At 34.4% G+C, this 70,611-nt stretch overlaps 2 protein-coding genes across 3 annotated transcripts; both read right to left on the bottom strand.

Moving 5' to 3' along the window:
- Positions 1–19,375: 19,375 nt before the first annotated feature.
- LOC106672157 lies at positions 19,376–24,539 on the bottom strand. 2 transcript variants are annotated; one of them, XM_014403351.2, is made up of 7 exons: positions 24,353–24,538; positions 22,360–22,482; positions 22,265–22,300; positions 21,963–22,136; positions 20,780–20,917; positions 19,579–19,627; positions 19,376–19,523 (listed from the first exon to the last, which is right to left on the bottom strand). In XM_014403351.2, the coding sequence occupies exons 1-7, from the start codon at positions 24,404–24,406 to the stop codon at positions 19,507–19,509; spliced, it is 591 nt and encodes a 196-aa protein (XP_014258837.1). In that variant the 5' UTR covers positions 24,407–24,538; the 3' UTR covers positions 19,376–19,506. The 2 variants fall into 2 exon arrangements, with proteins under 2 accessions (XP_014258837.1, XP_014258838.1); XM_014403352.1 differs by lacking the exon at positions 20,780–20,917 and having other exon boundaries at positions 24,353–24,539.
- A 13,835-nt stretch (positions 24,540–38,374) lies between these two features.
- Positions 38,375–42,494, bottom strand: LOC106672472. Its single transcript, XM_014403933.2, has 6 exons — positions 41,595–42,494; positions 41,358–41,519; positions 40,772–40,816; positions 38,893–38,970; positions 38,657–38,784; positions 38,375–38,544 (listed from the first exon to the last, which is right to left on the bottom strand). The coding sequence occupies exons 1-6, from the start codon at positions 41,707–41,709 to the stop codon at positions 38,506–38,508; spliced, it is 567 nt and encodes a 188-aa protein (XP_014259419.1). The 5' UTR covers positions 41,710–42,494; the 3' UTR covers positions 38,375–38,505.
- Between the last annotated feature and the right edge of the window lie 28,117 nt (positions 42,495–70,611).

The following is a 70,611-nucleotide window of genomic DNA, read 5'->3' as shown; positions in this document are numbered from 1 at the left end:
ATTTTGACCACTGAAGAATTACATATATATATAGTGATCTTATGACCTATACGCAACCTGTTAAATATGACCTTTTCCCTTCTAACCCCAGCACCCGCAGGCTAGAGGTTACGTCAATAAAATCTTAAATAAAAGCTCAAATAATACATTAATAACAATAGTTTATTTGTATTTTCTGAAACTGTAATCGTTCTTTAATGATCGGAATGCATTTTTGCTTATATGTATTAATTTTTTATAAATTAATTAATCCTCACTAAATAAAATCAAGGTCCATTGATTCCTTATAATGTATTAACACGCAAACTTTAAAACCAATAAAAATTTCCAGTGATAGTATTATCAATTTTTCTCACAAACCGACGGTGTTTTGTTTAATTAATTAAACGTTAAGTTCAAAATAGATAAGGCAACTAAACCAAAGTTTCTGGGAAACTACACTTGGTTCTGATATCGCAAGGGTATTCGCTATCTCTTGACTGTTATTCCTCCTATTTTCGATTTAAGTGGTCGTTGTAAACTCGGTAAACTATATCTCATACAATAGAACCGAGTATACACACTATCTTGGACACAATTATACAGAATTTGTAGTCTAGAGAGGGTTTCTTTCTTTTTACAATGAGAGGCTACGGACGCATCTGATTTTAATAGGACTTTGATGGTTTAAGTCGGAAGATATTAGACGATTGTCCGAGCATTCTAGTCAATCGTCCCTTGCTTGATCGATGAAAATTAAGTAATTATTTTTAATTTGATTTGTCTGCATTTCTTCTGCATTAAATTCAAGGTTAATATAACTATATCAGTCGTAATATAACTATATCAAAACTGTATTTGGCAGCTATTATAGTAGACATTTACAATTTATTTGTTCATATATTGATAATATATGACAGGCGTACGTAGCAAAGTAATCTATAATATTTTTGGGCCAAGAAAAAAGTATATATTCACATTACACCCCGAAAAACCCTGGGGAAAACAAAAAAAATTGTCTATTTCAAATGCGTCAGATTTTTTTAAATGAATGTTATTTTAATGATACTAGATATATATAAATTTGTTTGTTTTTCAGAATTAGACAAGGATAATAAAGAGCTTATTAAATGACACTATATCAATAAAAATTTACAAAAACTAAAAGACTTTTATTAAAAATACATACATAAATTAACCAACTTTTGCATGTCAGTCGTGCACTACATCAAAATTGCACTACGGAGCTAGTTGAATTTGGGTAAAATTCAGATTAGTTTCGATTAATTAAGGTTTTTAGTTAAGGTAAAAAAATCAGTGTAACCAGCGGGATTCGAACTCACGATCTTTGGCTAGATACACCGCTACTCTACCACTTGAACTATCGTGACTTTGATCCACTCAGACAATAACTCCTTTCAAAAAAGGAGGGAAAATTCAAAAGGTTGGGTTGAGATGGGAAGTTAGTGTCTGAGTAGATCGAAGTCACGGTAGTTCAAGTGGTTAGAGCAGCGGCATATTTAGCCGAAGGTCGTGGGTTCGAATCCCGCTCGTGACACTAACTTTTTTATCTCAACTAAAAACCTTAATCAATTGAAAGATACTAATTGGTCAAGCGGACCACGAAAATTAGTGAATTCAGATTACTCATGAAGTTGTAAGTGTCACACCGGACATCTGCAAAAATAAATATTAACCCCGGTGAATCCTGCAATGACTATTTTTTATTGCAATAAAAATTTGTATTTAATGGTTTTAAAAAGTGGAGATCACTCTTCCAATTCATGTTGAGAGACGCATTTGTAACCCTTTCAACCTGACGATGAACATTTAATGCTCCAAATCCGGATGGTTGAAATCAGCAAAATGTCAGTAGAAACTATCTTTTAAAGTAGTTTTAAAGTAAAAGTATAAATGTTCCACATCTAATCCTTGAGAATGCTGCCCATATTTCTCCTCTAGTAGAGTTTTACATATCTTATCTCATTTAATAAGTCCACTAGGTTTCGTGGTCCGATTGACCAAATAAATTCTTTTCAATTAATTAATCTTTAAATAAGGTATTGGTTGAGATAAAAAAGGGCGGGATTCAAACCCAAGACCTTCGGCTAAATACGAAGCCGCTCTACAACTTGAGCTATCGTGACTTCGATCCACTCGGACATCAACTTTCCATCCCAATTCACCTTTTGAATTTTCCATCATTTTTGCCATTTTTCATATAATAAGATTCATTTTAATTCTCCCATCTAATTTTCTTATTATTATATATATTATACAATTTTTATTATACAATATACAATAACCTTGAATTATAAGCATGACAAAGGATGAAAACTTACTTTAAAAGAAATAAATAAATAAAAACATTATTTTTTTGGCTGCTGAGCCCATCATGGCAAGATCGCTCGGATCGGTATCAATGTTTTTCGACGAAATATCACCAACAAAATTTTCATTCAAATAGGTTGTTCCACGTTTTCAAAAAATGAAAGTTTGAAAATTAATCAATGAAACATAGGAAAAAAAATTAAAAGCTGACGTAAGTCAAGAACTATACTTGCCGATCCGTCTTTATTTTTCATATCCTCTCGGATTAAACGGTCTCGAGCTCGCGTTGAAACCGCCGTCTGAATTATTGAAGCGGTTATGGGTGTGAGGAGGTGCCCAAAGCAATATAACTGGGATTGCAGCGTTTAATTTATAATAGGTCGATCCGACAGAGGTGCGGGTAACGACCTGTTAAAATAAATTGCGTTATAATTGAATTTATTCGGAGACAGCTGGGCTGATTAAAACAAGTCTCGAACAAGAAATTGGGATGGGACACCCAATCGTACTTTTTTCCCCCCCTTTGCTCAGCTAATTCCATTTGGCCACACCACCTACCCTCAAATAATTTAATTGGGTCGCGACGACTTGGGTGACCACGATGAGAAAATTCATTTGGTCTTTTATTACTTCTTGTTTTCTTTCGAAGAAATGGTGCAAAAATTAGATTTTTAGACCTGAAAACAGAGTGTGAAAGGGACGGTCCCATTTACTTCGTTGTCAGATAAATTTATGCGTGTCATAAACCAACCGTAACCAACCAGCTTACGCCACAAATGGGTTGCTAACAGTGTGTACTAAAATCTAATTAACTTAATTTACAGTGATTTTGACCACTGAAGAATTACCTAAGCATATCAAATTGTTCATAATATAACCATAATCAGAAATTTTATGGATTTAGAAATGTATGGAAGAAAATCCACTGTTATTAGCCTATTCTTTCTCAGTATCTCTCTTTATTTTGACCTCCTTTTCTTCATCTTATGCACATCAATTTCTCTCTCTCACTCTTTCATTCTATTAATTTCTTTCTCTCATTCTCTTCCTCTCTTGTAAATACACTTATTATTTATAGTTTTATTATATTAATATTATATATACTCAAAGACAAATAAAAATCAAGGCTTGCATTTATTTGTTTATTTTCCACTATAGATAGGAATACATTTTTTTTTACGAGAGGTCGCTACATCAGAGGTATATCAACCCTCGGGTTGCCGGTGTTTTTGAAAAAAAGCCCATTTGTAAGTATGACGGGTTCGAATGCAGGACCGCTGGATTCGAACCTGGGACCTTTACCTTAAAGTGATGAGCGCCGTGCCAACGGCTAAACCGTTGTGGCCACCGACGCCACCTTAATAAAGATTATTCGTTGACTTAAAAACATAAACAACATCTGGCTAGATCTAATACATTTCTAAAGCGGTTTAGCAAAAAGATAATAAATTAATAGTTAAATTTTAATATATCTCTAAATTATTTTCTAGTCTGTTGAATTTTCTTTCAAATGAGGTTGAATTGAAATATTTTTATTAAATTTTCAATTAATTACTCTTTTTTATGTAAGGGTTTGGTTGAAATGCAAAAGCTTGTGTCAGAAGCGAAATTCGAACCCACGACGTTCGTCTGGGTTCGAATCACGCACATGACCATAGCTTTTTCATTTACATCCAAAACCTTACATAAAAAAGATTAATTAATTAAAAGAAGTAATTTAGTCAATAGACTACTAAATATAATGGATTTTTATTAAAACTCATAAATTTCTGATCTCCTTTAATTTGGTTTATATGTATTAAAATAAGTAATTTTTAACTATTATAACGAAAAACCTATGTCAACATAGTTCAAAATAAACAACAAAATACGAGTGTCCACTCTTTGTCTTTGAGTGGTCCGCTAGACCAATTAATATCATACAATTAATTATGGTTTTAAGTTGAGACAAAATTTACATTTAATTTAGTTCAAAATAAACAACAAAATACGAGTGCCCATTCTTTGTCTTTGAGTGTGTGTGTGTATATATATATATATACACAAGACAAAGAATGGACCTTCGTATTGTGTTGTTTATTTTGAACTATATTGTCATATGTTTTTCGTTATAATAGTTAATATATATATTTTTTTAATTTTAATTAATATGTATATATAAAATTTTAATTTTTTTTAATCAATGTTTACAAGAAATTAAGTTCACTATTTGTCGTGGTCCGCTTGACCAATTAATATCATACAATTAATTAAGGTTTTAAGTTGAGACAAAATTTACAAGAAATTTTTTATTGCGAGAAGCCCGACTATGGCAAATTGCGATGTCTACTTAGGCAAATTGGAATCTCCCCATGATTTTCCTTTTAAATTTTTCATCGTGGTGAGTGGATCCAGTCTGATTAGAGTATCCAGAGTTTCCTTAATAACAGTGGCTTTTTTTTTTTTTCAAAATTAACCTGCACGAACGACACGTTCCTAATCCATTTTGCAGGTATAACGTGTGGTTAGCGAGGGTGGAAGGCGATTTCCAGAACAATTTTATTGACAAATTGATTACGCCAGTAAATCAGCGAGCAGTAATTTCTTTCACCACCAAAACAAACAATAAAGAAATCAATGTTTTGCCCAAAAAAAAACTATTTTTTACAAGAACACAGATCGAATAAATAATACAGTATTGAATTTATATCATACGTAAACGTTTGTTTATTTTAACAAATGTATAACGGGGTATATTTTGTTATGGATGTAAGTACATCTTTATAGTTAATTGTTTTTCTTTTTTGAATATTTTTGTTTTCTGTACATATATTTTTTGCTAGCTTTCTTACATTTCTATCTTAGAACAATGCTTCATTTGTAAATAAATAATAAATGTGTCCTTCTTTTTGTCGGCCGTTGGATAATCAATTGCTAATTTTAAACTTATGTTGAGGTGACAGAGCGGCCCCAGAAGAAAAGTCCAAATGCTTCGTTCAGAATATTTATTGACAACGTTTCCGACGTCTCACGTCCTTCATCAGGAACATAATCATTGTTTTTTGTGTCAGTAACACCCTTTCCGGCGTCCCGGACCAACAGCAATTTAGAGTTTTTTTCCATTTTTCAAAGGAGGGAAAATTCAAAAGGTAGGTTTGAGATGGGAAGTTAGTGTCCGAGTGGATCGAGTTCACGATAGCTCAAGTGGTAGAGCAGCGGCGTATCAAGCCGAAGATCGTGGGTTCGAATCCAGCACGTGACACTGACTATTTTATCTCAACTAAAAAAACCTTAATTAATTGAAATATTCATTGGTCAAGCGGACCACTAAAACAAGCGAATAAATGTTTATATCAATAAATGTAATGATATAACTTAGATTCTTACATTCTCTACTGACTTGCTAGAATATAAGTCGACGTTTGACCATCTGTATGGAAAAATGCAAAAAAGTAAAATATGAAATTTCAAAGAAAAAAAAAGAAGCAAAAATATTAACAAATAATCAAAGTTTTATTACATTTCAGCAGTATCACGTGACCATTAAAACAAGTTTTCAACTGTTTAACTCTAGAGGGGCTGGTTCTGTTCGAAGGGATGGAAATTGCCGCGACGTAAAATCATGGTAATTCCTTTGTTAATAGGAGCCGAGGACGGCCAAGTTCTACTATAACATCATAATGTTGTCGTATTAATATGACAGCCACATGAAGCAGTTGACAGGCCTTCCACAGTTCTCAGTCAAATCAAGATTTATAGCTCGAGCCCGCTAAACTTTTCCACCGTTTGCGCGGCGCCGAGTTTAATTGGATACTGAATCTTCTTTTTGTTCCAAATTTTGCATTTGTGAGAGTTCTTGTAATCCAAAGGAAATTTGTCAAAAGTCAACATTAATTTCATTATTATTCCCTCAATTTATTAAGCGAAATCCTTCAAAATACTTTAAAACAATTATGTTAAAACTCTTACTTTTATAATGCTATTACTCATTCATTTTCTTATTTTATTGTACTGGAAAATACTAACGATTTAAATTTTTCATTAAATTGGATTTTTATTTCAGTTGTTTGATCATCAATCCCTTGAAACATGTAATCATGAATATGTTTTCCTTTTTTAATTTTTACAACAGTTTTAAACTCTATATTTTCTACTGCTCTGCTTATTTGAAATTAAAACCGACCCTATTATTTTCTTATCTTGCTGCTCTAAAACTCTTTTTTTGATACTCAGTGCTCGAAAACCTAATTTATATTTCAAACCATGCATTGCTTTACTTTTGTAGCTACACACATGAAATTATCCTGTTCTCGTTATACACCCCATTCGAAAAAGTCCTAACATAAACGTTGTGTTTTTGAATTGAGAACCGTACGTTCTCCATGATAGACGTCCGTCAATATTTATCATCTCTGGTCCGCCTTTTCTCGCTGTTTGTCTTCGGCCATACAGGTTCATGTTCATTAACTCGAATACAAACTAAGCACACATAGCTGCAAGCCAAAATTCCAGGAAATAATGGAAAATTTATAACAGTAACAGTGGGTTCGGGTTTTGAGTTCAGTACATAAAAGGCCAGATGTGCTTAATTGAAAAAAAATTCCAGTTTGAATAGACAGAATTGACGATCATTTCGGTCTGCCTAGCCTGACTGGTTTGGCCTATCTGACGGGTTTTGTTATTTTGCCCTCTTCAATCTTATTTAGATTTATATCCATCACAAGTAAAATACATTTCACTGATTTTATGTTCGATGAGATAATTTTATATCACGAAGATCACGGATAAGGAAATTTTAAAAAACACAGTTCTTTCATCACATTTTCTTTATACATTGACACTAATTCTGGTGATTTAAATGGTCAAAACTTATAAACCACTACTTAAAATACTGAAAATTATGACAAAGTATAATAAATTTATGAATTTTGCTCTGAATATTAAACGAGATCTTTCACCTATCTATTTAATTTATATTACAACTGTAATTACAACAGACAGAAAAATATTTTATTTATTTGCATGTTGTTTTAAAATTCTGTTTGTCTTTTCTGTTCTGTCTTTCTATGAATACTGTAAGATTTTTTTTTTTTTTTATTCGGCCGGCTAGCTGCCTGGGCTATTGCCGGCACCTCACATTTCTTCCACCTCACGTTTTATAAATTTATTTATTTATTTATTAATTTAATTTAATTTTTTTTTAAATTAGCTTTTCTGTAGGAAGTCTGGCGATCTTTCTGGTTGTGCTCTGGGACGTTATTTCTACATTTTTAGCCCTCCCACACGTGGTGAAAAGGCTCTGAAACTATCTCATTCACTAACATTCAATCCTAGCCTAGCCTATAGGCGGGTTTCAGAGTACTCGATATTCCTCTGAAGACCCGCCCTCGTTCACGCTAATAAATACATCCATACATTATGTACAATTAAAATTACAATTAATCTAAAACGTTAACCTAGGTGGTGGGTTTATGGGTTACTTGATATTCCACCATAGACCCACCCATGCATACGCTACTATCGCACTAATAAATACATTCACTCAAACAGTAACCAATCATTCTGTAAGATTATTATATATTATTATATTTTTATTTTTACAAAGGATAGTAAAATAATATAATGTAGTAAAAATATAATTCACAAGAAAAATAAGTTATATTAGTAATATAAAAATGTATATAAGCCGGAAGGCTTTTCAAATAAAGAATGCTCAAACATAGGGAGGTTGGTAGTGGAGGTACTCAACAGAGTAGAGGTAAACTTTGCACCTAATTCAATTAATTAATCTTTATGTAAGGTGTTGGTTGAGAAAAAAAGTCAGTGTCATGAGCGGGATTCGAACCCACGATCTTCGGCTAAATACGCCGCTGCTCTACCACTTCAGCTATCGCGACTTCAATCCGCTCGGACCGACCCTAACTTCCCATCTCAACCCCACCTTTCGAATTTTCCCATCTTTTTGCCATTTTGCCTATGGTGCACCGAAATTCGTCTCACTTTCTTTTATTAACGTATTAATCAAAGGAAATAGGCCTTGAGTCAGATTTAAACGCACCCACGTTGATTTTCCAATGGGGCGTCAAAAAATGACTCACCCTGTATGCTGAAACGTTCGAAAGCACTTTTTTGTTTTGTATTTCAATCTTATTTTTTAATTTAAATAAAATAATAATTATAAATATCAAATAATTTTAAATATTGAAATAAAAACTTGCATCGACAACATTAAAACACTAACGGACAAAATTCACAAATTAAAACACTGATTCAACCATGCTACCCACTGACGACAACAACAAAACAAATTAATATTAATCCATATAGGATTAGCGATCATAAATGACCATATTAATTATTTCAATTAATTATTCTTTTTATCTAAAGTCTTTGTTGAAATGAAAAAGTTAGTATCACGAGCGAGATTCGAAATTACTACTTTCGGCTCAACACGCCGGCTGTTTTAACCACTTGGTACGATAGCTCAAGTGGTTAGAGCAGCGGCGTATTGAGCCGAAGATCATGGGTTCGAATCCCGCTCGTGAGGCTGACTTATTCGTCTCAACCAAGACTTTACATAAAAAGAATTATTAATTGAATTAATATTTAATATTAATGCTCCTAACGATATGTTATTTCGTGCATAATTGGGTGAAATGAAGAAAAATAAAAAAAAATAAAAAATTGAAAGAGTGTGAGGGCGAGAGAGACAGAGAAAGTCCGACGTCAATTTAATCCTAGAAGGCGTAGTGAGAAACGTTCGTCCACCCTGTGTATAATTGGAAGAAAATTGAAAGAGGCCCCTATACCAGAGGTCTGTGCAGGGGGTCCGCCGAGTCAAGCGTGTGTAATGGAGAAATGCACCCCACGGGAAATTAGTTGCGTTTTGATTTCTTCTGGGAGTTGGCACAATGAATCCGGCTCACACGTTTCCAGTCACAAGTTGTAATCTAGGCCGACTCCTTATAACCCGGAGCGGGCGCGGTGATTCTATTTCAAAAACCTACCTGCGGCCCTTATCTGATTGGCAAAAGGCAACAACGCCCTTTCACCGGCAAACACCATAACATTTACACTTAAATTGAACTTCAACGCCTCTTTTACTCTCCTGTACAGCCCCCAACCCGTGTAAATCCATTCGGAAATTAAATCCATCGCCTTTCATCTGACGCCACGACCTCTGGGAATTCCTTTTCCAATCCTTTGAATCCTTTGTCCAAGTGATACAAACTATACATTCTAGTATATATTGGAAATAGATTTTTTTCAACTTTACATATAACTACTGCCTGAATAATTTTATGCAATGACTTCTTGCCATATACAATTCTTCCACCTAATTACATACTAATTGGTATGTCAATAAATAGGATTCAAAAAATGACAAGTTAATGTGTTTTTTAAAATCAAATAAAATTATTATATCAAAATGAATTTAATTGTGAATCACAGTAATTATGTGAGGGTCAGAGAGAAAGAGGGAGAGAGTGAGTGAAAGAGAGAGAGAGAGAGAGAGAGAGAGAGAGAGAGTGAGAGAGAGAGAGAGGGAAATATTTAGGAAGGGAAAAAAAATAAAGACATAAAGGTGGATATAGAAGGAGACATAGGTAAGAGATAGACACATAGTTAGGCAATTTAGAGAGAGAGAGAGAGAGAGAGAGAGAGAGAGAGAGAGAGAGAGAGAGTAAGGTAGAGTGAAGGAGAGAGAGAGAGAGAGAAAGAGAGAGAGAGAGGGAGATGGAGAGAGAAAGGGAGAGAAAGAGAGAGAAAGGAAGAGATAAATAGAGATTGAGATGGAAGAAGAGAGAGAGAGAGAGAGAGAGAGTGAGTGAGAGAGAGAGAGAAATATTCACTACGACAGAAAGATGAATACCGGAGATATAGGTAAGAGATAGAGAATTTAGAGAGAGAGAGAGAGAGAGAGAGAAAGAGAGTAAGCTAGAGTGAAGGAGAGGAGGAGAGTGAGTGAGAGAGAGAGAACAAAGAACTAAGAATGAGGGATGGATGCAGAGGGAGATATCGGAAATCGATCTACATAGTTTTCTGTGTACTAGACTAAAATCGTTTCTATGTACTGGTTATCTTCTTAACGTCCAATTAAATAACTAGAAATAAGCTTAACTTCTATTGCTTCATCAAAATTCATTACTGTTCAACGTCATGTAACACAGGGGTCTACTTGGAGCCAACTTTAGCCACTTCAGCAATTTTAGCCCTGGAATAGCAGACGTGTAAACACGGCTCATGGATGCGAGCGTTTGAAATTCCGTTCCAAACGCCCATTTGTGGTAGAACGAATAATTGCGGGATGAGATTCGCAAATCGTAAATTGCGCGAGCTCTTTGTTGTTCAACGATAAAGATAAAATTGACCTGCTCGCGGATGGTTCGAATTCTTGGCCGGTAATTCACTAAGCCAGAACGGAATTTCAACTATGCAGCTCTTTCCAATATTTAACATTTTTGGCGTTTCTTCTTGTAATTGAACTGTTGAACACTTCGGTGGTTTTCTTATACCAATTTTGATTGATTAATTTTTTATATCTTTCATCTTATTTTATTGAAGGGCTTTCTCTTATGTATTAGAACGAAATTAATATATCAACGAACAATAATCTTTGGCATTGGCAATGTTATAAAATGTATTTATTATTACACAATTCTTAAAAAATATATATTGAAATATTGGTAACATGACAATCATATCGTATTAATTTACTTATCTGTGTGAGGAAAAAGATGAAAGAAGTTATAGAGAATTAGACAAGGAGAGAAAAAGAAAAACTGAGAGACCCAAAGGATTATAATGCAATAAAAAAAAGAGTGATGAGACGAACTTTAAGACGGAAAGATAGTTTTAACACATATTTCCAAATACACATGTTACATATATGATACGAACCATTTAAAATAGTCACACATAATTGGCCATGGTGTTTCTTAAAAAGACGTCAGTATTTCAGGACGTTATCTTACATGTCAATTTGGCGAAAGTATGATATACAATTGTAATCGAGATATTTTCACTGACCTCAACCTTTTCGCAACTTTATTTCATAAAGTACTTCGAATGTCATATAATATTAATTCTACTCGAGTAGAAATTTGTGTTTCTTAGTGACCGGCTGTTTCATAATTTATTAAAGTCGTGAGGAGCGGTCAAGAATGAGGCACTTTGGAAAAACATTTTTTTTATTTTTTTGCAGTCGTTTCGCCCTTTGTTCAGGTCATCTTCAGAGCCAGAGTAAATTATAAAACATCTGTTGATTAAAAAAAATGCAATTTAAGATGTAAATATTAATTTTGAACTAAGTATTTCAAATTCACATAAAGTATGGTTTTACTCTTGTATATAACACCACAAGAATAGCACCACACTTTATGTGAGTATGAAATACTTGGTTCAAAATTTATATTTACATCTTAAATTGTACTTTTTTCAATCAACACATGTTTTGTAATTTACTCTGACTGTAAAGATGGCCCGAATATTGGTCGAAAAGTAGGCAAAACAATAAAAAGTGAGCTATTCTTGTGGTGTCATACACAACTATAGCACCACACTTTATGTGAGTATGAAATACTAGGTTGAAAATTAATATTTACTTTGAAGTTGTATTTTTTCCAATCAACACATGTTTTGTAATTTACCCAGGCCCTGAATATACCCCGAATATTGGTCGAAACGCCGGAAAAAAATAAAAAAGTGTTTTTCTAAACTACCTCATTCTTGGCCGCTCCTCACGACTTCAACAAATTATCAATTCTACTGCAAATTTAATGGATACAGTATTGAAAATCCTATGGGTTTCATTTAATTTTGTATAGCTTTAAGAAAACAAAATGCAAAATTATTTAGAAGATATAACATTGTCGTACATAATTTGACATGGTGTCGTAAAAAAAGCAATATTTCACGTTATATGTCTCTGCATTGAAATGTCGAGATATAAACACAATTTTATGAAAGAATATATATGTGTATACGTTTGTTTTAATAATCTGTTTATGTTGTTATTGGTCTTCAGTCCTGTTTTCAATCTAAGTTTGGTAGTGTGTTTCTTTTCCTGTATATGTGAAAATAGACGATTTTTTGTGATTTAGGTTACTTTTTTGCGCATTTATCTCTATATTTATCTCACTGGCACTCTCAAACGACGCACAAGGATGACACAACTACACGGAAAACAAACACTTTGAGTGAGTGAGTACAAATACATTATTGAATCTATAATTTTCTAGCATAGTATAAATTCATTTTTTAATCTAAAATTTTCTAGAATTGTATAAATTCTTTTTTATCTAAAATTTTCTTGCATTGTATAAATTCATTTTTTAATCTAAAATTTTCTAGCATAGTATAAATTCATTTTTTAATCTAAAATGTTCTAGAATTGTATAAATTCTTTTTTATCTAAAATTTTCTTGCATTGTATAAATTCATTTTTTAATCTAAAATTTTCTAGCATTGTATAAATTCATTTTTTTAATCTAAAATTTTCTATCATTTTATAAATTCTTTTTTTATCTAAAATTTTCGTGCATTGCATAAATTCATTTTTTTCATATCTTACATGTATTTGTAAAATTTAAACAATGTTTATAAATCTCAGGCCCTGAAGGTGATCTCAATAAAGATCGAAACGTTGGCACGGTAAGAAAATGTTTTTCTAAAACCTACGTCACACCAGACCGCATCTCACGATGTCAAAATAATTATATCATTAAAAGTCAAACCGAATTTGAGTAATAAAATTCAATGTTACTACAAATTGCTAAAATTTTTATAACTTCTTGGCTTTGCGTTCATTCGCATTGAGTACTTTCTTCTTCATCTTCTGTGGAAAAGGGCAAAACTTCACCACAGGCTTGTCATCAATTACGCAGAATGTTGGAACAGTGACTAGTCGGGCCATGCGATCCTTGCCTTTAGCATTTTTGTACTAATCCAACTAATCGCCTATTGCAAATATCGTAGATTTGGTCCCTTCAAAATAAACTATTGGCAAGGTGAAACGAATAATCATTACTTTTTTACATTTTTTTAATATTTTATGGGTGGTGCTTGTTTCTTATCAGTTTTTTATTGCTATTTTTATTATCGTTGGTAGTTCTTTGTTGTAGATTTAAGTTTAAAATGGGATTGTTTGTAGTCTGTGAATGATGTGTCGCAGAGCTGCTATTGTGTTGTTTTGAGTGGTTAGATTGTGCGTTTATGCTGTTGCCGGTTGCGGTGAGTTTTCTCGATTTCTGGAATTCGAATTTTTTAATTGTTCCAGTGACTGTATCTGTTCGTATATAAAATATGGTTTTTGTGTATTGTGTTAAGTTCACAAAGTACGTTTTCTCGTGTGGCGTTTTCTGTAATGGCACGTTTGTCGTCGATTTATCTAAATATAAGGAGAGTATTCCGTTATCAGCCATTATTAATGGGAAATGGTTTTCCTCCAAGTTTTGGAGAAACCTCTCTGAAAGAATGAGCCGATGTCCGGTTTCCATCTCAATACCGTCTTTTGCAGTGTATATGCCAATGTTGAATTCACTCATACGACTGGAAAGCCCGCATCCACCAATCCACTCTGATAGAGCGGTGGGATGTTGTGGGCCACATCATTAATACACTGTTTAGGAGGTTGATATTTATTGGTGGTGATATTTATTCGTATTTATAGTGGCCTGATCATCAACCTCCTAAACAGAGTATTCCACCATCAACTTTATACAGTGATTCTTTAATTTTTTTTTGTTAAGTGAATTATATCAGTGTATAATGGAACTAGTAATGTTAACAAATTTATATGCACATATTTGGTATAATATTTTTATAATGATGTAATGGATACTGTCAAAAATGTGACTGGAACATTAGTGCACGTTTATTTAGTAAAGATGTTAACATTTTTTTCTAGTGTATTTCTCATACCAACAAAATCATTATACAAGCGTTGTATTTTTCGCCGTGTAGGCGTGCTTCCAGCTTGTTTTGCCTAAATTCCGGCCTCTGCCAATTTCCACGTGGATTCCTTTTCAGATCCTTATTCCCCCACAGGAAATAAAGGGGCCCTGCTGGGAAAACAACACGGGCTTTCTTAACTTACCGCCAGTCAATTTAGTTCTAAGCTGGAATATACAAAGGATATCATTCGAGGCTTTTTACGGAGGAGGCAAGCAGAAACTCAGAAGATTTGAGTCTCAGCAAAGGAAAAAATCTAAACGTAAATATAAGTAAACGGAAAAGGAAAAAATGTGTGACAATTTTTTATTAAGGAAATATTACAAAACTCCAAAATGATATGTTAATACAACCTAATAAAGTTACCACCTCAACGCGAACACAAACAAATGTTTTATTCTTTGATTTAATAATTTTAACAATGATTATTAAAAAAAGTTTTTAAATATTTTTTTTTAAATTTACAACTGGACATCCTTTTTGCCACTCCCGCCACTTTTGAAAAGAGAAACGTCACTCCATCCCATTCCGGAAGTGTCAACGTCATACCCAGACCACTTCACGACATGATTTATGGCCAAGTGAAATTTTTCGCCAGTTTTTGACCCCGTCACCTGCGTCGGCTGCAGAATGAATTAATACCCTCTGAGCAATGACACAGGGCGAAAGAGTGTGACGAACAAAAAGAACAAGGCTATGTAAACAGGGTGACATGACAAAATTGCATCCACCCCCGGGCTAGTGTACAATACAAAACTATTGACAAATAACACCTTTAAACACACATTTAACACTAATGACAAATAAAGGTTTTAAAAAAGCCTACATACTCGAGCTTAATTACAATTTAGAAAGTACGGAATTTTACAAATTGATTCTATATTCGAAAAAAATAAACTACCAAAGGTCATGAAGATATATATAATATTGTTAATTAGTAGTATAGTAATATGTTTAGCTCTTGTAATTTTTTATTATTACCAACAAAAGTCAGAAAAAGTCGAAAAGTAATGCCTTAATGTATACTTTTATTATTGAATTGTGCGCTCTAAATTACTGTGCGGGGCTCAAAGGCCAAAATAGCAGCAACCTTTATGCTGTCAATTAAATTAATGGTCCGTCTTGGGAATTAGGAGACAAAGGTCCAAAGCACAACTTTGACCAAAGACAATGATGATACGACATAATGATGAAGTCGACCAACTATATTATGATATTGCGCGATAACCATGTCTTCTTGGAAAAGTATGAAGAATACTTTAATTTTTTATTTTTAGTTGCTGCAGAAATATAAAAAATTAACGTGGAACGAATGCTCTCACTTTGCCCTGCAGAAGCAATTACTTTCGAAACATCCAAAGGCATAATGGCGACCGATTTTAAACTACTCTTCTAATTTAACAGTTTTTAGTTAGAGAATAACAGATAGTTAGAAAGAGTGGTAGACATAGAAAAAAATATCGGAAAGATATAGCCATAAAGAAAGACAATTAGATAGAGATAGATAGATAGGTAGATAGGCAGATGGATAGATAGATAGCTAGGTAGATAGATAGAGTAAAGATACATAGAGATAGATAGATATAGTGATATAGTGTGTGTGTGTGTGTGTGTGTGTGAGAGAGAGAGAGAGAGAGAGAGAGAGAGAGAGAGAGAGAGAGAGAGAGAGAGATATTGTTAGATGAGTTACATTGAAGAAGGCGAGATGCCGAAACGTGTCTGATGGACCCAACCAATGTCGATAGACAAACTGAGATGAAAGGTAACGATCTGATTGCTTGCACAATTAAAATGGAACGTTATGTAGTTTGCGCAGTATAATTACTTTTGTTACCTCGTATGTTGGACTACTCTACGTAATTATATCAAATTTATATTACGGAAAAAATAGCCAAATACTTTCCATTTCCAAGAAAAAAATTTCTCTTAGTACAAAGATAAGAAGTATAACAATGGTTTTAGAAATTCATTAAAATTTGACTTCCTTTAAGTTTTAAAGTTTCTCCATTTAGATAAGAGCGACATCTGTTCTCCAATAAAAAAGGGCATTAGGATTTGGTTAGGGGGACAGTCATTGCTTTGTTTACTTGCAAAGTTTAGAAAGCCGCATTACCAAATCGGATAAGGGAGACGAGAAAAAGAAGAAAGGGATAAAAATAAAGATACTTTTTTTATGACGATTCATGTATAAGATGGCGCTGTTAGGGGGTCGTAGAAGAGACAGATTACCATGTCCCCTTAGTCTGCAGGATCGCTGGAACATCTGCCGGGGCAGGCGACCTCGCTTCCCGGTCCCTTGGCTGATTCAAACGTCTGAAATTATGCAAATATCCAGGCAGTGCCAACGGTTACATGTCTTCTTGAATTGTTAATTTAATAACAGACCCGGAGCGGCAATTGTGGGCGGGTAGTGGCTCAAAAACCGACCTAGGGGCGTTTATGCTAATGCACCGAGGGAAGGCAGGGATATTGTTTAATTCCTACGACTTATATTTGAAATGGGACGTCAACCGAACGTACACCGGCAGAAAGACTAGGTACTTATTCAAATTAGAACCGCGGCAAATTTTATTACACGTCTCCTGCCTCCCTCTTGCTGCTCCGAGTCCTATTTTATGTGCATAAGTTTCCACTTTATCTCCACTCCCTGCCGCCGCTACCGTTTCTTTATACTCTTATCTTTCCCCTCTCGACTTAGAACGTATTTTTCCTAGCATAATGGAATAGAAATTCTATATTATTCTTTATTAAGAGTTTGCATGTATTCTCAAGAGAAGAAGGAGACGTTTACGAAAACACTTTCAAATACAGTGTTTATAATAGCATTTCATTAGACTTTTTTAATCCTTCCTCTCAGTTGCATAATGTTAGTTACTTTAATAATAGTAAACAAAATTAATAAAACGTAAAACGGAAGAATAAAACCAAATAATGCACTCATATATCTTATCAAGCAACCTAAAATGATAATTTTTATTATACAAAAGCCAAAAGGAAAACCAAAAACAATGAAATTATAACGCTTTATAACTAAAAACTAATAGGCAAAGGCTTATTTCCGAGGCGTGGAATGCTTTTGGAGAAATGATATACTTTAATTTTCAAAATTTTACGTCCTTTCACCTACCGAATCTGCCCTCCTTTGTTAGCCGACTCTTCATGATCAAAGTTATCAATAATCGCTCGAACAAGACTTTTAAAAAAAGAAGAAAATTTATTGTCAAAACTGTACAACGTTTAAGTTTCAACCGACAGAGTGACGGGGAGATGGCTAACACACGAGTAAGGCAAGGATATTTGAGATTAGGGTTTTTATACTATTTTAAAGAAATGCTGATTAAGATGATGGCGGGCGTCTGGACCCACCAGATTTTGCTGACGTGTTGGTCTGAGGGAAATTTGGTTACTCCATACTTCAATTATATTGCACAATATTTTTTACAGTTTAGGGTTCGTATTGAAGTTTGCTCAATGATTGAACAAAAGTTTGAGCGAGTCTTTTTTTTCTTACATCATAATATTTAATGTTGTAGGATTAGTATTTCGCAATATTTTAACTCTATGTCTAGGTTTTGAATGCCTTTTGTCAAGTCGGTATTAAAAATGGCGGAGAAACCGGCAAAACTAAAAGAAAGAGAGTTCATCGTTGATTACATAACTGTGGTGTTTAGTGACCGTTAGTTAATGATTACTTGGAAATCGTGAGATACGGTCTGGTGTGACGTAAGTTTTAGAAAAACATTTTCTTTATTATGCCAACGTTTCGATCTTTATTGAGATCATCTTCAGGGCTCAAAGTGTTTCTTTCTGTGTAGATGTCTCATTATTGTGTGACGTGTTGAGAGTGACCCAGTTGGAAGTGAGTATTGTTGATTACATACATTACAGGGCGGTCAGCTCGTTGTGTTTAAAAAAATTTTTTGTGACAGTTCATCTAAAGTGGTGTAGAATGCCATAAACTTCTTGGTTTTATTTCGATCCGTTTAAAAGTTACGATTTTCTCAATGTTTAATTAAGAAAAACACGTTTCTTTGTATAAAACCTAAATTTTTTCTACTCTAACGTAACTTTTGACCCCATTCATAGATTTAGGATAGTATTTCCTTTTACATTAGTCCATTCTTCTTCCAAAAATTGGCAGTGTACGTACAAAATAACTGTACAAATAAATGAAATTGGCGAAATGGTAATTTTAGATCAATTTCTTTAAACCGCAGCTCCCTTTTTAGCTAGGTTTTTTTGATGTGCAAATTTTGCAATTGCAATTTCAGTAGGAATTTGGAAAAACGTTGTCCGTGATTATTAATTAGCAAATACATTCTTCAAATTATTTATTAGTAATGAAACTAACTCTCTTCGGAATAAATACCTGATCAACTCTTCAGTCATGAATTTAATACCCATACCACGTTTTTAAATGGTTTGACATTTTTCATAACAGTATAAGGACGTTGATCGAAAATTAATATTTTACATATTCATGTTCTTGTTTTTGTGCGGTTATTTTGTATGAATACTGGAAATTTTTAAAATAAATGCGGACTAATCTAAAAGGAAATTTTGTGGTAAAATTAAAAATTTGGTCAAAGGATGCGAAAAGTTTCGTTAGCGTGGATAAATTTCAAGTTTTATGTATATACTAAACACTAACTTTTCGTATATAAACACTAAAATATCGTAACTTTTGAACAGATTGAGATAAAAAACATGAAGTCTATGGCATTCTACTCCACTATAGATGTACTGTCATGTTATGTTTTTGAGCATATATAATTAGTATAAACTAAATTAGTTATGTTTTTGTATATACTTTCTGCTTCTTTTTTTTTACTATTACCATTATTATTATTTGGAGATGCGGTCTGGTGTGACGTAGGATTTAGAAAAACATTTTCTTTATCGTACCAACGTTTCGATCTTTATTGAGATCATCTTCAGGGCCTGGGATTTATAAACATTGTTTAAATTTTACAAATACATGTAGGATGTGAAAAAACTTCACACTACACATTATTATTATTATTATTAATTGTCAAACGAACCCAGCACACATATAGTCTGCAAGAATCTGTGAACAAAGATTGTCGGAAACGACCAAGTTATAGGTATTCAAAGGACCAATAAATCAAACGAATATGAGCTAGCACAGGTTTATTGATAGGTAAATAGTGTGCGTTTTGAAAATCCACAGCTATATTTTACTCGACAAATTGGTCTAATGAACGGGCTCAGTTGTCGGGAGTCAGCTAATCCCGACAATGGACATTATACGGACGTGTCATCTGAAATCAGACAGCTAGTCATTGTAGATACAACGCACTCACAGATAAGCCTCACCTTCCATGTCTTCACTAGAAGCATCTCGAAGAATCCAAGGAAGCTCTTCCTGCAACAAGACCCAACACGTTAAGAAAATTAAACTGGATAGTACTAATATTGTTGTTATATTGAAGTTTGAAAGTTCTTGGCCTGTTTTCCACGACCTCAAGTCTCTAGAATTAATACTAGAATATATAAAAGAGCGAGTTAGAGATATAAAATGCGGTCATTCGCCGAATGTAGCTATACCTTCCAACTTATCAGACAGAAACGAAGTAAAAATAGGTGAATCAAAAACCATTAAGCATCACATTTAAAAAATTTCGTATCAAAGGGTGTTCATGTAGGTATATTCTTACAAAAATTCACCAAATACTGCAGAAAATTTGAAGAGAAAAGCAGACAAAACTTAAATCGTCTACAATGTATCATTGATTATTTCTACCTAAATACCGTAATAACATAATAAAAAGTTAACTCAGTTTTCTGTTTCTTAGAAACTTGGATTGCATTAGGGTTCATCATTAGAAAAGCTGTAACCTGGAAAATTTACGTAATGATGGTAAAGTACAGGTCAATGGCGTGTTTTAGACATGCGTTTGACCACGCAGCAAACAACGAGGAAATGGACATCCGGAGATGACTAATCGTGATTAGTCAGCTCATCTACTCACACCAACAAAACCAATTTCATAAGGAAAATTGCAAAAATTGCTAAAAGTATAGAAAAGATACGAATGTAGCAACCATGTTAGCAAACATTTTCCTTTTTCAATGGTAAAACTATTGACCACGGTATGGTCATTTAGAATAAAACAAATTCAGTTGTTACTGCTAAGATTTTCACCTATTGACATAATTATGTTTTTTTAGAGGAGATAACATTGCCAACAATTGTAACAGCTTCCTCTCAAGTCTTTAGATATGTTCGGAAATTTCTCCTTCATTAAAGGAAATTGTAGATCATCTGTATAAAAATCTGAATGTCAATCTGTAGACCTATTTAAGGTTATTTTGCCCTGATGAAAATAGTCTTGTCAGTAACAACCGAATTTGCTCTTCTGAAAGACCCAAGGTAGGGTTCCGGAGTGTTCTTGAAATATTTTCTGTGTAGCTTACATGCCCATTAACAAAGAATAACTGTTAATTACCCTTTAAAACGGTACCATTTCCGTTACAAGAAATATATAAAAATGTATAAAAATTTAGAAGGTAATACTTTCATAGCGTCCTCGATATTTTGCGAGTACCACTTTCCACCGGACACGTTCATTTTGTTGATAGGCTTTCTTCCATTGTCAAAAGTCCGCTCAAAAAAATCAACTTCCGAGCTCTCTAAAGATGTAGCTGATTGGAACTAAAACAAACAAACATTGCTTTCAAATTACAGATTGAAAGCAGTTAACTAATTTGTCGATATTCTGAGCGTAGCTGACAATTTTTCTAAAACAATATATATAAGTTGAAAAATGGCAAAAAGGAGGGAAAATTCAAAAGGTGGGGTTGAGATGGGAAGTTAGTGTCCAAGTGGATCGAGGTCACGATAGCTCAAGTGGTAGAGCAGCGGCGTATCTAGCCGAAGATCGTTGGTTCGAATCCCGCTCGTGCCTTGACTTTTTTTATCTCGACTAAAAACCTTAATTAATTGTAATATAAGGTAAGGTTGGTTAGGATATGTTAGGTTAGCGTTAGATTAAGTTATGTTGGTTAGGGTAGGTTAGTAATGGTTAGGTTATGTACTGTTCAAGTAAGGGTTTGGCTAATGAACGGGTTATATAGGGCAAGGGTGAGAGTTACGGACGCGTTATTATCGGTTGGGTGGGATTACATTAGGAATATTTAAATTAGGAAGAGTTATGGACGGATTAGATTAAGGTTAAGGTTAGTAGTAGAATTACGCTGAATGACATGTAAGGTTAACCAGAAATGTGGTTAGAGAAGGTTAGGTTAGGAATGGAAAGGTTAAGTAGGGCAAGGGATTGGGGAAATGCTAAGCCAGGTTAGGTTGAGTTAGATTAGAAATAGCAATGATTTGGAAGAGTGGTTAGTTTACGATTAGACTTAAGGAGATTAAGTTAGGAATAGATTAGATAGTAATTGAATTGAGGTTTCGGAGCGTTACGATTAGAATTAGGACGTGTTAGGTTAACTAGGAATAGGGTGAAGAGAAGGTTGGGTTTGGAATGGTTATGATATGTCGGGCAAAGTAAAGGTAGGAACGCATGATGAGAACTTTATGATTTCCCTTTTCTCGCTTGTTTTTGATGATCAGAAACGACCATGCTTTACAATCTTGATCGTCTTTCAGAAACAGAAAACAACCGTCAACAAGACATGACTACGGTTACAAATGGCCATTTGTCTATGATACTATCTGGTTAATATGATTTTGTTTCACATACGTCATGTTCATTTGGTGGAATAGGATCATCGCCAGGAGGTCCCTCCTGTAGGATCCACGGCACAGACTCTCCACCACCGACGTTCCGATCTCTAAACCATGCTAAATCATTTGTTATATCGCTACCCTCCATATCGTCGTCGTTTGGCTTGCGGCAATCTTCATCATTCCTTTTCTAAAATAAAAGATAAAACATTGAACGAACAAGAAAGCAACGTTAATCTGTAAGAAAGTTTTTTTTTCACAACAACCAAGGGTTACTCCTTACTTATCGCACTGCAAATAATTTGTGTGCTTACTTACTGATGCATCTGATCTCTTCCAAGCCATCACAAACACCTGTAAAATAAAATAGCAATAAATTAATGTGTACGAAGGAAAAGTTTATCCAAACTTACAATAGTAGCTGTAAATGCTAATGCCGCTGACAAGCAATATACTGCCATATTGTAGTCCGGTAATTTCATATCGACATCTGCCATGACTTTGCTACCAGCGGCTTCTTTCGTAAGTATTCCTATCTGAAATTTAATGACACTTATTAAACTACTTTTTATAGTAATGGTTTTCTATATGTTATATTGTGGTGATGTATGGTATTTCACTATTTCAAAAAGGTCAATTGTGATCAGGCTTGATTAGGAACATTTTGATTTAAAAGATTTATAATCAAATGACTAGTGATTCCATATCTACGTTTAAAAAAACGTAGTATACGCCGGCGATAGACAAAAGGTTTTTATGTGTTGTGACATTTGAAAATGGCCAAAAGAGAGAAGGTTAGAACGGTTGTAGGTTGAGATGGAGAGTTGGTGTCCGAGAGGATCGTAGTTACGATAGCTCAAGTGGTAGAGTAGCGGCGTATTTAGCCGAAGGTCGTGGGTTCGAATTCCGCTCGTGTCATAGACTTTTTGTATATCAACCAAGACCTTACATGGAAAGAATAATTAATTGAAAACTATGGAATTTGGTTATGTGATTTTTTTCTTAATATGCAAGCATTTAGTTCAACTTTATATCAGAGCTGTCTAGTAATAGCCAGAAATATTAATTTTTGCAGGAAATACGATAAGATTTTTATAAAATGCCGAGACAGGTTGTTATAGGGATTTTCTCGGATCGGTTTTAATGATTTAATGATGGCGTTTAACATTTTCAACAAATTATTTTTCGGGGACGCTGTCTCAGTTTTTATGCACAAATCACAAATTTTATATATTACGTTAGGTTTTTTTAGTCATACTTCAAAATGTTTTTAAACATTTACACACAGATAAGGTTTATGCCGAGTTTGTAATGCAAAATCATTTTTTATTAAGACGTCTTTTCTTGATTTTTAGGCAATATATAGCAAACAATTTTATTAGTATTTTCACGCATAGTTTTTGTAAGAAGGTAAATCAAAACAAACTGTTTTTTTCAAATGTTTTTAATAATGTGTGATAATTGTGAAAAAAAATGTTAAAATTTTTCAAAATATTACGAGGTTATTTCAACTACTAGCTATATGAACCCTCGGGTTGTCTGTGTTTTTGACGTAAAGCTCATTTGGAAGTAGGTCGGGTTCGAACACACTTCATTTTCACATTACTTCATCATGTTCAACTTTCATACCTAGAAATCAGAACAGTCAGAAGCATCCACACACCTACTGAAACCGGGTTCCCAAGTAACTAAGTCTTCCTAGAACACAAAAAGCCGCCACCCGGTAGACACCAGCACTTCACAACCTCCGGACAACTAATTTTTGTTATCACCTTTCTTACTCCAGTTGCATTTAAACATTTAATTGCCTTCAGAAACTTGAATAACCTATCCATCAGAGAAGGGTCATCACGAACATAAACAGCCTACAATGACCTATTCTAACCTAACAATAATAGCTTGTTTGTGTTTAATCTCTTCGTGATTGAAATACAACATATTACATTTTTTATTTACCTACGTTTTACATTAGATGCCATGCTTCCTGCCACAAACAAAAGGACATGATTTTAAAGCAAGCTAGCACATCTAAATTTGTCGTTTTGTCTAATTTTCGTCATGAAAAACATGAAGCCCAGAAACTCGCATAAAAAGAACTTTAACTTCACGGTTTTTAAGGAATCAATGCCAAAGTCTTGTTCTAAATGGTGGAAGGAAGAGATGTTTTTGTTCCAATAACACATAATGGATTCAAATACTGAAAACAGCACTAAGCTATTGGTACACGCTCAGCAGTAAAATTAATACGGAAAGAATATTTAAAAAGAAACTATAAGCAGATTGTACGTTTTAAACAATATCTACCATAAATAGTATTATGAAACAAATTTCTTTAGAAAAAAAGAAGGAAAATGTTTAAAAAATAAACCTTTTTAAGTACAAATAATGTCTAAATACACTGCTCACCCATTCTTTTATCTGTTGCCCAACAAATAAGAGGGAAGGTAGCGAACGTTCCATGATTTCTTGATGATCTTAAAATTTATTTTTTTTACAAAGGATTTTTTACATTTTATTCCATCGAGAAATGTTTTGCAGCTGTTGGATGTCGTGAACATGTGTACTTATTAAAATTTATGTATGAAAAGTGTTTTTATACAACGTTTTTCTGATAAAATAAATCCCAACAATCCCAGCTGCGTATTGGTTAAAAAAATTGTGTCTGCGTGTCCTAGTTTTTTAGACGTTTACCAAACATTGGATCGCTCCTGGCACCGGGGTGTTCTGTTTAAACTCAATCCTTTCTTATGCTGTACATACATTCTCATCCTGTAATCCTACCTACCTAATCGTCTCTTCGTCGTTACCTACCGAACCACTAATTCTCCGATACATTGTAACCTGCTTGTGGTGGTCACAAAAGGAAGCATCTTAAGCCCGCTGAATTTTAGTATATGCCCTTTAAAAAAAAAAAAACACGCTTACTTTTGTTGGCGATACCACAATCGTCTGTAAAAACATAAATCCTCTCTTAGCAGTTCGATTTCTCCAACATCATAAGAATAACAAAATATGAAAGCAAACTTAATATGTTTTTCCCTTCAAAGCTGAAATACTTTTTCCGATTTATCTGGGTCAAATTCTACGTCAAATAAGTGAATCTGAACACAGACAAAAGGTTGAATGGGAATCATAGACGAGTCTTAAAATGGCACATGTGAACTAAAAGAAGTGCTAGACATAGTGTCAATACATAATTCACAAAGCTATCATTTAAACAGCTCATCTATAGATTTACAAAAGCTAAAAATTGCATCCTTAACATGAACCAGCCCTTCCAGTAGGAATGAGCATCGATAGTAGATGATTAGAAAACATCGATGGTAGGCGACCGATGTTCGATATTTTCAACATCAATGTTACTGTGTCGATGTTTTTTTTCCATCGATGGCGGGCTGTCGATGTTATATAAACTTTTTCAGTTTTTCCTAATTTCCACTTTTGTGAATAGGGAATGACCCATATTCTCCTCATTTGAAGGTGACCTATCAGAACCTGTCAGGAGTTATTCAATTTTTTACTTAGTGGCACATCTGTTCCCCCTGAAAGATAATTTTCCATAGCTCGACTGATTATATCGCAAACTAGAAATTGCTAAGAGAGGATATATTGTCTTTGTTTTTTAAATTGCGTTCCCGAGAAGATGTGATTGTGTTTCATTGTAAAATTTGTATTCATAAATTCTAATAAATAAGGGATATGGTTGATTTTAGTACTTACATGTTAAACCTTTACTTTTTTGAGAATGGGACAGGAATTGGGCTTGGGTGAAGTATGGATGTTTTCAAAGTAACGAAGAAAAACGGGAGGTGTTTTGAGTAAAATTCACAGGCACAAAATTAATAATAGACGTGTTTTATTTAATAGGGACCTAGAGACCTATAACTGTAAATTAAACCAACAAGCAAAAATAATTCCTCATAAGTGTTATTAAAAAATAAACTTAATTTTTATTACTCAAGTTTCTAATACAGGTACAGAAATGACGAATTTTGAAAAATTAGCTTATGTTTTTAAAATGGCACATAAAAATAATGTATGCATATGAAAATAATTTGTGATTTGAGAGATGAGTACTCAAAAAATCATCGATATATAGACTGTAGAGTCAATGGTCGTACCACCATCGATGATGAGGTAACGATGATTATTCGATGGTGTCCATCGACGATTTTTTTATTTTATTGATGCTCATCCCTACCTTCCAGTTCAAAATCATGTTAGTACTTTACACTCAAAAGCTCCGAATCTTTTCCTTACTAATTCATTTAGTTCAATACGCAACATCAACACATCCTATTCAAATTATCTCTTCATTCCAAATACCTCAACTCTTTCTTTTCCAATCTTACCCTCTCCCTAAACTGTTAGAAATTTCCATCTATAGGGTATAGGCCATGCAGTCCAACAGGAAGATATTATATTGGTCATACAGGAAAGATTGATTGTATACTAGGTTTCTAGAATTATTCTTTGAAATGGTTTATAGGTTGTGTAGGGTTTTTCTCAGACAGACAAGAATCAATTGCATACATTGATGCAGCGTCAAAAGAAAAGTTTTTAAACACATCAGTTTACAAGGAAATAATCTATCTAAAAACCGTTTTAAGCCGTACCGTTTTAATTAGCGATGGAATATTTAGTCTTTTTGGAAGAAAGGCTTTGCGCACATTAATGACAATGATCAGTGTCTTTAGATAGGAGTAATGATTTCCGCATCCACACGAAATGTAGAAGTACCCTATTAGCAAGGCAGCGTTAATCATGAAATATAAATAAACCTAAGCCACCTCTTTTTGAAGTGTTTTGACAAATTAGTCCTTACCGAGAGTCAGTGTAACGGAGTGCTTACACGTAAGATGTTTCAAAATGCCCACTAAACGAACAAACCCGGAAAGTTAGAGTAACTGAAAACTATCGTAAGAAAAAACCCTATTTTTTTTGTCAGGTTATCATAATAATTAAAGAATAGAAAGGAGAGAGAGAGAGATAGAGTGAGAGGTAGGAAGATAGATAGAAGGATACATAGACAAATTTGGTGGATATACAAATTCATAGATAAATAGACAGAAACATCCATTATTTAGGTAGACAGATAGATAGATAGGAAGATTCTTAATAGAAAAATAGTTAGATAAAAGATTAATCAAATATGTATATAGATAGATAGGTAGATAGATAGATAGATTCATAAATAAATATGTAAATAATTAGATAGATAAATAGATAGATAGATTTGTAAGTTTGATAGAAACAAAGGAATACAAAAAGAGATTGAGAAAGTGAGAGAAAGAAAGAGAGAGAGGGAAAGAGAGAGGAAGAGATAGAGGAAGAGAAGGAGAGAAATAGATGAATATATAAGAGGATAAATATATTGTTAGAGAGCAAGAGAGAACGAGCTGGATTACGAGAAAGAGAAGGAGAGAGAGAGAGGGGGGTGAGAGAGCGAGGAAGAGAGAGAGAAAGAAAGGTAGGTAGATAGATAGATGGATGCATAGAAAGTTCGTTGGATATATAGATAGATGGTTCGAAAGGTAGATACATAGACAGAAACAACCATTAGATAGGTAGACAGATAGATAGGTAGATGCTAATAGAAAAATTGTTAGATAGAAAGATTAATCAGATATATAAACATATAGATAGGTAGATTCATAGATAAATTCATAAATAAATAGGTAAATAATTAGATAGATAAATAGATAGGTTTATACATTCATTATTCAGATATAATGAAAGACATACAAAAAGTGGGTGAGAAAGTGAGAGAGAGAGAGTGAGGAAGAGAAAGATGAAAAGGAGAGAAATAGATGAATATATAAGTGGATAAATATGTAGTTAGAGAGGAGGAGAGAACAAGCTGGAGTGTGTCAGAGGAAGAGAGAGAGAGAGAGAGAGAGAGAGAAAGAGAGAGTGAGAGAGAGGGAGGTAGGAAAAGAGAGAGAGAGACATACTGTCATCATACAAGGGATTTCCATTCTATTTGAAAAAAATTGAAATGAAATATTGCCTTGTAATATTTCCTTTACAAGGTACAAGTATGCAAGTATGTTAAAGTATTGTCCGTGAAATTGAAATAATTCTAGAACCTAACCACCCAGAGCAAACAAGAAAGAGATCTTGACAAATCGAGAAGTGGGGATGTTATGCCATTTGTTGAATTTATGCAAGCGACTTTCTGTCAACTCATTCTTTGGACGTTGATGCGTCAGAGCGTGAATCAAGTGTTTATTAATGATACTACAGACAATATGTTTTTTTGGCGGAAGAAATGTCGATTAGAAACGTCAGCTCGCTCAAAATTCGTCTCGAATAACAAAAGGACCGTTCATTCATGATTCCCCTGATACTGTGTCTGTTGTTTTTGCCTTCTTGATATTCCTTTCATAATACTAACTACGGTTGAATTCATTATTGAAGAAACAATTTTCCATGGTTAAAAGCCACATTTTCACTGAAAACGAACTCGCAAGCAACATCTTTACCATCATAATTTTTGCCTTGGCTCAATAATTTGTAGATGAAGTTTTTTATTTATTTATAAGATCGTCTTTTCATTCCAAAAATTGGAAGATTTTTTAAATTATCTGTGCACTCACTCTACTAAAAAATGCCTAAAAGATATTATGTAACAATTCTGTTTTCTAGATCAATATAAATAGATATATATAGGGAAGGAGGAAATGAATAGTGAGTGGGAGAAGTAAGGAGAAAAAAACGAATGATAGATCGATAGAGATAGAGAAAGAGAGTGAATGAAAGAGGGAGTGAGGGAGTAAACGAGTGGAAGAGAGGGTGAGTGAGAAAGGATGAGAGAAAAATAATTAGATGAATCTTGAAAGAAAAAAAGAGAGAGGACACAAGAGAACGAAACTTTATCATATCCTAGGAATACATTCTCTTAAGAAAAAAACTACTAATACAAAAATAGTATAAGAGCAAGAGAGAGAGAGAGAGAGAGAGAGAAAGAAAGATATGAACGTGAGAAAAAATCGTAAGTTGAGGAAAATAGACGAAAAGATAGAGGCAGAGTGGGTAGAGAAAAAGTGAGAGAGAGTGAGTGAAAGAGAGAGAGAGAGAGAGAGAGAGAGAGAGAGAAAGAGAGAGAGAGAAAACAGACAGACAGACAGACACACCCACACCAACCCACCAACACACACCCACACACACACACACACACACACACACACACACACACACACGCACTGACAAGATAAGTAAATTGACCTTGGGTATTTATTGACCATGGTTACAGAATTAGTGATGTGTACCAATTTTATCAGTGGGCGTCACTTTAAATTATTTAGTCTGAAAACCTGAAAATAAAGTAATTTGAAAGTTGTATGGTATGAATCATGTAAAATTTAAAAAATTCAGAAAAACTGTTGAGCTAGAAACTATTATATTCATAAAACATAAAAACGATAATTGATAGTCAGTTTACGCTTTAAATTGCCCTCGCACTTTACGAAAATTACAAATTACTGGCTAAGAATTCGAACCTCTTGCAAAATGAACAACTTTTTTTATTTAGGGAGAATAAGAGTGTTGATACAATTAATAAACATAAAATTCATAAGGAATTGAAATGTCCTAAATCTAACTTACGGATAACGGGCATCTTCAGAATAATATGGGTTTTAGAAAGCACGAAGGAAGAGAAACCAATAACATTTGTTTTCGCGCTATACGAAACTTCCATATATGCGTAATGGAGTTGTCTACCCGAAAAACACCAATAGACACGACGAACATTTTCATTTGTAATTTGCATTTTAATTCCTTTTCGGATTTTTCATCTCCGGCGAACAGGACTTCATCTCATTCTAGAAAAGGAAAACAAGTTTTCATCGAGGAACTAACATTTGAGCTTACAAAAAAATTAACCGATTATGAAATGACATTACTTATTGATAGTAATAATTGAATGCTGTACTCGCTAAACGGTAGACTCATTAAGAAACACGAAAATGTTATCATTATTTAGAAAAATAAAAATAGGATAAGAGGAATAATATTGCCTTAAATCCCATAAACTTTACACTTTTAAATATTACAATAAATTATCTTGATTTTTAATAATTAGATATAGTTTGTAGAAAAATTATTTTTAATCGTTTATAACGCTACTTTACTATGTATTTACTATTTATCTCTTTACCTCTAAATTCTTATTTTTCCTTTTCTTTCTAACGTAACACTCATACACTCGCATACTTTCTCCATTGTTTCTATATGTTTATTCATTTATCTATTAATAAATCTTTTTATCTGTCTATGGATAAGACAGTTGATTTCTTCACTTCTTGATTGAACAAACTCTCTCTCTCGCTCGCCCTCTATCTCTCTCTCTCTTTCTCTCTCACTTTTTTCCCTTCTAATATATTTGTTGTTTTGCTTCGAATTACAAGTCCCTATGACTCTAAAACACGTTGAAATATAAGTAAAAAAGAGGTGTCAGCGTCGGTGAGCCGAGACTGCAGAGAAGCTGTACAGTGCTCTCGTTAGGTGGCCCTCCAATGAGCAGACTCAGAATTTGTATCATCCTTACCCGATGAACGATAGGCCATGAGAAGTCGACTCATGAATAACTACTTTTGGGTTATAGCCCTTCGAATGTTTCCAGCGTGTAGGGAAAGTTGCTCGAACTATCACACCTAATTGAAAGTTACAACTCCTTGGCTCCATACAAAGAGCGTGTAGCAGTAAGAGAATTGTGTTGAAACACAGTAGCGAGTATCTGGCGGGGCCCTTCTTCCTACTATTCGAAGAAACAAGATTTACTGTATACGTTTAAGAAAGTTTAGTCCCTACCGTGTGTTGGAAGTGAATGTATTTATTGGCGTGAATGTGTGGAGGGATGGAATTGATGGTGGAATATTGAATAATTCATCCCCATCAATTCGGTTTTTTATTAGGGGTAAAGAGTGATGGAAAAAAGTAAGAATGCATTTAAGGTTGAGTGAGAGTGTGAATGGATTTAGGAATTGCACGCGTTGGGGGCTGAAATTACGTAGCTAGTACCCATAGCCCAAACTTCGCGGATAAGGCAGGGGTCAAACCGTGGACGGTCAACATCTCGTGTGATAAAAAGTATTTTTCTAAAACCTCGTAACTTATTATTACAAAAATAACAAAATAAACTATTGAAACTTACATACTTTAATTCACTTAAAAGATAGATGCCACAAAATACTTCTGTTGAAATGTATAGTCGTACCGATCCCGCTTCGTTATAAATGAAGTTCATACAACGAAAAAATCCTCTAATAACCCAAAGTAGGAGTGCACAGGTGAGCCTGAGTAATTAAATTTCCTTGGGGTCTAGGTATAAACTCGGTTACCGCATAAATATCTAGCCGATGCGAATAATCCACGGTTAAAAGGTGGGACGCAAGAGTCACACAGTAATGGAATACAAGCCGGTTATTACATTATGCATAATCATGTTTTCCGCACGATTGTCCCCTTGGGGGATGTTATTTGTGCCCTGGTAGGACAAAGGGACCACTTGGTTTATAATCAACTTATCCTTATCTATCTGTTAAATTAACCCTTCTCCAACATTCGATTGCGACTGCGTACGACTCAGGAGACATGGATGAGGATGTAGGTTAGAAAAATCAACAATTCATTGTGCAGCCCCTTCCACTTTCCATACTGGCTTTGAAATTGCTTTTGCTTCATCGTACATAAATAAATGTATGAAATGCATATTGAAGAGGAAACGATATTTCCGCAAAACTTCCAAGAATTCATAAGTTACTAGTTAACAATTTTTTAAAAAAATTAATATTTATGTAAGGTCTATGGTTGAGATAAAAAGGTCAGTGTCAACAGCGTGATTCGAACCCACGACCTTTGGTTAAATACGGTCTAGAAAAGCGGCGTATTTAGCCGAAGGTCGTGGGTTCGAATCGCGCTCCTGACAGTGACTTTTTTATCTCAACCAATACCTTACATAAAGATTAATTAATTGAAAAAAATTATTTTGTCAATTGGACCACGGAATCTAATGAATTTTTTTAAAATTAAGATTTTGTTGCGATCATCTTGGAAATTTATTGGGAAAAAATTGTTCAATAAAGTACTATGAATTATTTTAAGGAATTTGAACTAAGATCAATTACATCAATTAAGTAGAGACTTAAGGGCTTAAAAGAACAACCCATTTCCTCCTGGTGCTCTTAAGATAAATACTTTGAAAACTAATTAACGTATATTCATATAATTGACTTTGACTCCGAAACTCTCAATTTATTTAATAAATTTAAACTTTACCATAATATGCTAACTTGAGAGTTTACCGGATTCATATCTTCTAGGAACGTGACTATTTTTTTAAACATGCTATCGTAAAAAAAAAATTGCAATTTTGGATTTAAAATGTAAATTCCACACTCGTGGGCACTATGGTAAGAGTAATTGGCATTTACATAAAATGGTATATAATAAGGCTCCCTCGGTCATTTTTCAAAGGTTGCCGTTTTGGTCTCTGATATAACTGATGAGCCAGTGGGCGTGCCCGGGTGCAAGGGTGGAGTTCCCGGTGTAGGTTTGGTGCAATATGTCGTCAGATAAGGAGCACGGAAGAAACAAAACATCCATTAGAGGTAGGACACGCCCAGGCCTAAATAAATGTCCTGCTTATGCCGTTATCGACCTGGAAAATTCATCATACTTCATAACCCGCTAGATATAAAAATATTACCAAACTTATTCGATTCAGGACAACCTTTTAAAAAAATAAGGAGGAAATTCATGAAAGGGAAAATTTCCGCACTCATATATGAATTAAAAATACATTTTTTCTACTCTATTTTTGTTTATAATATAAACACCTATTAGTGTTTACTAAAGAATGTAAGGTTAGAAATATATTTTACATAATACATTCTTCTCTCCCTCTCTCTCACTCCCTCTCACCCTCTCTCTCACACACACAGTCACTCTCTCTCTCTCTCTCTCTCTCTCTCACTCTCTCTCTCTCTATCTATATATCTATCTATCTATCTATCTATCTCTATCTTTGACTCTCTCTCCCCCTTATTTCTTTCTCTAGCTCTCACTTCTCTCTTATCTCTTCTCTTTCAACTCACACACACCGTCTGACAAAATTATTTCATATTTGTTTCGTTCAGATATCTAATATATCTCATATATTAGCAGTTGTAAATAAGTAAATGAATTGAAACAAAACAAAAAACTATCGCTTTCTCTTAACTCATAATTTTATCTATGGCTGTCTGTCAAATACACATATTTTTCTCTCCTTCTTTCTCTCTCCTCCTCTCCTCCCCCTCGGTCTCACTCTCTCTCACTCTCTCTCTCTCTCTCTCTCTCTCTCTCTCTCTCTCTCTCTCTCTCTCTCTCTCCCTTTCCTTTCTCTTTTTAGCGCTTGCAATTCACAAACACCGTCTGATAAAATTATTTCATAATTATTCCGTTCAGATTATCTAATATATTTCATATATTAGTAGTTGTAAATAAGTAAATGAATTCGAAAAAACTATTGCTTTCTCTTAACTCATAATTTTATCTATGGGTGTCTGTCAAATAGACATATTTCTCTCTCTCTCTCTCTCTTTCTCTCTCCTCCTCTCCTCCTCTCCTCCCCCTCGGTCGCTCGCTCTCTCTCTCTCTCTCTCTCTCTCTCTCTCTCTCTCTTAGTCTTTCTCGGTTTTGGTAGCTCTCTTTCCTTTCTCTCTCTTTCTAACTCCTTTTCTTTCATAATTTCAATATTTCAATCCCCATTCTTTCCATATCTCTCTCCCTCTCACACAGTCTTTCTTTTTCTCTCGACATTTCTATATTCCTAATACTATACAATCTATTCTTTTTTGATCGGTCTTTCTGCCTTTTTCTCTCTCTCTGTCACTCTCTCTTGCTCTCTCCCCTTCTTTCTCTTCTTCCACTCATTTATTCTGTCTTTGTTTTTCTATGCATGTGAGTGATTCTCTGCTTTGTTCACTGTTTCTCTCTTCTGACATGTTTAAATATCTATTAAAAAACATGCCTTTGAAAGGTTGCGGTACTACGATATACAAATTAGTTACAGAGATATGTAGTAATGTGAATGTTACAATTTAAAAATAACGTGATAAAATCCCTAGACATTGTCTTGAAACTATAGTCCTGATTATCTGGACATTGCTGATATTTTATTCAATTCATTGTTTTTGTTTATTCACTTGACATTTTGAAAAGTTTTTATTAATATAAATAATGACATTTTTGAGGCAATCACCCATTTATGCCTTAAAAAATATTTCGGGTTTCTCAGGCGGAATTATCTTAGCGGAAACTACTCATTCATAAAACATAAAAGCTGTGGATGACTAAGAGCGCTCATAACTGAATTATTCTACACTTTTCTTAAGGAATTATAGCTCCTGGAAAGGTATTTATACACAAAAACGTCATAATTTGGCCAAATTTATCTTTATTAAAGTGACACAATGGTTTTATTATGCAAGATTAACTCGCAATTTATCCGATTTGAAGAAGGTGTTGGCCGAGACAGTGGGCCGAGATTTATTTTACAATTTCATGTATTCCGAGTACAAGTGTTATATAAGTGTGAGACATGTTTCAAGGGTTGAGCTATCTTTGTAAACAGGGACGGCGAGGATCCCTTAATCTATTGCAGATGGCCGGGGCCCCTTAAATGTCCAAATATATAGTCTTATTATACGCTACATTTCTGGCCTCCGTTTCCCTCGGGACTCGTTACGGGTCGCACACAATTGCGCTTTCCCACTCTTCCCCATTCCGTCGAATTGCATATTTCACAATTTTTTCGCCTACGGAAAAATAGACCCACTCTTTCGGTATATAAGCCATTCGCGAATATTCAGCGAATGCAGTGTATATCTACACCCGCAACGGTACTTAAATAAAGCTCACCAATAAAAATATTAAAAAACGCTATTCTAAAGTGCTTTTTTCTTCTCTACTCCTGCAGATTTAAGATACGAAACTACTCGAGAAAGCCGGAGGCGAAAAACCATTCTACAAACAAAAGTAACCCACCTTTAAGTGCAATATTCACCACGCGTTTTCTCTTCTTTTCTTACTTTGTATGATGAAAACCAATTATTTTAATTAAAACAAACAAAATGTTGATGATTTTGACAAATTAAAATCCAAAACGTGTAATCTACCTTTGTCTGTTTGTTTTTTCTTCCCACAACTACCTTTGCTAGCAGGGGCTTTAATTTGAACCATGTTACATACGACATATGGACACGTACATATAACAAATAATTCAATTCAAAACATAAAACCTGTACTAAAACATGTGTGGTAGTTCGTGACCGTTAGTCAATGATTATTCGCAGATCGTGAGTTGCAAACTGGTGTGACGTAGGTTTTAGAAAACATTTTCTTTATGGTGCCAACGTTTCGATCTATATTTAGATCATCTTCACGGCCTGGGATTTATATTATTTTAATTTTACAAATACATGTAGGATGTGGAAAACAATGAATTTACACAATGCTAGAAAACTTTTAGATTAAAAAAAATGAATATATACATGATAGAAATTTTTAGTATTTGTACTTACTCAAAGTGTTTATTCTCTGCGTGGTTGTGTCATTTTTGTGTGTCGTGTTGTGAGTGCCAGTGAGATATTGCTGTTTTGTGTCTACATACGTTGGGTTTTGAAGGAGTGGGGAGGGAAGTCGGGATAGAAAGGCATTTTTTATGAGCAGTCGGCTTTTTTGAGGTGAAAGGGAAAAGCGTGGGTAATGGTTCGGCCTGATGATCCTTTCAGGATTATGTAGACGGGGATAATTTGGGAAAGAAAAGCCAAATTGTTGAAGATTAGACTATGTAGAAATGTTTGATTTGTGGAATCATCATCACATCACACAAAACATATAATATGACATGAAACGATCATCACATTCTACATATCAAACATTTCTACACAGTCTAATTCTTAACAATTCGGCTGCTTTGATTGAATCTATAATTTTCTAGCATTGTATAAATTCATTTTTTTAATCAACAATTTTTGTAGCATTGTATATATTTGTGTGGTTACCGTTAGTCGTTGATTATTCGTTGATCGTGAGATGCGGTCTGGTGTGACGTAGGTTTTAGAAAAACATTTTCTTTATCGTGCCAACGTTTCGATCTTTATTGAGATCATCTTCAGGGCTGAAAGTGTTTGTTTTCTGCGTAATTGTGCCATTCTTGTGTGTCGTGTTGAGAGTGCTTCTCGAACACTTTGAGCCCTGAAGATGATCTCAATAAAGATCGAAACGTTGGCACGATATAGAAAATGTTTTTCCAAAACCTACGACATACCAGACCGCATCTCACGAAATCCGAATAATAACTAAAACATGTTATATATATTTATGTAATCATAAAACGAACTGATATATATGTATTTAACGATTTTCAAACTAATTAAGATATCTTCATATCAAAACGATTTGTCTGAGGTGGTGGCCATGGACCAGATCGATGTCTGCAGGATGTCCAATTAACAGACGTCAATATTTCAGCAGTTATCCTACATGTCAAATTGAACTAAAAGGACCCTATAGTTCTATGTTTCATTTTCAATTAAATTCAAAATACCTCACTTTTCACAGCATTTCAAATATTCACAACTTTTTTCCAAAGTCCCTCTATCTCATAAAATATTAAATCTGCCGTCAACTTTAATATAACCGTAGGAGCAGATGAAAACATTTGTGAGATTTTTTGATATTTTAGTGCCATTTGAGGCGCACCGAAGACTATCGTCAGGTGGAGAGTGGAAGCACTGCTTTTTCAGTACATCTTACTCAAACATACTAAAGATGATTTGAGTTGTTAACAGGAGAAATATTGAAAAATCTACCCAAAAATGAACTGTGAAACTAGCTTGTTTATTGAAGGTTGTTGTTACGGCCGTACGCTTTCGGGCCGAGCCGCGGTGATCGGCATGTTGACAACAACGGAATTAACTCGCCGATAACAGGATTGTTGACATGACTCGGAGTTTTACTTTTTACTTACGCTCGAGCCTCGGTCGGAACTACTGCTTGACCTGTTGCTGCCCGCATCTGCCTTTGCTGCTGAACGCCTGCCGCCGCGTCAACGCGTCGCCTGACTTACATTTCGCCGGCTAAATAGGGGTACCCCAGAACACGCAAGTCGATTGTTTTTTTTTGTTTTTTTCATTTGTGTTTTTTGTAGATTTTTCTTTAATTTTTTTTACTTCATTTTATTTTGTATTTGACAAGCCGATCTTTTTGTTGTAGTTTGTGCGAGTAAGCCATTTAATTTTGTCATTCTACTTCTACAAGTATTTTTGTGTGAAATAAAAGCAGAAACTTATCCAGCATTCTCTTTTATTTTCCCTTTGTTCGAACCGCGGGGTAAAGATATACCTCGACCATAACTTGAGGTCGCCGAAGCCCCAACAGTTGTAATAAGAGGAAAACAATTTCCTGTTAAATGAAAAGTGACCAAAATCACAATGATAGCACGAATGTGAAAACCACCAATGGTCGCATTGTATAGAAAAATATTGCTAGTTCCAATGATATGAAAACTCTTCCATAAACTCCAAACATTCACGTCTGTTTAAAAAATTTAAATCTTACGACATAACGTTCCACAATATAGAAAATTCAGAAAATTATTGATATAACAAAAAAAGCTTTAAGAGAATCATACCTTCTCGTTTCTGGACGTATCCCAAGACGATAAAGTCTGGCATACAAACTTCATTCATACACTAAAAATGTATCTTCCCACCATAGTGGGTACATCTCCTATTCGCCTACTACTCAGTCAGCAAAGCTAAATTACGATTATTCAAATTTAGTCGAAATAAAAGCAGGTGTTCCCTAGGGAAACCTCCTAGGACTAATCCATTCTGTACACCGGTGGAAAATAGTGATGAAATATGAGCAACCTGATTGATAGATGGCCACAAGAGACCAAAACCCGAATAGATAGGTTTATATAAAGATAAATAAATATATGAATAAATAAATATTATACTCACTACTATTGTTCCATTTGTTCTCCAGTTAATTGTAAAACAGTTTTTAGTTTAATCTATATTCAATTCTGTTCCAGACGACGATTTGATAAATTTTAAACAATGTTTCCAGTCATTAAGAGACCGAGAAGGAGGATTTTATGCTCTAGTTGGTTCTAATTGGTAGGATTTAATAAATCCGTGTTTCCTTTTCAATGATCTGCTCGAACGTTTTACTCCCCGCCTGGTCACTGGTTCAGATCTAATTCAAAATAAAGTATCTAGATATATTAAATAAAACGGCTGTGTAGCTTCATGCCGTGTTTGTTATGAAGAGGGGTATCAAAGATTGAATTTTGCTTAAATAAACAAACTTAAATTTCTGTCAGTGGAAGTTATCGAATATTATAGATGGAGTATTAAATTACAGAAAACGCTTTTTTTTCTTTTTTTTTAATTTTTGGATTTCATGTTGTTCACACGTTTATGTCATAAGTTCGAAGTGTTGGGTATTTTTCTTCTATTGTAGAACGTCAATAAATGAATTGATATTCATTTGACATTTTTTCACAAATTTTCGATCGGTCTTGTTTGTAAATTATCAGTCTAAAAAATACATTAAATAAAATAAATACCTCAAAACATTCATCGAAGGTTCTGATTTAAACAGAATGCAAAAAATGTGTTAATTTAAAAGACAATTTAATCTAATACTTACGAATTCTTTTAAATCCACAATGTCTAAAACCAATTTATTGTAAAATAAACTGAGTTCATCTAGGAATTCGTTCATTGGCCTTGAATATGTTATATCCATGTCTTTGCTGTGCTCCAATTCATTAAATTCTATTCAAAAAATACAGTAACCGCAAATTACATATAGTAGTATAAGTTTACCAATTCGCACAATGTCAAAACAATAAATTATAAACATTTAATATCCTATGATTTTACCTTCTTTCATATTTCTCATGTTCTGTACATAATTGTGGATAGACCCAAGGCAGTGGTTCATGTGATATTTAATACGAACTGAAAATGAAAATTCTTCTTAAAAACGTTAGAATATGTAGTTATCAATCAAAAAACGTCGTCGTGAACCTAACACGTTTTAACCTTTCATAATCTAACCTAACTCGTAACTAACTCCGTCCCTAACCTAATCTAACCTAACCTCACCACTCTGCTAATTACGAACTTACTCTACCTAACCCTAACCTTATTTAATCTAAACCAGCCCAACTTAACCTAACCCTACATTTTTTAGGTCAACCAGGAAATATCCGTCTTCAAGTATCTTGTTCAGGCTAGAGACGTTCAGGGTGGTATCCTTGGTCTCATTCTGACTGTTCCGTCTCATTCATTCTCACTTTTTTAGATAGTACTGCTATACTATTCTCCAATAAAAATCACATCTCTTCCTTTATATTGATCTTAACAATATAAGGTTTTTGCTGATAAAGTTGGGAAAAATAACTGCTGACAGAAGCCTCTACGTATCGTCTGCGGCGTAATGGCTCTACTAATCCTACAGCTATAGTTCCTATAGTTAACCATGCTCGCTAGATTAGGCTGAATTTAACAAAAAACAAATACAAATGAAAAATATCAGGAACTGACTAGATATTACAAAATATTTTCTAGGCTTCTAGACAAATGATCTAAACTGACTATTCGAAACAGGCGACAGACATACCGACTTGAAAATAAGACGTCGAAAGGTGAGGTTCAATAAAACATTCCGCCTATCGCACTCAAATTTTCCAATTCCGAAAAACAGTAAACGGTGCGTATCTACCTATCGAATCACATAATTCTCACTGACTTTAACATTCCTTTCGTGAAATCGCGAACCACAAAATACCACAAATTATATTAGTTACACCCATAAAACTCAGTTTTAAGTTTAACATTCTGTGTAATCTCCAATAATCCTCTCAAGAGATTGAAACTGCTATCGTCTTGCTACTTGTTGGACATGGACGTAGTGTGTTTGTATAACCTACTGATTTAAAAGGCAAATAAATAAATTTTAAAAACTTTAACCTAACGGTTCTTTAATTCTACATAACCTAACCTACGCATTCTTAACCTAACTTATTCCTTATTCTAATTCTAACCTAAAACTGTCCAAATCAATCTATCTGTCGTTAGTTATCATAATCCAATCGTCGTCGTGCACTTTGACAATTCTTTTTTCTTTTCTTTTTCTATTATTATTATACGTTCACAAGAAAATCTATATCCTCTGCAATTAGCACTTATTGTCGCGACAAAATCGGGCAAGAATCGATTAGTCACAATCATTGCTTTTGGTCTGGTGGGACCTTAAACCCTGTCCAATCCAAACTTTAACTCATCCGAACCTAAACCAGAATAATCTAACCATTTTTATCCCAACCGGCCTCAACGGTTTAGGCGTTGACACAGCGCTCATCACTGCAAAGTAAAGGTCCCGGGTTCGAATCCGACATACTTACAAATGGGCACACCGGCACCCTGAGGGTTTACATGACCTCTGCTTTTGCAAACCCTCGTTAAAAAATGTAATACAATGATGTAATAATAAAACAGTGTGATTTATAAAACCAATTATTTTATCGAAAATCAAAAAAATCAAAACCTGATCTCTATAATTGATTTAATTTATACAATTGAATTTAAAAACCAGCTAGTGTAGAATTTCCAATTAAAATTCAATAGAAAAAATATGTTCGATTTGGCCTATAGGATGACATTTCGATAAAAAGCCATAACAAAATATATAAAAACAAGGCAAATAACGTGGTGGCGGTAGGTTTAAAATAAAAACTTGTAATGAAATAGAACATACCCATCGAAGTGTCTTTATCTTTGAACTTGGCACCAAGAAAAAAACCTGCATCAGAATATTATTTGTTAGAAATGATAAATGATGGAGTGAGTGTGGTGTTCAATCATTTTTAGAAAGATAGTTCCTACTCACAGTAAATACTTCCTGTGTGTAGGAATGATCTTTCTAGAAAGGATATTATTTGTTATATTCGCTAAGTAGAAAGTTATAAAAGAATTAAAACTAAGTAAAAAAAATTATAAAAATATCAAATATCTTTAGATTTACAGTGAATTTAGTTAATTTATATATAGTAATGTTTGGAAGTTAATGAATTAAGTATTATTGTGCAAAAAATCTTGGTTATTTGTTTTATTAAACTCATTCCTTTCACCAAATATGCCGGTAAAGCTAAATATTTTTTTTTAGAAATGTACTGTCTTAATCAAATATTTCATCTACTGATTACTTCGACTGCATTCATTTGGAATTAAATTCAGTTTTAATTCGTTCTTGATACAACAATAAAAAAACAGTCTTATTATCTTTGTAAGAAAATTTATTTATACGTATATGATGTAAATCACGAACTATAAGAAAGGTATACCGTCATCGACCATAAATGAGCTTGTCAGGATAAGCGCTGGTACTATCATGGAGGCTGTGACGACGATCAGGAATCGCCTGATTTTCTTCCAAATCCTTCTGCTCCCGAAGACCGAACTGCTGACTATCCTCCTGTGTGCGGTCATATCACCGGCTCCCTGTTCTATATAATCAAAAATATGTTAAAAAACCAACCCGTCAAATCGTTATCCGATGATGGAACCACGAGACGGCTTACCGCTAGTTAAGTCGTGGGCTTCAGTTATGTTTGAAACGTAGATCTCCCCATTTTCTCCGGCGTGTATGTGCACTCTGAGCAAAAAGTTGAGCTCGTCGAAATCATAGTCTTCCATAGCAAACTGCTTTTAGTCAATTTTCTTAAAGTAAATGTTTGTTGGTGTCTTTTTCTTTGAAAAATTACTCTTCACAAAGTTTTATCCATATTGAAATAACCCTTATATTATTGTAAACTTTCGTTAATTGGGAAAGTGTACAGTTCTGTGTTTAATTTGTCCTTTTTCTTTCTTATAAAAGGCCTTTTTAAAATTTGATGTTTTACCTCTATCATAGACAAGTGGGATCACGGCTCAACTGTAATTATTGTTGTGTTATTGTAGTTTGTACTGTTTCAATTGCCTTGTGGTGATTGTGATATATCTGTTGCTTCATCAGTTTTATGTTAACATCCCAATTTTGATTCTGACGTGTATTTTCAACGTTTTATTTTGTGAATAGACTTCAGTTGTCTTTTACGTGAATTGAAGATATTTTGAATAGATAAAAGATGAATGAGTGGTTCGGAATAAAAATAAGTTACATTGTTTAATTATTTCAACACATGTTACACCATCGAAATGTGTTACAACGTTACGCTCTTTTCTACCTCAGATTAAAATCTTCGTACTCGAATAAATCCGAAATGGAACCATTCACATCCGAACAGTAGATCATGTCGTGTTTTCAACTTCAGACATAAAAAATAAAACCTACAAAGAAAATGTCGAATCGTCACTTGTACGCACGTTATCTTTTACTTCCGCAACACTAAAGCTAAAATATTTCTCCAAATTTGAACAAAAGGCAGAAACCAACATTTTTATAAATATTGTGTAATGTAAGAGAATATTGTTTTTCATCTCGATTACACATGTACAGAAAAATAATTAAAACATATGATTAAGATAACATATTTCATACCATCGTAATTATTTATGTGTCGTTTATTTGTACAACCTGGATTATTTACACATGCTCTCATACTTCACATTTATTGTACCATACTCCTTATAATTTCACGGATAAATAACCAAACTAAAGTACAATATTGTAGATTTAAAATATAGAAATTCAGAACATTGTCCTTTTGTAGTTCGATGTACGTTGATTTTAAAATTATTGATTTAGGAAGTATTATTGAAAACTTATTGATAGAGTACAAAAATAAAAATTATAAAACTATAATTATAGAGACATTAAGATTAAGATTCTGAATAAATCTTATTTTCTGGTACGGATTAAAATTTCCAATTATAATTAAATAACATAGTAAAATCTTATTATTTTGAATAGCCAGGAGATATAATCTAATGGTTTGTAAAGAACTACTGAATATATCTATTAATGGAAAATTTAGAATAAGGTTATTAACTATTTTCCTGAATCGGTTGATACCAGAATAAAGAAGATATTCATGAAGAATATGAGGAGGGAAGATCAGATATTTTAGAAAACTTTTCAGAACCTTTGAACAATATTCCTTCTTAAGAATCCAGATGATTGGACATTACAAAATAAATAGATCTAAGTTAAAAAAAGCTTGGGTTCATTTTTTTTTATTTCTGACGGTTTCGTGTTGCACAAAGCTCTCATGTTATCGATAAGAAGATTATTGACACAATTAACGACCTAAATTACTTCGAGTTTTATTGGCATTTTAAACTTTTGTTTTCAAACTACAAAGCATGACTTCAAATGATTCCACTTCTGAAAGATATTTCTTTTGTAATTATGTTACTGAAGATATGATTCATTTTCTGGGTCAATATCCTTCGTTTGCTGAAGTCAGGTTCATCTATGTTGGAATCGGAACCTTTACAAGGGGTTAAATTATTTCTTCCCTGGCAGGTCAGTCTTATTAATTATGCACGGCACGCTTGGAGAATTCAAGTTGAATGGTCCATTGATAATGCTTTGTAACAAATTTCTACTTTATCTTCTGTATCTTTTCAACTTGTAATACTCAGTAAAATTCGGATAAATGTTCCTTTTCATTTTCTAATGCTTGGTAAAATTCGGATAAATGTTCTCTCTCATTTTGGAACCCTTAGTTAACTTATTAAATATTTCTACTTCACTTCTTATATTTTGATGAATGAACTTTTCCATTTTGCTAGTTTACAATTAATAACATGATTTTTGATAATTAATCATGCATTCTTGTCTTGCGGACAGTCTTTGCCATTGTAATACTTTTTTTCCCAGTAGCGTATTCATGTGGCGTCCTGAAATCTTCTGAAACTGAGCTGGAAAGCCTGGGTCGATTGGTCAGGACGAAAATGACTTTTCCGACGATGCCTCACCCGAAATTCTCTAAGATTAGAATGTGTCTGTCAGGAAAATTGGTTGGTAGAAGATTTATCAACATTCGTGAGCTCTGTCGTAAACACGCGTGATTCGAGAATTACAGCAGAAGTGCAGCGGATTGATCGAGTACATAATGCACTTCATTCAACAACAGCGGGAAAACTACAGTTGACCACCCATGAATGTTGTGTATGTGTCTCCATGCTGAAGCGAGGGAATTTGTACCCGGAAATGGAAGGATTTCTACTCGTTTTCCCCAATATCAGATTTTAGCCATTAGATCGTGTCGAAAGTACATCATCGGGGAAAGAGATCTCTGAGCGATGTCGGTTGTGCAATAGAGACATAAAATCCAACCGTTACATAACACTGGATACACTTGTGCATGCAATTGTGTTGCATCAGGCAATTGTGATAAAGGAAGGCTTGATCGGAAAGACTGAAAAATTGCCCTGTTATAAGTATGTCCAGAAAGCATCACCTTATTAAAACCGAAGAAGAATAGACAGACACTTACGCAAATCGGCACGACATTGATATACTAAATACGAGGGAAATGTACATTCATCATCGAAGTAGGAATACCACAGGATGACAACATACGCCAAACCAGTGCCTAGAAAAGGCGTAAATGTCAAGAGCTGGCAGAAGAAATGAAAGAATGTTTAACCTCGATGAATCACCGCGGCTTGGATGGTTTTTACAGTGAATTGTTTGACGAAAGCCAACACAATAACAAACAAACAAGCATTACATCTGGAATCCCAGGTATTAGAAGATGAGCAGAAGGTGAAGAATTTCCTTTCTATGTAAGAATAACCTGCTACATGTGCGGACGTAAATTTGTATATATTGATATAGCTATGAAAATATGTTGGGAATTGGTATGAATGTGTGATTGATCAGAGTTATAAGGAACTTAACTGTAGTTTCTTCGCGGGAAGCCACAGGAATTAAATACAGGGAAATCCGAGTAAAAAGTGATAACAATAAAATATAAATAATGCCGTCTTTATTTTCTCCTCGTATTTATTGACTGGTGTGTGGCCGGCACCGTGAACATTTCAAAATATGTCTAATGACTTCTCAGAATCTTTTCGAAATGGCTGACTGGTATGCGAAGTTTTCCCTATCTTGTTCCTAAATGAGCAGCTAATTTTTTGTTGTTTTTGGTAGTCGCATGGAGACAAGTACGCTGTGTTTTTCCCATGTCCGCTGTAACATGGGAGATTTTTTAAGTTTGAGGTCGATAATTAAGCGAGTAATTATTGTCAGAAAACAACTTTTGTGTGCAAGATCTATTTAACGCCATTTCAGACATCTCCTTCTATCTTTTGAATCAAACCTTGTACGTTTCACAATGTATGTGCATTGAGAGTATCCTTCAGAATTCCTCTGCCAAATTTTGATCCCCTTATTTCCACTTAACTAAACGATTCTTCGTTTTTTTTAGCAGATTGTTGTATGGATATACTACCTCACATTTCCTCCAACAACTGATAATTATTTTTCCACATCCTTATATGATCCAATTTTATTTTGCTGACTGTCCTTCCAGTTTTATTGCCTGCAGCCTTTTCAGACTCCTACTTATAGCAAATAATTCTGGTTGGTTTTTGGAACACCATGGGGATAATTTGTATATTTCAATTATTCGGGCAATGGTGCTTCGAAATATCACGAATGCCTTTCCCATCCGGTCATATTTATATTCGGCTTCCGTTTGTAAATACGTATCACAGTGTATACATATTTTATAAGATGAAAGGGAATTTTTTTTTACGATTTAAATAATCTTGTGTTATATATTGGTTGTTAGAGAAAAAAATGGAAGTTAGATTTTTAATTAAACGGTATAATAATAATAAAAGTGATTCACCGTATATTAAGAAAATGTAAGAAATCAAGTACAACGTGTTTTCTTGGATAGTATTTTTTCATGGGAGTAATTTGATTCAATAGAAATATGTCTAATGTTAATATATGTTTTCTGCTTTAGATAAATAAAGAATTTATGATCAATTCAAGTGGACGGTTATTCTGATCAAGAACGAACAACAAACATCAACATTTCATACTTTAATTGAGTATGGCACAAGGAAATAATTTACTGCGATGATTGTACAATTGTGTCCTGGGTGCCTTAATTAAGTTGGATGAATGAGAGCCGTATATTTAAACTGCTCGGACCGTCCTATTAAGATATCTTATAATTAATTTCGTTTAATTATAATACATTGTATTCCGGAAAGGCTATTACTTGTCAGAGTAATTCCAATCAGTCTGTAATTTGTCGAATCTTTGACTGTTAATAAGCCTGCGTATTTGTGTGTGTATAAAGTAAGGTTTGGAAAACAAATCATCCCACCCGTCAAACGGTAACGAATTAACTGAATCAATCGTTCAATTAGATACGCAAACGGTACTAAATACTTTCACTCCCATTTAATAAAATTCCACTCTACGGCTAGATATTCTGTTCCGCCTATTTACTAGGGAATGACCCTTGTCAACGTCTGTTGATGTATGACATCTTAGAACACAATAGGTCTAAAAACTTGGATTAATCATCGGATTTGTCACAAATTCCCACGATGTATTGTCAGTAGAGATCAGTCTCTCTTTAACATCATTACTGAAGAGAGTTTAGAAATAGAAAATAAATGCTCAAAACCTACTGTCGTCCGTAACACGATGGAAGTTGTTGATGACACTCAAGGTAATAGACGTGGTGTCAAATACATTTTTAATTGACTTGTGTCAAAAGCTCGGACCACAGACATGTATGATTTGATGTTACTACTTTCCCCCCTAATGCCATAATTCTAGAGACGGATTGAGTAGGATATGTATTCCGTCGAACACTCTCTCACTGACATTATGATAAAAATTAAGGTTAGTGAAAAAATTGAATCAGGAGGTAAACGAAGGAATACTGGAAGCTTTTTGACGAAATCGCTCTGAAAAACCAGGAAGAACAGAACAAAACCTCACGGAAGAGCGTGTAAAAAATGAGAAGACAGGTCGAAAGTTGATCGATAAGCTCAGCCAAGCAAAGGCAAATATGAGGAAGCATTCGCACAGTACAATAAGGCATTAAGAAAGGATAAAAGACACACGTAGAGGAAATTTGTCCGGAGTTAGAAAAGCTTTTGACTGTTCCGGATTTTTTTTCCGAGGGTTCGGAACAGCAGAGGTTATATAAACCGTCGGGGTGCCGGTGTTTTTGACAAAAGCCCATTTGTAAGTATGTCGGGTTCGATGCAGGGGAGCTGGATTCGAACCCGGGACCTTTACCTTAGAGTGATTGCGGCCACTGACCCCCCCCGTTCCGGAATTCATAGAATAAAATATTGTGGGACAGTTAGGACTCTTTCGAAGCCCCAATGGAATTGTTCCATTGACAATAGAAGAAACTGTCTCTGTTAATTGGTAAATACTTTTCCAGGCTCGATAATAACAACACAGGATGGAGCAGCCGAGAAGTTTAGAGTGTATAAACTTTCCAACGTGCACTGGAACCAGGCGGCTAACGTAGCCAAACCAGACAATATCAGGCGGGTGGTTGAGGGGTTTCTCCCCTTTACATTCCCATGTGGATAGGATATACCTTATACTACTATAGAAAAGGAAAGAATTGTTAATGCCAATCTCTAGTAAGAATCTACAGGGCCTCTTTGTCCTGGAGGTATAAACCCAATGCATTGATGTTTGTGACGGTAGTTATTTGGCAAATGTAGACTAAAAACCAATCTAATCTAATCTAAAATATAATCAATGGCCATGTTTTAACTAAGTAATACATCATATTTCAGCTAGATCTGCATCAATATCCACTTTAAACAGTTACATCAGAAGAAATTCTGAAAAGTAAAATTCTTTGTCCAGAAAAGTTCAAAAACCACGTGCTTTACGTTGATCTTTATAAAGTTATTTTATATTTTATTTATTCGTAAAAGAAAAAAGAACATATGTTCTAATTACATCGAATTACAAAAATTACCGCTTGATAAATCATTAATACAAATGCACCCATTCCATTTGTAATTAGAAACAGAAAGCAGGTTTCATTTTGTTTTTAACGTTCACATTTTGTTATCGAACCTCCGTTCATTAAACGTTACGAAGGGTTTGTTTTATAAGATTGCTTAATGAGGTAGACTGGATCGGACGAGCTAAATATGCAGAATTGGCTTGGCGTTACATGAAAATGCTGGTACAAGAATTTAATTAACTCATCGTTTTCAAGGGCTTTAGTTTAATTTCACTGTTCATTCTGTTGTACATCCTCTTCCTATGCTTAAACCTGTTTAACTTTCAGACATTATCTTCAATTTATACATGCAACAATCAAATTCTTGGAAATTATTAACTTAATTCTCACGGAAAAGATTATTATTTTAGTACCGTTTCTACTTCAACCAAATTTTACCCAAATTACTTACTAGTTTTAAAAATTTAAATTAAATATCATCTTTCTACTGCTTGATTAGAAAAGTTTTTCTGTCAGAAAGTAATATTTGTATATATTGTCGATTCTATTGTACAAATCAAGAAAACATGAGAATACTAAATAATAATAATTATTATTATTATACGATAATTTTTTATTTCAATTATAACATAAATTATTACATTACAGAATCACTTAAATTGATTCCATCCTTTACCATTCCTCCTTTACTTCATATTGTTTATCTATCTCTTTCACTGGAGATATCGTCAACATATTAAAAAAACGCTTGTTATACCATTATTTAATAGTGTATCAAAATTAAATATCAACAACTATAAATTAATAATTATAACAATAACCACTAGACGGTTTGTTAGGTAATTATGGAATAATGAGTTATTTTCCTTAAGGCTTTCAAGCAATATTTAAAGTTCTTCAAAATTAATTGCGTTCAACAGAAAAGAAATTGGATTCAATTCAGAGCTATGAATTATAAGGTCTGAGGTTTTATAATACTTTATGTGCTCTTTAATATTATTTAATATTTCTTTCAATTAATTAATCTTTAAGTAACGTATTGGTTAATATAAAAAAAGTAGTGTCACGAGCGGGATTCGAACCCACGACCTTCGGCTAAATACGCCGCAGCTCTACCACTTGAGCCATCGTGACATTGATCCTCTCGGACACCAACTCTCCATCTCAACCCGCCTTTTGAATTTTCCCTCCTTTCTGCCATTTTACAAAAGTTGGTGTCCGAGTGGATCAAAGTCACGATAGCTCAAGTGGTAGAGCAGCGTTTTATTTAGCCGAAGGTCGGAGGTTCGAATGCCGCTCCTAACACTGACTTTTTTAATCTCAACTTAAAGATAAATTAATTGAAAATAATTTATTTGGTCAATCGGACCACGAAAAAGTAGTGTCAATTATTTAATATTAATTTATATATTTTGATTTATTTGTATATTTTAATTAATAATATTTTCTATTTGCAAAAAAAATCATTTTAACATTTGCACTTTTTAAATTATTATTAAGAATTTCTTGTGATCACAACCGTTGAAAACATTCAACCTATTCGGTTCGACTAATAAAAACAATAAATGCTTTAAAAACAGTGAAAGGAAACATGGTATACAATAACAATAAAATCTGTGAGAGAAAAATTGGCAATTAAAATATTACGACTAATATCTTCGAAAATCTCACAAATCAAAATCCTGGGAGTCGTTGAGATGACGTTCATACTTACAGGTGAGATTTTTTTACCGAGAATCCCAGTGACGATTACAAAACTTGGAGTCCTTTCCACATAAGCCTAGAGTCAAGGAGAAAACCTAAAAATTGGTTTTGGTTTGTGGACTATTGCTGTGGTTTTCAGGCGTGGAATTCATATTTTTCTTGTTTAATCAAGGAAGTCAGCCGTGGGATTCAAAATAAAGGAAACCACTTTTCAATCCTTTATTAGTCCCACGTTTCTCTCCTCTTGTGTTCATCAGGGTAACTTGTAGAAATGTGCAGTGTTGGATAATATTATCTATTGCAATTTTAGGATTAAGATATTAAAAAAGTCCAAAGAAAACCCCTCCGGCTGCCGGGATTTGTGAGAAACAGCCCGTTTATAGGTAAGGCCAGAACAGCTGGATTCGTACTCGGGGCCTTTTCCTTACTTTGATGAGCCACGGTGTTAACAACACCCTAACCGTTGCGACCATCGCCCTGATAGGAGAACTTTGGATTAATGTCAGTCAGTCAATACACTGGTTTCGTCAGTAATGGATATACATCGATTTTATCATAGAGCTAACAAAATACGTAAGATGGGGTATATATACTACAAAACGGAGCCTATAGAATTTATCACGACCTGTAATTTGTAACAGTCTACCATGAAAATCCACAGAGGGTGTATTTTTCAAAAGGTTTCTCCAAAATTAGAGCGTCTCGCTCACCAAAATATTGATCATCGTATCAGATACTTGGAACAAATCACATGATCATAATTATCTCTTTTCTTTCCTCTTTTCCTACTTTATCAACCCACCGGCTTCAAGAAAATATATCTCATTTCTCTAAATACTTACCACTTTTTTAATTTTTTTAATAATGTTCATAGAAATATTATTTTTGAAATATTGTACGACTTCCTGACCCGAAGTATGATTGATGAATGATCTTTATGTTGAAAGGTTGAATATCAATTAAACCTTTAGTTCGAATCGAATCAGCATCTCATATTCTATCTTGAGGATTTAGTTCCACCAAAAAGTACACTAAACCCCGAAAAAATAGATATTATATTTTACGTCACATTCCACGTCTGAAAACCACAGCGTATATTAGAGGAAAAAATCTTGCTTAGGAGAGCAATTAAGGTACAAACCCCATTATCTAAACAGATGAAAAAAGTTGACTTAAATCCCTGGTTTAACTACAAATGCCAAATAAAAATGATCATCCCTTAATGCATTAAAATTACGGGACCAAAAGTTGCCGGTACATCAGGAGAAAAGCTATAAACCAGGAAAGAAAATAACAGCTTAAAGGAGAAATTAAAAAAAATGGCATTAGATTAAGGAAAATTTGGGACACTATATGTTTTACATTACACCATGGGGTGGTCAAGTTTCTGTAATAAGATGCATGATTTAAATATGTTGGAAGTCATGGTTTCATTGATATTCGATCTTTGATGATGGAGTTCCGGCAAAAAAGTACACCGACGCCGACAAAAATCGTTTGATCTTTATGGGTCGAGAAAACACAAATATTAGATTATTAACTGTTATTTTTATAGCGCAACCTGTAATATTGTTCCGTTCCTCATTCTGACATTAACGCCTCTTATTTTTCCTGAAAATATAGCATCAGAAGATAGTGTGTTACTTAGGCGCAGAGGGACCATTGTCGTAAACATTTATTGGGCGGTTATGATAGGCTAAGCGTTATTTGCTGTTATTAAAAAGAAGTCTGAGTCGGGGAGCGTAGGGCGTCTGTGGGGCAGGACGTAGGGGAGAACCAGTAAAGGAATAAAGATAAAAGCATTTCCCTGTTTAACAGTTTCTGCCGGGGAATCTGTTGGCCCGGGGGCTTTAGGAACCGAAAGGAAGTCGGCCGCTAAGACGAAATATTCTCTTACCGCTGACTAACACCGTCGGAAGGGCATAGTGAAACAAAGAGGTCTTCTGTACCTGCGTTTGCCGTCGTTTATGCCCCATTCCACGCCACCGAGTGCCTTTTTTCGCACTCCTCTGCAAAAATCTTCTTCCGTCTCGAGCGGCGCAATTGACAATTTCCTCCTGGTGAGAAAACGCTTCTGTTGTTTCAGAGGCGAAAAAGGCCGGTGATTAAAGAGAAAAGAAACAGCTTGTGTGAGTTCCCTCGACGGTGATTTTTAATTCAATTTTTCAAGATAAAAATATGAAAACAGCTCAAGAGAACACTCGATGGAACTGAGCTTACACGGTAAAAATCAAGGTATCGATCATGTTATGCGTCTCATAACAACATGAAGCCGGAGGGAGGAAACTCTTATATCGTAAATAACGGCGGGAACCAATACTTTTAGACCAAATGCCGTGGAAGGTGCGACACCCTTTTCACTTAACCGTGCTATTTGATATATAGCCCGAAGATCTGTACCAAAGACTTTCAAATAAATAATATTTAAAATACTTTGACATAATTTAATCTATTTATGTATTTAGTAGTCATAATTTACCATATTAATTGGAATGTATTATAACTAATTTTGATCAAAAACCTTTGTTGAGATGAAAAAGCGTCACGAGCGGGTATCGAACCCTCGACCTTCGACTTAATACGCCGCTGCTCTAACCACATGAGCTATCATGACTTCGAACCACACAAACTCCTCATCTCAGCCTACAACCTTTCGAATTTTACTTCTTTTTGTCATATTTTAAAATATCTTGTAATCAGGCGACTTATGAACTGGCCACGGGCGGCTGTTAGCGGAGTAAAAACTTTTGTAATTATTACATTATTCCATAGTAGACTACTAACTAACAACTTCACAGCCCGCATCGCCAAAAAATTATTTTTGCGAGTTAGTGGTTAAGCATAGAAGTATGACAGTTTCCTCTCTTCAGTCACCTCCGCGTGGCCCGTTCTGGAAGTACCATTAGGCGTTGCGAAGCTCCAACAGGGGTGACGGAAAGATAAGAAATAAAGACTCAAGCAGTAGCTAAACATATTATTTAAAATGTTTTTCCACGATTTAGAATACGAAGAGAAGAATGCTGATGAGTCTGTAGGAAAACCATATCCATGCCCTCCTCTCATCAGCCCGTACTATGAAAAGCAAATTGAAGTCGATCACCATCTCGTTCAGTTGCTTATGGGACCCAGGGACTTTGCTGGGAAGGAGGAAGTTTCGTCTAAGGATACTCAACTTTGGAGGTGATGTGAAAATGAATCGGCCCTTCAGGTGTATTTGAACTTCACGCTGAATGGTTTAAGCCTTCTATTTTCTAAATAGCTTACTAACTAACAACTTCACAGCCCGCATCACCAAAAAATTATTATGGACAGTTTCCTCTCTTCAGACACCTTCGCGTGGCCCATTCTTGAAGTGCCATTAGGCGTTTCGAAGTTCCAACGGGGGTGAAGGAAAGATAAGAAATAAAGATGAATTGTAAATGCCCTTCGCTAGGCCTAGGAACAGATACAAGTTCTAGCGGGTCTGTAGAAGGATATACCGTACGGAGGTTTGAGAGCTTTAGGAATGAGAATGATGACAGAATATATAGAAGAAAGGAAAGTGTGCAGTGCGTAGGATGGCATTGTATGTTGTTGTTAATAATCCTCTGGCCTTTTGAGGAAGGTTTTGAAGTATATTGAAGGTAATGTGGTTATGTACAGGGGTGATTACAGTATATCGTCATTAACAAAAGATAAATGAAAAAGTTTCAAACAAAGATGACAAGAAAGTAATAAATCAAGGTTATGTATTACTGTTGGTTTTGAAATGTATCATTAATTTCATTATATTTCGTGGTCCGATTAAACAAATAACACTATCAATTAAATAATCTTTATGTAAGGTTATTGGTGACATAAAAAAGTCAGTGTCACGAACGGGATTCGAACCACGCCCTTCGGCTAAATACGCCGCTGCTTCGAAATTCGAAAGGTTGGGTTGAGGTGGGATGTTAAGTGTCCGAGTAGATCGCAGTCACGATAGCTCAAGTGGTAGAGTAGCGGCGCATTTAGCTGAAGGTCGTGGGTTCGAATCCGGCTCGTGACACTGATTTTTCTTCTCAACAAAAGCCTTAATCAATTGAAAAGAATTTATTTGGTCAATCGGACCACGAAACCTAATAGATGTAATAGCAAAATGAAGTATACTTCACTAAAGCTCTCCGTGGATATTTCATTTGTCGCCGAGAATCAAATAGATTACACGACATTTGAAAAATGGCAAAAAGGGGGGGGGGAATTCGATGAAGTCGTGAAAGATGGAAGTCACGAAAGCAAAAGCGGTTAGAGCAGCGGCGTATTGAGCCGAAGGTCTGGCGTTCAAATCCCGCTCGTGACACCAATCTTTCATCTCAGACAAAAAGAATAATTAATTGGAATATGTCAACAGATTTGTCTTCAAATGCTTGTATAGTGTAGGACGTTAAGAAAGCTTGATAATCTGTCAAATTGAGCTAAGTGACATTTTTCGAAAGGGAATCTGCTTGAAGTAATGTTACTTCTTAAAAATTTGAGGAATTTGTATCCGAGTGAATCGAACGTAAGTTTTCTTTATATGGAGTCGTGTTTCTTCAGCACTCAAATTTTCGACTATTATGAGGTTTCTGTAATGTATTGACTGTGTGATATACGTTTCTTTTGAAAATAAATAATTCTCAGGGATATCATATCCTGCATTTGTGTGATTGAACGGTTTGCGTAAGTACTATATTCTATTCTATGTACTCCATATCAGTTGCAAATCATGTGTCCTGTCATTTAAGCAGCCTTTTCGTCTTTACATAGCCCTTCAGCCTTCATCAATTCATAGCTCTCACTCATCTGCATCATTTCTGGCAGTCAGTAAGTTCTTCTTCAAGTTCGGAATTTTCCAATGAACCCCTGTAATTTCTGTTTTGTACTTTCACGTTCTATTTAATTTAACTCTATTCACGTTATTTTATTGTCTTTTTAATGATAAATATTTTTAATAACGATTTGTATTTTTTACTCTGAGTCGTATGCCATGATGCTTTGCTATGTGCTCTTCTTAGAAAAGAAGTTCATCCCACAAGCTTCCTGGTATGATGCCTGCCGAGACCTCTTACCACGGCAGTTATTCAACTAGTTGAAAATCACCTTGGCAACATAGTTGAATAATCCAAACCTCAAAAATTTACAACACCTGTACCACAGTCATGCTAAGAAGGTGGTGTGTGGTCAATGCGTATAGAAATATCAAAATCTGTATGTATATTAATTAATTTGTTTCATCAAACTATTCCAACTATTGTATTAGTGTAGATAAAACCTAAACTAATTGTTCCACTATTAAATTATTAAAACGGTCTGTTTTAAATATTAACAATATACAATAATTAATAATCAATGGAAAATTTCATCATTTGTACGCATAACCATATCAATAAATATCAATAGGTCATCAACAAGTAAAGAAGATAGCAGACTAGTTTTCTTCTATTTATTATAATCCGGTATTGTTATCTTTGTACACAATAGTGATCATATCTCGGACATTAATATGAACTTTGCCTAGGTCTGAATACTTGTTTGTGTTGTAGTGCCCTTAACAATTACATAATTGAAGTGATATAAGCTCTAAAAGATTTTTTCCCGCTATCATACCATGAAAAGTAAATGATTTAATTATAACATAGTTAGGTTTGTATATAGAAGAAGAAAAATAACTTTATTCTGGGACTGGTGTCCCCTTAGAATAATTTACATGAGACAAAATATAATAACCTTCTATGAAGTCACATAATTTAAAAAAAAAAGGAAAAAAAAGATAGATAGAAATCGTGGCACAATGTATGCCAGTAAGGCGGGCCAGAAGAGAAAATTACGAGGTATATNGACTAATCTTTCTAGGGGCTTGGACAGGTTTGAGAGGATGGAAATGGGACGGTAGTCTGTAGGGGAGGATGGGTTGGGGGTTTTATTTACAGGGTGGACAAGGGCTTTTTGCCAGGCTGTCGGAAAAATGGAGTTTTGGAGTGAGTAGTTATAGATGTGAAGTAGAACAGGTAGTAATATAGGGAGGCAGAGTTTAAGAAAATGGATAGGGATATATACGGCATGTTCAACATTTATAAGATTAATGACCTATTCATTTAACAACATATAACTTTCTTCTCAGTACAATACACAATTACTGCATTTTCTATTGTTCGTATTCATATCTTGATTGTACTAAATGATTTAATTAGTTATTTTTATAATGTTACCCTTCTTTCATGCAGAACAAAAAGAAATATTTTTTGTAAAAAAATGTTGAATTTATTATTCATCTTTATTAACTTTTCAGCGTAATTTAGCCAAGTTACACTCAAGCTTGTTTAAACATTATAACAATAATATATTATTCATCTGATAATCATACGATGATGCTGAACCGGCCGGCAGTTGGTCATTTATTGGGTCCGCCTTCACTCGCGGGTGACAAATTGATAAATAAATGACCTATGCCGGTTCAACTGACTCACAGATCAACTCGATCTGTTTTGTGACACTACCAAAAAAATACAATTATTTGAGAAATACTTATTTCTAGTGATTATACAGTTAGATGGCCTAGCAAAACTTCAGGAAATTATATTAAAATAAATTAGTTATGCATAATTAACTAGTTGAATTCGGTTTAGAATAAGGTTAATTGATTGACCATTAATTACGCAATTAAGCTCGGAGGCCAAATTGACGTTATCAACTTTGACGTGTTTATTAATTGACGTTTTTCCACCGTCTATACTCATTAAACATTCATGAAACCAATCGAATTCCTTTTGGGTTTTCAAATAGTTAGCGGGGTTATTCATGCATATGAAATAGTTAACGTTGATATATATATNCTATCTCTTTCTCTTAACTCATAATTTTATCTATGGCTGTCTGTCAAATACACATATTTTTCTCTCCTTCTTTCTCTCTCCTCCTCTCCTCCCCCTCGGTCTCTCTCTCTCTCTCTCTCTCTCTCTCTCTCTCTCTCTCTCTCTCTCTCTCTCCCCTTTATTTCTCTTTTTAGCGCTTGCAATTCACAAACACCGTCTGATAAAATTATTTCATAATTATTCCGTTCAGATTATCTAATATATTTCATATATTAGTAGTTGTAAATAAGTAAATGAATTCGAAAAAACTATTGCTTTCTCTTAACTCATAATTTTATCTATGGGTGTCTGTCAAATAGACATATTTCTCTCTCTCTCTCTCTCTTTCTCTCTCCTCCTCTCCTCCTCTCCTCCCCCTCGGTCGCTCGCTCTCTCTCTCTCTCTCTCTCTCTCTCTCTCTCTCTCTTAGTCTTTCTCGGTTTTGGTAGCTCTCTTTCCTTTCTCTCTCTTTCTAACTCCTTTTCTTTCATAATTTCAATATTTCAATCCCCATTCTTTCCATATCTCTCTCCCTCTCACACAGTCTTTCTTTTTCTCTCGACATTTCTATATTCCTAATACTATACAATCTATTCTTTTTTGATCGGTCTTTCTGCCTTTTTCTCTCTCTCTGTCACTCTCTCTTGCTCTCTCCCCTTCTTTCTCTTCTTCCACTCATTTATTCTGTCTTTGTTTTTCTATGCATGTGAGTGATTCTCTGCTTTGTTCACTGTTTCTCTCTTCTGACATGTTTAAATATCTATTAAAAAACATGCCTTTGAAAGGTTGCGGTACTACGATATACAAATTAGTTACAGAGATATGTAGTAATGTGAATGTTACAATTTAAAAATAACGTGATAAAATCCCTAGACATTGTCTTGAAACTATAGTCCTGATTATCTGGACATTGCTGATATTTTATTCAATTCATTGTTTTTGTTTATTCACTTGACATTTTGAAAAGTTTTTATTAATATAAATAATGACATTTTTGAGGCAATCACCCATTTATGCCTTAAAAAATATTTCGGGTTTCTCAGGCGGAATTATCTTAGCGGAAACTACTCATTCATAAAACATAAAAGCTGTGGATGACTAAGAGCGCTCATAACTGAATTATTCTACACTTTTCTTAAGGAATTATAGCTCCTGGAAAGGTATTTATACACAAAAACGTCATAATTTGGCCAAATTTATCTTTATTAAAGTGACACAATGGTTTTATTATGCAAGATTAACTCGCAATTTATCCGATTTGAAGAAGGTGTTGGCCGAGACAGTGGGCCGAGATTTATTTTACAATTTCATGTATTCCGAGTACAAGTGTTATATAAGTGTGAGACATGTTTCAAGGGTTGAGCTATCTTTGTAAACAGGGACGGCGAGGATCCCTTAATCTATTGCAGATGGCCGGGGCCCCTTAAATGTCCAAATATATAGTCTTATTATACGCTACATTTCTGGCCTCCGTTTCCCTCGGGACTCGTTACGGGTCGCACACAATTGCGCTTTCCCACTCTTCCCCATTCCGTCGAATTGCATATTTCACAATTTTTTCGCCTACGGAAAAATAGACCCACTCTTTCGGTATATAAGCCATTCGCGAATATTCAGCGAATGCAGTGTATATCTACACCCGCAACGGTACTTAAATAAAGCTCACCAATAAAAATATTAAAAAACGCTATTCTAAAGTGCTTTTTTCTTCTCTACTCCTGCAGATTTAAGATACGAAACTACTCGAGAAAGCCGGAGGCGAAAAACCATTCTACAAACAAAAGTAACCCACCTTTAAGTGCAATATTCACCACGCGTTTTCTCTTCTTTTCTTACTTTGTATGATGAAAACCAATTATTTTAATTAAAACAAACAAAATGTTGATGATTTTGACAAATTAAAATCCAAAACGTGTAATCTACCTTTGTCTGTTTGTTTTTTCTTCCCACAACTACCTTTGCTAGCAGGGGCTTTAATTTGAACCATGTTACATACGACATATGGACACGTACATATAACAAATAATTCAATTCAAAACATAAAACCTGTACTAAAACATGTGTGGTAGTTCGTGACCGTTAGTCAATGATTATTCGCAGATCGTGAGTTGCAAACTGGTGTGACGTAGGTTTTAGAAAACATTTTCTTTATGGTGCCAACGTTTCGATCTATATTTAGATCATCTTCACGGCCTGGGATTTATATTATTTTAATTTTACAAATACATGTAGGATGTGGAAAACAATGAATTTACACACTGCTAGAAAACTTTTACATTAAAAAAAATGAATATATACATGATAGAAAATTTTAGTATTTGTACTTACTCAAAGTGTTTATTTTCTGCGTAGTTGTGTCATTCTTGTGTGTCGGGTTGTGATTGCCAGTGAGATATTGTTGTTTTGTGTCTATATACGTTGGATTTTGAAGGGGTGGGGAGGGAAGTTGGGATAGAAAGGCATTTTTTTTTAATGAGCTGCCGACTTCTTTGAGGTGAAATGGAAAAGCGTGGGTAATGGTTCGGCCTGATGATCCTTTCAGGATTATGTAAACAGGGATAATATGGGAAAGGAAAGCCAAATTGTTGAAGATTAGACTATGTAGAAATGTTTGATATGTGGAATCATCATCACATCACACAAAACATATAATATGACATGAAACAATCATCACATTCTACACATCAAACCTTTCTACATAGTCTAATTCTTTAACAATTCGGCTACTTTGATTGAATCTATAATTTTCTAGCATTGTATAAATTCATTTTTTTAATCAATAATTTTTGTAGCATTGTATATATTTGTGTGGTTACCGTTAGTCGATGATTATTCGGAGATCGTGAGATGCGATCTGGTGTGACGTAGGTTTCAGAAAAACATTTTATTTATCATGCCAACGTTTCGATCTTTATTGAGATCATCTTCAGGGCCTGGGATTTATAAACAATGTTTAGATTTTACAAAAACATGTAGGATGTGAAAAATGAATTTATACAATGCTTGGAATTGTAGACTCGATCACAGTATTTGTACTCATTGTTTAGATTTTAGATACATGTAGGGTGTGAAAAAATGCATTGATACAATGATAGAAAAATTTAGATTTTAAAAAAGAATAAAGTTGTACAATGCTAGGATTTTTTTTATTCAATCAAAATATTTGTTTCTAAATAGTATTTGGTTCTAAATTTTTTAGCATTATAAATTCATTTTTTTATCTAAAATTTTCTAGCATTACAAAAATTCATTTTTTCACATCCTACATGTATTTGTAAAATCTAAACAATGTTTAGATTTAATGTTTTATTTAGATTTGGATTTTTTTATTTAGATTTAGATTTTCTCTGGGATTTTTAATAAATCCCAGGCCCTGAAGATGATCTCAATGTTGGTATGATAAAGAAAATGTTTTTCTAAAACACACCTGACCGCACCTCACGATCTCAAAATAAATATAAAATAACATAATGTTATTTAATAGTTGTATGGGTTCACCATGGTTGTAAACAGTTCGGACTTGATGCAAATTGTTAATTTCTATATTATGCCAATGCTCAATGCATGAGTGTAAAATCGTTTCTTGTCAAAAATCAAGTACACATGGTACTCCATAGATTGTTTTATAAGAATTTTTATTTCAGGTACGAGAGTGAGCAAGAAAGTCAGAGATGGATAGAAAGAGTGAGGAAATAGAACGGGAAAAAATGACATATGAATATATGGTTGAAAAAGTAAATAAGGACATGATGGAGTGATAGTTCAAAAAGGAAACAAAAGAGGAAAACAGAGATAGTTGAAGATGGAAAACAAGAGAATTTAAGGTGGAAAAAAAGTGTGATAATTAGTGGAATAAAATTATAAAAAAGAAAGACAGTGAAAGGAAAACAGGAAATCGAAAATATAACAGATGAGAAAGAGAGAGAAAGAGAGTGATAGAGATTGATAAAGTTAAAAATTATAGAAAAAAAGAAAAAGTGAGGTAGAATAAAATAAATTATGTTAAAAAAATGATTGTGATAAATTTAAACAAGCCACGGGAAACTTGCGATCTTATCCTACATTTTGGCTTTACAAGTGATGCATTTTATCATTCAACCAATGTCAAAAAGAAGTGAAAATGTTTTAAAACAATTTATTATACGTATTAATCTCTCCCCGGGGGTACGGGAACCCCGTTGGGCAGATAACACAAAGGAAGCCCCTAAAATGAAACCGGCCACCAATTTTAATAAAAGTTAATTCGGCCAGAAAAACCGAACTTAATAAAGAAGGATGAACGCAGTAGGATGTGTCCACATGTTTCATAATTAGAAACATCTCTCGTCCGCTTTATTATAATTATTCTCCGCCGTTCAGTCAAGCCCTAATGCCGGCTGTGCCTAAAACCCCTTTCCACCATGAATTACCTACCCTGTATATCACCACCTAAACCTTAAGGATTAACAGACAAAGACAAAACGTTAGCGGTTGTATTAAAGGTTTTCAATGGGCCATTATTATCGGGATACAATTTCAAAGGAATGGAAATGTGATGCACGATATTAATATTCAGAGGGATTTATCTTACAAACGAGTCAACTAGTATCACACCGAGAATTCATACAATAGTTTGCGTGTGTGTGTGTGTGTGTGTGTTTGAGTATTAAAGGAATACGACAGTGAGAGCAACAGCGAGCGAGAAAGAGAGAGTCACATGTGACAATAGATTATAAATTTATATATATATGTTGTAAATCACAGTGACATAACCTCAAGATTATCAGGTGAGATCACCTACGATTCACCCTGGCGGACAGCATCAGAAAGAGAGGACGTGAATCTTTCACGACTTCATCGAAGTCCCCCCCTTTTTGCCATTTTTCAAATGTCGTGTAATCTATTTGATTATCGGCGACAAATTAAATGACCACGGAGAGCTTTAGTGAAGTATACTTCATTTTGCTATTACATCTATTAGGTTTCGTGGTCCGATTGACCAAATAAATTCTTTTCAATTGATTAAGGCTTTGGTTGAGAAGAAAAATCAGTGTCACCATCCGGATTCGAACCCACGACCTTCAGCTAGAGAGGATCTAAGGTTTGATGCCAAGCGAATGCGAATGGAGGGTCAGTCTCGCAGTTACGAGTAGAAAAGGAACAAGTCAGGAAGTCGGGGAGTTTCGTCATCTTGAGACATCAGAAGTAGGATGGATTCAGCCCACAGCGGTTCGTTGCCATTAGACGAAAGGTATAAAAATGTTATTAAACGCTATAATGACAACGATTCTTGGCGATCAATTGCCCAAGAAAAATTGCGCACTATTCAGAGACTTTTGGAACTTACGGGAAATGCCTCCGCACTCTCAACCTTTCAACCTGCCGTTGCCGCGTTTAAATTACCTGAATTTGACCCTTTGTCTTCGGTCAGTGTACGCACAATGACATTTTCTCCAGTGTATGCTCAGTACGAGTTGACTTCGAGCAGTTGCTCAGCTGGGGTCTGTCTCGAGCAGTATATACACTAAACACTAGGTGGGATGTGTTCACATCCTCATTAAGTTCAGCATAAGATAGCATATCCTCATTTCCCGTTGCCACCTAACCCTATTACTGAATGAATATGTCTCAATTTGACAGGATTACCTATTAATTATGGTCGCCCGGTGACCTTGACATTTCAAGGCTTTGGTTGAGAAGAAAAATCAGTGTCACCAGCCGGATTCGAACCCACGACCTTCAGCTAGAGAGGATCTGAGGTTTGATGCCAAGCGAATGTGAATGGAGGGTCAGTCTCGCAGTTACGCGTGGAAAAGGACAAGTCAGGAAGCCGGGGAGTTTCGACATCTTGAAATATCATATATATTTTAAACTGCATACGTGTTGCATATAGTTTAGATTGGTTTCAATTTTATTTAAATCTTTTTTCGACAAAAATTATACAGAGAACCTCAGGCCCAGTTCAACTTCAAAATTTCAAATACGACCTTATACATCCTGACACATCATTTAAAACTCTGAAAACAATGGTGCAATCGGAGAGCACATTGGTTAAAAAATGACAAAATTATGGCAAAAAGTTTGAAAAAACGCATTTCGTTGTTAATTCGAATAATGTGCTTCTTCCCTAAAGTAAACATTAATTGCCTCTGTTGTTTACATTCTGCCATTGTTTGTTAAACCCGCATTATGCGAGCAGATTGCTATTCTTGGAAGTACATAAATTTTACAATAGTACCTATTCGGTACATTCAGTATTGTATTCAAATTTTTATTTTATTTCATTTTTTAATTTTTTTTTAAACTAAAATTTTCTAGCATTGTATAATTTCATTTTTTTCACATCCTACATGTATTTGTAAAATTTAAACAATGTTTATAAATCCCAGGCCCTGAAGATGATCTCAATAAATATCGAAACGTTGGCTCGATAGAGAAAATGTTTTTCTAAAACCTACGTCACACCAGACTGCATCTCACAACCTCCAAATAATCATCAAATAAGGTCACTAAACACCACACATTCTATTCAAAATGAACCGAGGAGCAATTTTTCCGATCATTAGCGAGTTGATATGATCGACTGTTTTATTGACAGTGGTGGTATTGTGCGTCGTTTATACTACCAAATATTTCCTGATCGCTCCAGAGTAAAGCACAAAACGATCTTTCATGTTGTTCGCAATATGAGGAGATATGGATTAGTTGCTGTGCCATCACCAAGAAACCGGCAGTGTAATTCCAACGAGGAGCTGAATATTTTACTGTATGCTTGCCAAAATCAATTTCCACTCTACGAAATGTTGGAAGGGCTTTAGGTTTTTCCGAAAATAAAATTAGAGGTGTACTCCGGACTTTAAGACGTATCGCTCTCAGCTTGCCCAGGGACTTCGGGACTCTGATTATGACAGGCGTTTAACGTTCCTTGCACAAATGTTGATTTGGGATGCTGAAGAAAATTTCTTCCATATATCCTATGAACTGATGAATCCAAGTTCACCTCTGATGGCATACTAAACCGTTGGAATTTTCGAAAGTGAGCAGAGGAAAATCCGAGAATAACGAACTCTTGTTATCATCATGTGGTTCTCAGTTTCAACGTTTGGTGTGGACTTTTCGGAACTTAATTAATTTGGCCTTATTTACAAAAAAAATATTAAAAATGTGCTCACATTTTTTAGGAAGGTTTTACCAACACTATTAGATGATGTTCCTCTGCAACAACGACAAAGAATGATTCTCCAGCTTGATGGATGCCCCGCACACAATTCTTTTGAGGTAAGACGGGACTCTGATCGATAAAGTGATTTGAATTATTTGAATCGTCACTTCCGGGATAAGACCTCACGACCCGATCTGTTGGTCCCCTCAGTCACCCGATTTAACTCCATATCATTATTTCCGGGCTTCCGATTCGTGTTGCAACGCTAGCGGTCTTCGGTTCGAATCCCAGCGATCCATGAATTTTCAGTGATACTGTCTGGGAAAATGAATTGTAAGGTTGCGTGAGACCCATCGGGTAGTTTAACAATAAGCCTTCCTTTCTAATAGGAATTACTTTACTTTTTATAAACTTTTTCTCAAAATTTTTATCATCCGATATTTTTTGAAAATCACAGCAGAATAACTTGGAAACGAGACCACTGATCTGAAAGAACATTTACAAAAATTAAAACTTTATAACCTACATGACATCGAAAAAAATCAGGTCTCTGTAAATGAATCAAAACCGGAGATATATAACATTTGTTGGAATTTGTTGATTTTCAATTATACATTACATAAACACATACATAAAAATAAACACAGACATAAAAACTGTTCTCTATTAACGCTAATGCAACAAGCAATTTCGAATAATTATAATAATCTATTATATTTCGTGGTACGATTGACCAAATAACTTCTTCCAATTGATTAATCTTTATTTAAGGTATTTGCTGAAATGAAAAAGTCATTTTCACGAGCGGGATTCGAACAGACGACCTTCGGCTTCGAATATGGGTTCGAATCCAGCTCGTGAAATTGACTTTTCCATTTCCACCAATACCTTAAATAAAGATTAATTAAATGAAATTTTAACAATGTTCAATTTTGATAAAATTCAATGGTGTGACTAATTTTTAAGAGGACATTCCGGTTATCAACAATAAATAAAATTGCCCCAATGCAGCCCTAAATTGTCTATGTTTTCAATAATAGACATTTAGTATTTAGGTGTTAAAACTACACAAAACAAGCCCAAATTTTAGGTTTTCTTCATTTTTCTAACGAAAATATTTTTTGTCATAATTTACATGTAGCATATTTTGATTTTGCCCACTTTTTATTTACGTAATTTTATTTTGCACCATTCTACATATTATTTTCTTATGACTAATAAAACACAAACAAATCAACTGAAATAGTACACATAATGTATTTAATTTTGCTTTCTCCTCCCATTTTTGCATTTTTGCACCAAGTACCCTAAAAAAAAATTTTAACCCTATGTTTAGTAATAAATCGGTCATCGTTTTATAGATTATAGGTTTAGTGAACTTTTATTTTGATTAGAATATTAGAAAGAAGGAAAATTAGTCATACTTGATTTTACAAGTTACGTAAAATTAATATATTAAACGGATTAATTATAACTTGTACAATAAAAAAATTTATTTGAATTACTAAATTTGCCAATAACAGTAAAGTTAATGATGTTAGACTTTTATTTATTTATTTTCATTAAAAAAATATGTTAATATAGTATAAATGAACCATTTAAAGTAGAATTTCTCATGTAATTTATTTTCCAAATTGTGTGGATCTGAGCAAAAAGGATTTTCACTGCGAACTATTCAAACTTTCTCTATGACAAGCTTCAGTTAGAAAACTTGTTAAACTTTGTACTTATTAAAGTTAATATCTATTATTTAGTGTTGGGTTCGAGGTGTTCGCTCTCTCCCGGCAAGACGTGATCTGATTAAGTTAGGTGGCGATTATTAAAGCACCGATCTACCAAGCTAGAAAATTTCATTCATTAAAAACAATTTACCCATTTAACTAACACATTTCAGTTTCTAATATGAATGTTGTCAAAGAGAGAATACGGTATTAGTCGTAATATTTTAATTGCCAATTTTTCTATCACAGATTTTATTGTTATTGTATACCATGTTACCTTTCACTGTTTTTAAAGCGTTTATTGTTTTTATTAGTCGAACCGAATAGGTTGAATGTTTTCAACGGTTGTGATCACAAGAAATTCTTAATAATAATTTAAAAAGTGCAAATATTTAAATGATTTTTTTCAAATAGGAAATAATATTAATTAAAATATATAAATTAATATTAAATAATTGGATTAAGTTTCGTGGTCCGATTGACCAAATAAATTCTTTTCAATTAATTTATCTTTAAGTTGAGATTAAAAAAGTCAGTGTTAGGAGCGGCATTCGAACCTCCGACCTTCGGCTAAATAAAACGCTGCTCTACCACTTGAGCTATCGTGACTTTGATCCACTCGGACACCAACTTTTGTAAAATGGCAGAAAGGAGGGAAAATTCAAAAGGCGGGTTGAGATGGAGAGTTGGTGTCCGAGAGGATCAATGTCACGATGGCTCAAGTGGTAGAGCTGCGGCGTATTTAGCCGAAGGTCGTGGGTTCGAATCCCGCTCGTGACACTACTTTTTTTATATTAACCAATACGTTACTTAAAGATTAATTAATTGAAAGAAATATTAAATAATATTAAAGAGCACATAAAGTATTATAAAACCTCAGACCTTATAATTCATAGCTCTGAATTGAATCCAATTTCTTTTCTGTTGAACGCAATTACGGTATTGGTTGAGATAAAAATGTCAGTGTCCCGAGCGGGATTCGAACCGCCGACCTTCGGCTAAATACGCCGCTGCTCTACCACTTCAGCTATCGTGACTTCGATCCCCTCGGACACCAAATTTACATCTCAACAACCAGGATTTTCAAAATGGCAAAAAGGAGGAAAATTCGAACGGTTGTAGGTTGAGATCGAGAGTTGGCGTCCGAGTGGATCCAAGTCAGGATAGTTCAAGCGGTAGGGCAGCGGCGAATTTAGACGAAGGTCGTGGTTTCGAAACCCGCTCGTGGCTCTAACTGTTTCATTTCATTCAAACCTCACATAAAAAGATTAATTGGTTTAAAGAAGTAAATTAAATGTTCAAAATGTCCAACTTCTTGAAATAAGCTTGTATGACAGGGAATAAAGTTATGAATGTATGAATTTACTTAAAAAATTAAATAGTACTAATATAGTTAAAAGTCAGACTGAAAAATTGAAACCAATAAGAGTAGTTCTGAGGTATTTACGCCGTTACGTGATATCCTTTTTTTACTTCCATTTCTCTGTATTGTATTCATCTATTGTTCGTTTTTATTGAATCTTGTTTTAGTTGCGAACGTATTGTTTTTCGTCATTTTGGCAAATGGAATTCAATTTAATCTTATTGTTTAAAACAAAAAAACCAATGTAATGTTACGAGTGGTTTGTTTGCTGAGTGGCCAATGGTCATTAATTTCGGCTTCGAGGGGAAACGGAACATTTAATTAACGGAATGCATCCGGCGAAACGACGAATTTAATTTCCTAGCTGGACTTTTTATGGTTGTCCTCTTTTAAATTACTCGGATCCACGGATGGTAAGATGGATGAGCCGAAGGACATTGGACGAAGCCCGTCTTGCATGTGTGCCCTGGTTGATGGATAGTATCTAATTTACTCTCCTAGCTGTCGTTTACCACACTGTCGGCTAAGTAATTGCCAATTTACAAAGAAAAACGCGCGTCGGGTAATTTCGGCTTAATGGAATCCGTCCAAATGAGTTTTACAAACGATTCGCACGTTCAAATTTCATTTCGGCAAATCATTCGAATTCCACTTGTTTGCGTGTTGCCGGCGTATCAAATTTTAACAAACCGCCGATTCCGCAATATGAACATACGAAAATTTTTATCGTTCAATATATCTGACATTTATTTATAAAAATAAATACGAGTATTTACATAAATCCGTTTTTGTATACCATTAATGGAATGGGAACACCACTCAGTTGACGTACATTCTTCTAAAGGATGAAACTCAAAACTCCATTTTGCGAGAATGGTCATATCGTGTACAAAAGAAAATATTTTATTATTTTCAAGTATTTTTGTATAAACCTAATCGGGATTTTTAACTCTTATGATACACATGATCTCTAAAACTCTTATAATGTATATAATTTATATTATTATTATTATTTGTGGTGTTTAGTGACCGTTACTTGATGATTATTTGTAGGTCGTGAGATGCGTCTGGTGTGACGTAGGTTTTAGAAAAACATTTTCTTTATCGTGCCAACGTTTTGAACTTTATTGAGATCATCTTCAGGGCTCAAAGAGTTTGTTTAGTCACTCTCTACACGACTGACAAGAATGATACATCTACACGAAAAACAAAACCTTTGAGCCCTGAAGATGGTCTCCATAAAGATCGAAACGTTGGCACGATAAAGAAAATGTTTTTCTAAAACTTACGTCACACCAGACCGCATCTCACGACCTCCTAATAATAATTATTTTCACTATTTTCGTGGTCCGCTTGACCAATTAATACTTTACAATTAATTAAGGTTTTTAGTTGAGATGAAAAAAGTTAATGGCACGAGAGGGATTCGAACCCACGACCTTCGGCTAGATACGCCGCTGCTCTACCACCTGAGCTATCGTGACCTCGATCNGAGCAGCGGCGTATCTAGCCGAAGGTCGTGGGTTCGAATCCCTCTCGTGCCATTAACTTTTTTTCATCTCAACTAAAAACCTTAATTAATTGTAAAATAATTATTATTGATATACCAACACACCATATCTTTTCACTTACCTCTTCCATCAGATTTTTTTTAAATTTATTTATTTTTATTTTATTTATTTTTTATTTTATTTTAAAATCAACATCACTCAGTTTTTGTCCTTTTGTCAGGAGTAAAGCTCGTTTACACGCAATTGCATTCTCTTGCGATAGACCTCTCGCAGTATTTTGAGAGTATGAGAGTGGGCTGTGTACGCATGACGTTCTTTCTTGATAGTAAAATGTTGATAAAAGTTAAAATGGGTTAGAAAATTAATCGCAATGGCTCCAGCTGTTCTGGCTTAAATTGCCAAAATTCATCATAAAAATGTTCGAAAAGAAAGAGAAGAAAAAAGCTCGGCTGCATTCATTTCAATTCTGTTTTTAAATCGGGGCATTTTTTCTTTTTCGTACTGGCAAACCGTTGTTTGTCTTCCAGAATATCTAAAACATCAAAGGATTGAACTGACATTTTTAAAGAAATTACCAATGTTGGTACTAACAAGCCGTATATAAGTTGAATGTATTTATTTGTGTGAATGCGTATTGAATTTGTGTTGTAACATTTCGCATATGCTCGGGGCTGAAATGACCGAGCCCCTGTCAAACAAACAAACCAAAAAAAAAATATANAAATAATATAGAATACTAATTAAAATTATTATAATAGAACAAGATAGTTTTATATATTTTTTAACTGTTATAAAACATATATTCTCATAAGATGTTTATTTAGTTAATTATTCACATGATTTAAAAAAATATTTTTTTGGATGATTGTTTATTCCATAGCCATGCTGGTGTTCCTCAGGGTAGCGTTCTGGCCCCCACACTTTACCAGGTTTTCACAGCTGACATGTCATCACAGCCTGAAACCACCACATTCACATTTTCAGAGGATACAGCAATTCTCTCTAGCAACTCCGCCCTTGTCATTTTCACTCGAAACCTCCAACAACACCTCACACTTCTAGAGACTTGGTGTAAAAAGGAAATGATAAAACTTAACATTAGACAAATCCACCCACATTACTTTCACTCTCCGTAAAACGATCCCCTCCCCTGTTTTCTTAAATAATATTCCCCTCCCAACTGCGGAATCGACAAATGCCTGACGTGGAATCCTAACACACGACTGAAATGTCAGGAGGTTATGTCACGATGTGGAGCTCTTGCACGACTGCTTGACATACATCTTAAAAATAAAAGGCTGCTTTACAGTACCATAGTTATGCCGGTATGGACTTATGGATGTGTAGGGTTAGCCAAACATTCCAACATCCACTGCATTTAAACTGCCCAATCCTTAACTCTACGAAAACTAGATGCTCCATTTTATGTATCGAACCTAACAGCACATACAGAATTACATTTTCCTTTTCGTTCAAGATGAAATCCATCCAGTTACCGCATATTTCATAAAAACCTCCTACTACCGAAAATCGGCACAACAGAAACGTTGCAACCGGACGAATCCCCTCAAAACCTCCCCGCAGGACTGAAGGGACAATAGCTGCGAGATCTCCTAGGAAGTGATGGTGATGATAGTGAAAGTGATAATGGCGCAAGTATAAATTACACAGAAAATGTTTTAGTAACATTGGAGTAATAAAAATGGGTATTTTCTCCACTCTTGTTTTTAATTTTGTATATATTACTTTACTAATTGATACTTGTTACCTACTTGAAGGTTGTAATGTACTATAAATTTGAAAATAAGTTAGACTGTTTACACTGGTTTTGTACTTTAACTTGTAGTTTAAAATGTTTGTGTTTGATTAACACTAATTTTTGACGACTGAACGACTGCCCCCTGTCAATATTTGAGATGTACTGGTCTTGGCTCCACCCTCGAGTGAAGTTCCAAATGGGTTCTTCTATCAACCCCCACAATTTCTCTCCACCCCAGTCCCACATAAAGAGCCGAAAAACACACTATAAGCGAAACACGTATTCTTTTATATCGGCGCTCTTTAAAATATACAACTACGTGAGTGTGTTAGCCAAAAAGCAAGTTGGATGTGAGAAATTTTAAGAGCACATTAAGCATAAACGAGAGAAGCACATATGCGAGTCACTGTGGGGAGTCTCGGAGGAAATTGAATATTTACTGTTTCCGTGCCCCGTATGTTTTCCCTTCGCACAATGGCCACTGGATTTATGACCGGTTTTCCCTTAAAATTCGCGTTCGGGCTTAATCAGTAAAGTGAATGCATAAATTTGCAGTATCAAATGTCGGTAAAAAAGTGCAATTTCGCCGTTTTACGCTTGGCCGGCAGAATTATTTCAGCCAAATTCAATG

Source organism: Cimex lectularius, unplaced genomic scaffold (genome assembly GCF_000648675.2).
Source record: "Cimex lectularius strain Harlan isolate CLEC.00 unplaced genomic scaffold, Clec_2.1 scaffold167, whole genome shotgun sequence".
In the NCBI taxonomy this organism is placed as follows: Eukaryota; Metazoa; Arthropoda; class Insecta; order Hemiptera; family Cimicidae; genus Cimex; species Cimex lectularius.
Note: the sequence above shows the minus strand (reverse complement) of the source record. Positions and strands in the feature narration are given on the sequence as shown.

Bases quoted from the DNA above. Each gene is read 5' to 3' on its own strand.
- LOC106672157 (XM_014403351.2), bottom strand. From the start codon at position 24,406: ATGGAACGTTCGCTACCTTCCCTCTTATTTGTTGGGCAACAGATAAAA. The intron at 22,137-22,264 runs GTAAGTAAGCAC...CTTTTATTTTAG, and splicing joins GGAAGAGATCAGATGCATCA to AAAAGGAATGATGAAGATTG. The intron at 20,918-21,962 runs GTATGTGAAACA...TGTTTGTTTTAG, and splicing joins TTCCACCAAATGAACATGAC to TTCCAATCAGCTACATCTTT.
- LOC106672472 (XM_014403933.2), bottom strand. From the start codon at position 41,709: ATGGAAGACTATGATTTCGACGAGCTCAACTTTTTGCTCAGAGTGCAC. The intron at 38,971-40,771 runs GTATGTTCTATT...TTTCATTTTCAG, and splicing joins AGATAAAGACACTTCGATGG to TTCGTATTAAATATCACATG. The intron at 38,545-38,656 runs GTAAGTATTAGA...TGTATTTTTTAG, and splicing joins TTGTGGATTTAAAAGAATTC to ACTGATAATTTACAAACAAG.